Source organism: Triticum aestivum, chromosome 2B (assembly GCF_018294505.1).
Source record: "Triticum aestivum cultivar Chinese Spring chromosome 2B, IWGSC CS RefSeq v2.1, whole genome shotgun sequence".
In the NCBI taxonomy this organism is placed as follows: Eukaryota; Viridiplantae; Streptophyta; class Magnoliopsida; order Poales; family Poaceae; genus Triticum; species Triticum aestivum.
This window is the reverse complement of record NC_057798.1, coordinates 483413001-483485089: the sequence shown is the minus strand read 5'-3', so window position 1 is coordinate 483485089 and position 72089 is coordinate 483413001. Positions and strand designations below refer to the sequence as shown.

Sequence of the window (72089 nt, the reverse complement as noted above, 5' to 3'; positions counted from 1 at the left end):
GTCTCCGGGTCAAGGCGGAGCAACAAACTTTGGCATCTTCTCAAGAACATGTTCTGTATGCAGCAAGATATGCACAAGAAGCAATGGTAGGAGCACAAGTCTAGGAAGGATAGCATGAAGGCTCTTAAGGATGGTATGTGTGCATCTGGCATGACCCTTGCTCACGGTTCTGAGTCTAATATGATTCTGTTTGATAGATACCAGTCCAAGTTTGCTCGGTTTGATGTCGAAGCTGGAGATGAAGCCTCTTCTCACTGCCCTAATGGTCAATGTCTTCTGGAGAGTCGTCTGGCGACCCCTCTGCGTCCCTTTCCTAGGGGTTGTCTGTGGAAGCCTCCATTTTTCCTTTTTGCCATCTTTATGACAACAGGGGGAGGTGTTGTGTTGCTTAATAGGCTTATCGTTTATCGTTCTCATCTTTTTATCATTTGCCTATTTTATGTTGCTTGGTGAACCATTGAGAACCGTTGAACCTTTGCTCTTATTTGCTCCTATTTGAATCATAGCTTGTTATTCGAACCTATTATGTTCCCTTAACTACATATCTTTGTGCGAGCATTTTATGGCAATAGGTTTACATGGCATATTCTATACTCTCATATTGTGAGCGACATCTATCAGGCAATGATATATCCATATTTGTCTCGTCACTATGAAAAACAAGGTTAGTAAAACGTTCCATGTCGATATATCATTCTTGTGTGGGTATGCACAGTGTTAAGGGGAGCTCTTTCTAACCATGTCATTTAACTCAAATGCAACCCTACAATAAGGCATGGGTTGTGGGCTACCTTTCATTAAAACTGCTTTATATCATATATATACTTTATGTGTCTACTCTCTCAAGCATTGTTGTCATCTATGTCAAAAAGGGAGAGATTGAAAGTGCATTGTTGCACTAAATTGTTTTCAACATCTATGACAACTTCATTTGTGTTTCTAACCACATGCTCTTGTATAAACAACAACGATTAAATTGAAGTGAAGCATGGATGGTTATTTCCCCTCCTATCGAAGAAAGGAAAATTGGAGTGCCCAAGAAAAGTGGAGTACCATAGTGTTTTCTTATTTCTTGAGTCCTTAGGGCAGCCGCACTTTTTAAGAGGGGGTGCATCATAAAAACATCTAGGAATCAATTTCTCCTCTCACATGATCTGAAAAATCTCACAGAGAGAAGCTTTTGTTCATGCCGGAACTTCCGGGACAGCTGGAACGCATGGGGACCGGAAGGTCCGGGTGAAGGACATATGCCCTAGAGGCAATAATAAAGTTATTATTTATTTCCTTATTTCATGATAAATGTTTATTATTCATGCTAGAATTGTATTAACCGGAAACATAATACATGTGTGAATACATAGACAAACATAGTGTCACTAGTATGCCTCTACTTGACTAGCTCGTGAATCAAAGATGGTTAAGTTTCCTAGCCATCGACATGAGTTGTCATTTGATTAACGGGATCATATCATTAGGAGAATGATGTGATTGACTTGACCCATTCCGTTAGCCTAGCACTTGATCGTTTAGTATGTTGCTATTGCTTTCTTCATGACTTATACATGTTCCTGTAACTATGAGATTATGCAACTCCCATTTACCGGAGGAACACTTTGGGTGCTATCGAACGTCACAACGTAACTGGGTGATTATAAAGGAGTACCACAGGTGTCTCCAATGGTACATGTTGGGTTGGCGTATTTCGAGATTAGGTTTTGTCACTCTGATTGTCGGAGAGGTATCTCTGGGCCCTCTCGGTAATGCACATCACTATAAGCCTTGCAAGCAATGTAGCTAATGAGTTAGTTACGGAATGATGCATTACATAACGAGTAAAGAGACTTTCCAGTAACGAGATTGAACTAGGTATTGGATACGGACGATCGAATCTCGGGCAAGTAACATACCGATGACAAAGGGAACAACGTATGTTGTTATGCGGTTTGACCGATAAAGATCTTCGTAGAATATGTAGGAGCCAATATGAGCATCCAGGTTCCACTATTGTTTATTGACCGAGAATAGTTCTAGGTCATGTCTACATAGTTCTCGAACCCGTAGGGTCCGCGCGCTTAAGGTTTCGATGACAGTTTTATTATGAGTTTATGAGTTTTGATGTACCGAAGGAGTTCGGAGTCCCGGATGAGATTGGGGACATGACGAGGAGTCTCGAAATGATCGAGACGTAAAGATCGATATATTGGATGACTATATTCAGAGTTCGGAAAGGTTCCGAATGATTCGGGTATTTATCGGAGTACGGAGAGTTACGGGAATTCGCCGGGGAGAAGTATTGGGCCTTATTGGGCCATACGGGAAAGAGAGAGGGGCTGCCTAGGGCACGCCCCCCCCCCCCATGGCCTAGTACAAATTGGACTAGGGGGAGGGGCCGCACCCCCTCCTTCCTTCCTTTCTCTCTTCCCCTTCCTTGTCTCCTACTCCTACTACTTGGAAGGACTCCTAGTTGTACTAGGAAAAGAGGAATCCTACTCCCGGTGGGAGTAGGACTCCCCTAGGGCGCGCCATAGAGAGGTCCGGCCCTCCCCTCCTCCACTCCTTTATATACGGGGGCAGGGGGCACCCCATAGACACACAAGTTGATCTATGGATCGTTCCTTAGCCGTGTGCGGTGCCCCCCTCCACCATATTCCACCTCGGTCATATCGTGGCGGAGTTTAGGCGAAGCCCTGCGCCGGTAGAACATCATCATCGTCACCATGCCGTCGTGCTGACGGAACTCATCCCCGAAGCTTTGCTGGATCGGAGCCCGGGGATCGTCATCGAGCTGAACGTGTGCTGAACTCGGAGGTGCCGTACGTACGGTGCTTGGATCGGTCGGATCGTGAAGACGTACGACTACATCAACCGCGTTGTCATAACGCTTCCGCTTACGGTCTACAAGGGTACGTGGACAATGCTCTCCCCTCTTGTTGCTATGCCATCACCATGATCTTGCGTGTGCGTAGGAAATTTTTTGAAATTACTATGTTCCCCAACAGTGGCATCCGAGCCTGGTTTTATGCGTAGATGTCATATGCACGAGTAGAACACAAGTGAGTTGTGGGCGATACAAGTCATACTGCTTACCAGCATGTCATACTTTGGTTCGGCGGTATTGTGAGATGAAGCGGCCCGGACCGACATTACGCGTACGCTTACGCGAGACTGGTTTCACCGTTACGAGCACTCGTGCTTAAAGGTGGCTGGCGGGTGTCTGTCTCTCTCATTTTAGCTGAATCGAGTGTGGCTACGCCCGGTCCTTGCGAAGGTTAAAACAGCACTAACTTGACGAACTATCGTTGTGGTTTTGATGCGTAGGTAAGAACGGTTCTTGCTAAGCCCGTAGCAACCACCTAAAACTTGCAACAACAAAGTAGAGGACGTCTAACTTGTTTTTGCAGGGCATGTTGTGATGTAATATGGTCAAGACGTGATGCTATATTTTATTGTATGAGATGATCATGTTTTGTAACCGAAGTTATCGGCAACTAGCAGGAGCCATATGGTTGTCGCTTTATTGTATGAAATGCAAACGCCCAGTAATTGCTTTACTTTATCACTAAGTGGTAGCGATAGTCGTAGAAGCAATAGATGGCGTAAACGATAACGATGCTATGATGGAGATCAAGGTGTCGCGCCGGTGACGATGGTGATCACGACGGTGCTTCGGAGATGGAGATCACAAGCACAAGATGATGATGGCCATATCATATCACTTATATTGATTGCATGTGATGTTTATCCTTTATGCATCTTATCTTGCTTTGATTGACGGTAGCATTTTAAGATGATCTCTCACTAATTATCAAGAAGTGTTCTCCCTGAGTATGCACCGTTGCCAAAGTTCGTCGTGCCCAGACACCATGTGATGATCGGGTGTGATAAGCTCTACGTCCATCTACAATGGGTGCAAGCCAGTTTTGCAGACGTAGAATACTCAGGTTAAACTTGACGAGCCTGGCATATGCAGATATGGCCTCGGCACACGGAGACCGAAAGGTCGAGCGTGAATCATATAGTAGATATGATCAACATAGTGATGTTCACCATTGAAAACTACTCCATCTCACGTGATGCTTGGTTATGGTTTAGTTGATTTGGATCACGTAATCACTTAGAGGATTAGAGGGATGTATATCTAAGTGGGAGTTCTTAAGTAATATGATTAATTGAACTTTAATTTATCATGAACTTAGTCCTGGTAGTATTTTGCAAATTATGTTATAGATCAATAGCTCGCGTTATTGCTTTCATATGTTTATTTTGATATGTTCCTAGAGAAAATTGTGTTGAAAATGTTAGTAGCAATGATGCGGATTGGATCCGTGATCTGAGGTTTATCCTTATTGCTGCACAGAAGAATTATGTTCTTAATGCACCGCTAGGTGATAGACCTATTGCAGGAGCAGATGCAAACGTTAGAACGTCTAGCTAGCTCAATATGATAACTACTTGATAGTTTAGTGCACCATGCTTAAACGGCTTAGAATCGGGACTTCAAAGACATTTTGAGCGTCATGGACCATATGAGATGATCCAGGAATTGAAGTTAATATTTCAAGCAAATACCCGAGTTGAGAGATATGAAGTCTCCAACAAGTTCTATAGCTAAAAGATGGAGGAGAATCGCTCAACTAGTGAGCATGTGCTCAGATTGTCTGAGTACTTCAATCGCTTGAATCAAGTGGGAGTTAATCTTCCAGATAAGATAGTGATTGTCAGAATTCTCTAGTCACCATTACTAAGTTACTAGAACTTCGTGATGAACTATAGTATGCAAGGGATGACAAAAACGATTCCCGAGCTCTTCGTGATGTTGAAATCGACGAAGGTAGAAATCAAGAAAGAGCATCAAGTGTTGATGATTGACAAAGATCACAAGTTTCAAGAAAAGGGCAAAGGGAAAGAAAGGGAAACTTCAAGTAGAATGGCAAACAAGTTGTCACTCCCATGAAGAAGACCAAAGCTGGACCAAAGCCTGAAACTGAGTGTTTACACTGCAAAGGAAATGGTCACTGGAAGTAGAAATACCCTGAATATTTGGTGGATAAGAAGGATGGCAAAGTAAACAAGGGTATATTTGATATACAGGTTATTGATGTGTGCCTTACTAGTGTTTATAGTAGCCCCTGAGTATTTGATACTTGTTCAGTTGCTAAGATTAGTAACTCGAAACAGGAGTTACAGAATAAACAGAGACTAGTTGAAGGGGAAGTGACGATGAGTGTTGGAAGTAGTTCCAAGATTGATATGATCATCATCGCACACTCCCTATACTTTCGGGATTAGTGTTAAACCTAAATAAATGTTATTTGGCGTTTGCGTTGAGCATGAATATGATTTGATCATGTTTATTGCAATACGTTTATTCATTTAAAATCAGAGAATAATTGTTGTTCTGTTTACATGAATAAAACCTTCAAATGGTCATACACCCAATGAAAATAGTTTGTTGGATCTCGATCGTAGTGATACACATATTCATAATATTGATGCCAAAAGATACAAAGTTAATAATGATAGTGCAACTTATTTGTGACACTGCCGTTTGGGTCATATCAGTGTAAAGCGCATGAAGAAACTGCATAAATATGGATTTTCGGAATCACTTGGTTATGAATCATTTGATGCTTGCGAACCGTGCCTTTTGGGCAAGATGACTAAAACTCCGTTCTCCGGAACAATGGAACAAGCTATTGACTTATTGGAAATAATACATACCGATGTATGCGGTCCAGTGAGTGTTGATGCTTGTGGCAAGTATCGTTATTTTCTGACCTTCACAAGATTATTTGAGCAGATATGGGTATATCTACTTGATGAAACATAAGTCTGAAATAATTGAAAGGTTCAAAGAATTTCAGAGTGAAGTGGAAAAATCATCGTAACAAGAAAATAAAGTTTCTGCGATCTGATTGCGGAGACGAATATTTGAGTTACGAGTTTGGTCTTCAATTAAAACAATGTGGAATAGTTTCACAGCTCACGCCACCTGGAACACCACAACGTTATGGTATGTCCGAACGTCGTAACCGCACTTTATTGGATATGGTGCGATCTATGATGTCTCTTACTGATTTACCACTATTGTTTTGGGGTTATGCATTATAGACAGCTGCATTCACGTTAAAAGGGCACCATCTAAATCCGTTGAGACGACACCGTATGAACTATGGTTTAGCAGTAAACCTAAGCTGTCATTTCTTAAAGTTTGGAGTTACGATGCTTATATGAAAAAGTTTTTCAACCTGATAAGCTCAAACCCAAATCGGAGAAGTGCATCTTCATAGAATACCCAAAGGAAACTGTTGGGTAATCCTTCTATCACAGATCCGAAGGCAAAACATTCATTGCTAAAAATGGATCCTTTCTAGAGAAGGAGTTTCTCTTGAAAGAAGTGAGTGGGAGGAAAGTAGAGCTTGATAAGGTAATTTGTACCTTCTCCCGAATTGGAAAGTAGTTCATCATAGAAATCAGTTCCAGTGATTCCTACACCAATTAGTGAGGAAGCTAATGATGATGATCATGAAACTTCAGATCAAGTTACTACAAAACCTCGTAGGTCTTCCAGAGTATGATCCGCACCAAAATGGTACGGTAATCCTGTTCTGGAAGTCATGTTACTATACCATGATGAACCTACGAATTATGAGGAAGCGATGATGAGCTTAGATTCCACGAAATGGCTTGAGGCCATGAAATCTGAGATGGGATCCATGTATGAGAACAAAGTGTGGACTTTGGTGGACTTGCGCGATGATCAGCAAGCCATAGAAAATAAATGGATCTTCAAGAGGAAGACGGACGCTGATAGTAGTGTTACTATCTACAAAGCTAGACTTGTCGAAAAAGGTTTTTGACAAAGTTCAAGGTGTTGAATACAATGAGACTTTCTCACTCGTATCACTGCTTAAAAGTCTGTCCGAATCATGTTAGCAATTGCCATATTTTATGAAATTTGGCAAATGGATGTCAAAACTACATACCTTAATGGATTTATTAAAGAAGAGTTGTATATGATACAACCAGAAGGTTTTGTCAATCCTAAAGGTACTAACAAAATATGCAAGCTCCAGCTATCCATCTATGGACTGGTGCAAGCATCTCGGAGCAGGAATATACGCTTTGATAAGTTGATCAAAGCATATAGTTTTATACAGACTTGCGGTGAAGCCTGTATTTACAAGAAAGTGAGTGGGAGCACTACAACATTTATGATAAGTATATGTGAATGACATATTGTTGATCGGAAATAATGTAGAATTATTCTGCAAAGCATAAAGGAGTGTTTGAAAGGAGTTTTTTTTTCAAAGAAAGACCTCAACAAAGCTACTTACATATTGAGCATCAAGATCTATTGAGATAGATCAAGACACTTGATAAGATTTTCAATAAGTACATACCTTGATAAATTTTTGAAATGGTTCAAAATGGAACAGTCAAAGAAGGAGTTCTTGCCTGTGTTGCCAGGTGTGAAGTTGAGTAAGACTCAAGACCCGACCATGGCAGAAAATAGAAAGAGAATGAAAAGTCATTCCCTATGCCTCGGTCATAGGTTCTATAAAGTATGCTATGTTGTGAACCAGACATATTGTATACCTTGCTCTGAGTTTGGCAAAGGAATACAATTTTGATCTAGGAGTAGATCACTGGACATTGGTCAAGAATATCCCTAGTAAGGACTAAGGAAATATTTATCGATTATGGAGGTGATAAAAGAGCCCGTCGTAAAGAGTTACATCGGTGCAAGCTTTCACACCGATCCAGATGACTCTAAGTCTCAATCTGGATACATACTGAAAGTGGGAGCAATTAGCTAGAGTAGCTCCGTGTAGAGCATTGTAGACATAGAATATTTGCAAAATACATACGGCTCTGAATATGACAGACCCGTTGACTAAGCTTCTCTCATGAGCAAAACATGATCACACCTTACACTCTTTGGGTGTTAATCACATAGCGATGTGAACTAGATTATTGACTCTAGTAAACCCTTTGGGTGTTGGTCACATGACGATGTGAACTATGGGTGTTAATCATATACAGATATGAATATTGGTGTTAAATCACATGGCAATGTGAACTAGATTATTGACTCTAGTGCAAGTGGGAGACTGAAGGAAATATGCCCTAGAGGCAATAATAAAGTTATTATTTATTTCCTTATTTCATGATAAATGTTTATTATTCATGCTAGAATTGTATTAACCGGAAACATAATACATGTGTGAATACATAGACAAACATAGTGTCACTAGTATGCCTCTACTTGACTAGCTCGTGAATCAAAGATGGTTAAGTTTCCTAGCCATCGACATGAGTTGTCATTTGATTAACGGGATCATATCATTAGGAGAATGATGTGATTGACTTGACCCATTCCGTTAGCCTAACACTTGATCGTTTAGTATGTTGCTATTGCTTTCTTCATGACTTATACATGTTCCTGTAACTATGAGATTATGCAACTCCCGTTTACCGGAGGAACAATTTGGGTGCTATCAAACGTCACAACGTAACTGGGTGATTATAAAGGAGAACTACAGGTGTCTCCAATGGTACATGTTGGGTTGGTGTATTTCGAGATTAGGTTTTGTCACTCCGATTGTCGGAGAGGTATCTCTGGGCCCTCTCGGTAATGCACATCACTATAAGCCTTGCAAGCAATGTAGCTAATGAGTTAGTTACGGAATGATGCATTACATAACGAGTAAAGAGACTTGCCAGTAACGAGATTGAACTAGGTATTAGATACCGACGATCGAATCTCGGGCAAGTAACATACCGATGACAAAGGGAACAACGTCTGTTGTTATGCGGTTTGACCGATAAAGATCTTCGTAGAATATGTAGGAGCCAATATGAGCATCCAGGTTCCGCTATTGGTTATTGACCGAGAATAGTTCTAGGTCATGTCTACATAGTTCTCGAACCCGTAGGGTCCGCACGCTTAAGGTTTCGATGACAATTTTATTATGAGTTTATGAGTTTTGATGTACCGAAGGAGTTCGGAGTCCCGGATGACATCGGGGAAATGACGAGGAGTCTCGAAATGGTCGAGACGTAAAGATCGATATATTGGACGACTATATTCGGAGTTCGGAAAGGTTCCGAATGATTCGGGTATTTATCGGAGTACCGGAGAGTTACGGGAATTCGCCGGGGAGAAGTATTGGGCCTTATTGGGCCATACGGGAAAGAGAGAGGGGCTGCCTAGGGCAGGCCGCGCCCCCCCCCCCCCATGGCCTAGTCCGAATTGGACTAGGGGGAGAGGCCGCACCCCCTCCTTCCTTCCCTTCTCTCTTCCCCTTCCTTGTCTCCTACTCCTACTACTTGGAAGGACTCCTAGTTGGACTAGGAAAAGGGGAATCCTACTCCCGGTGGGAGTAGGACTCCCCTACGGCGCGCCATAGAGAGGGCCGGCCCTCCCCTCCTCCACTCCTTTATATACGGGGGTTGGGGGCACCCCATAGACACACAAGTTGATCTACGGATCATTCCTTAGCCGTGTGCAGTGCCCCCCTCCACCATATTCCACCTCGATCATATCGTCGCGGAGTTTAGGCGAAGCCCTGCGCCGGTAGAACATCATCATCGTCACCACACCGTCGTGCTGACGGAACTCATCCCCGAAGCTTTGCTGGATCGGAGCCCGGGGATCGTCATCGAGCTGAACGTGTGCTGAACTCGGAGGTGCCGTACGTTGGTGCTTGGATCGGTCGGATCGTGAAGACATACGACTACATCAACCGCGTTGTCATAACGCTTCCGCTTATGGTCTACAAGGGTACGTGGACAATGCTCTCCCCTCTGGTTGCTATGCCATCACCATGATCTTGCATATGCGTAGGAATTTTTTTGAAATTACTACGTTCCCCAACACCGGGAGGGGTCCGGGAAGCTTCTGGGCCACCCAGAGAAACTGCTCTTTTGTGCAAACTCTTTGTGTATTCTGGAACCTTACCGAACCCTGGCCGGAACTTCCAGGACGGCCGGAACTTCCGGGCGCTGGAACTTCCGTCCCCTATTCTAATAGCTTCCGGGGTACTACAGAGTGGATGCAAACTCTCTGTGTAGCTCGGAACCTGGCCGGAACTTGGCCGGAACTTTCGTGCGTGGCCGGAACTTCCTAGATACGCAGAAACCTGCCTCCAACGGCCAGATTACGTCCCCACCTATAAATAGTCTTCTTCTTCCTCACGAAGAAGGTGACGACTCCATTTCTCTCACCTCCATTTTCAGACCTTGATTTCTTGAAGATCTCCCTCTTTAGCCACCCAAATCTCTTGATCTTTTGAGGAGCAAAGGAGAAGTGCCCGATCTACACATTCACCAAAGTGAAAGTTGATTTCCCCTTGTTTTTGTGGTGCATCTTGTTACTCTTGGAGGTTGGAGACTCCTAGGTAGTAGGAGTGCTCCGGCGAGGAATCGTTCATTGTGATTACCCCCGGAAAGTTTGTGATGGTTTGGAGACCAGCCCAAGGTCAACCACTAGTGGTTGAGAATCGCCTTCATGGTGATATCTCAAAGAGAGAATAGGGTGAGCCTTCGTGGCGTTGGTGTGCCTTCGTGGTAACATGCACCTCTCTAAACGGTGACGTAGCTACCCTCCAAGGAAGTGAACATCGGCATACATCCTCGTCTCTCGCAGTTGCGGTTATTCCAAATCCTAGCTCTCTACTTATGGTTACTTGTCTCTTAGTCTTTACTTATCTTGTATTGTGCTTGCTTTCTCATATACTTGTGGTATCGGTTACCTTGCTTAGCTCTTAGTATCATATTTGCAATTGTTAGGCTCACCGTCATATTCCGCATTATTGCCTAAAATTGCTAAGTAAGAATTAAAATTTGTAATTGTACCTATTCACCCCCCCCCCTCTAGGTCCATCTTGATCCTTTCAATATCGCTCCATGATTGGATCCTTGCTTTACCTTTGTGCATCTAAACCGGATATTATGTTGAGTGTGGGAATGTTTGCAAGGTTCCAAGCCACACCTAAGTAAAGCCACTATGTGGCGGTCAAGCAAATCTTTTGATATCCAGCTCATACCCCAAACTTTAGCCTATGGTACCCCAAAGGAGCAAACTTTGATCTCATGGGTTATTTGGACTCGGATTGGGCACGAGATGTTGTGGGTAGGAAGTCAACTTCTGGAGGGTGCCAATTCCATGGTCACTCTTTGGTGAGTTGGTCTTCAAAGAAGCAAAATTGTGTGTCCCTCTCATCCACTAAGGCTGAGTATGTAGCCATCGCAAGTTGTTGTGCACAATTGCTATGGATGAGGCAAACTTTAAAGGATTATGGTGTAACTTGTAACAAAGTGCCTCTTCTATGTGACAATGAGAGTGCAATCAAGATCTCCCGCAACCCAGTGCTGCATACCAAGATAAAGCACATGGAGATCCGTCATCATTTCATCCGGAATCATATCAAGCACGAGGAGATTGAGAATATCTACTCAACACTCAAGAGAAACTAGCAGATATCTTCACGAAGCCTTTGGATGAAGCAAGATTTTGTGAGTCATGAGCTAAATATCATTGATTCGAGCAATGTGACTTGAATCTAGGCACACCCCGCCATATTCATCATATTATCTTGTTCTAGATGTAGGCATGGACATAGGGGAGTGGTGTTCTCTCAATGAACTCTCTCTCCCCCCATTATGCATAAATCGATCAAGTTTTTCACATTAGCCATTTTTATGGTACTTGTGCTTCAAAGATGAGTTTTGGTCATGGGCTCAAGGTTAATATCTTTGTGGTGCCATACCAATTGACTCAAACATAGGTGGCTTCGGCCACCACCCTCTCATTGAGAGGTAGCTACTCGAGTTGGTCCTATTTGGATTAGTCCTTGTTTGTGTTTTGAGTCACTCCAAGTTTGATCTTTTCTAGTTTGTGTTTTTGAACTCGAAGTGCCTCTTCCCTTTTGCTGGAGTTTTTGAGTCTCCATCCCAAACTATCTCATCCACAACCTCTCTATAGTTTGCATAAGCCACCTCTTTTACCTTGATCTTGCTTGCTCCCGCCTGCGTGGTACTACCGCCGGGGTCTGGGCGGTACTACCGCTTGTAAGCGGCACTGCCACCAAGCCTCATGGTAGTACCGCTGGGGTCTGGGTGGTACTACCGCTTGTAAGCGGTACTGCAATAGAGCCTCACGGTACTACCACTCAAGCGGTACTACCACGGTCTCCTGCCGTGCAGTAGTACCAGGGCGGTACTACCCCCCCCCCCCCCCGAGCGATACTACCTCTCTTGAGTGGGTGCGGGGGTTATGAGTCAGGCAGGAGGAGTTCCAACTCCCCCATACCCATTCGTCTCTCTCCCCCTGATCCTCTCTTCTCACAGGCGATGAACAAGCTCTGGGGGGCCGCCACCGGGCCGCCGATTATGGGCTGTCTTCCATGATTTCGTCCCGTGGGATTGATTCCCACCTTCTCCTCTTGCCATGGATGCTGGTATTGCCCTCTTTTTCCTCTCCTATGGTTCTATTTATTGAATCTAAGTTTAGGGAAATATGGATTGCATTCATCATTTTTTGGCCATAGGACGTGGGAGACTGCTAGATTAGGTGGATTGAAGATTGACCCACGAAGAATTTGAATTTGACATCTCCGGTAGTACCAGAACTCATCGCGGCAGTGGCCAGCCCGCTGACATCCGCCTCGAGTGGTACTACTGCTCCCTTGGAGCGGTACTATTGTTTGTAGGCAGTACTTTCGTTGTGAGGCATGGTACTATCGCCCAGAGCTGTCTACTTTGATTTTTCTTCGCTCAACCTTCAATCTCGTTTATCTCTTTTTCTTTGGATTATGCAATACGTTTTCACCTGCTTTTCCCTCTTGTTGTCTTGTGGTTTTTAGGTGGTGGTACCTCCGGGCATCAAGCTCGAGACAAGAACCCGACTCATACTAGTGGCTCCAAGCGCTAACGTTCATCTGATATGCCAGAAAGTGAACCAAGTGAGCAGCCTAGGCAGAGGGTTAAGGTGATGGCGTCGAGGAACAAGGGAACCAAGACAACAAATGAAGCGTCAGCACGGGAGTTCCATCTCTCTCGTAAGAGCAATCCTTACCGCTTGCCTCCAGAACCATCTCTTTCCAATTGTCGGTTTTGGAACAAGATGCAAGAGTCGATTTATCATGATGTTCTGAAAGGCAAGAAGAACTTGTTTGTGAAAGTCAAGTCCATTGATCTCACCCACATGGAGAGCACTTAGACTATTTTGGAGAGGCTTTGCAGAGGTGTGAAGAGCTGGATTTCAAGCGGATTATCACCTTCAACAAGGACTTTGGTCCAGAGCTTGTGGCTCAGTTTTATGCCACGGTGCATTTTGGGCATGATGAAACAAGGACACTCACTTGGATGACCAATGGTAGGCGTCTATCGGCTCAATGGAAGGACTTCATGGATAGTTTATCTTATAATGATCAGGGGGACCAAACCCAATTGGGTTTCGTCCTCACAAGGAGAGTGCTGCTTCTCACAAATCAGTTCTTTGGCCTTACTCCACTCGGGAAGTTTTAGACACTGGGAAGGTATCCTATGAGCTATGCCCCTTTCTTGATATCATGCATCAGATCTCCCGACACTCTCTATCTCCTCGCATTGGAAGCTTGGATATGGTGCACTCTTATCTTGTGGACTTGCTTCTCTTCTGCTAGAAGGAGAAGGGATCTCCAATGGTGTTGGACATTTCCAACGTTATGTGGTCAGAGCTTCACTCTATTATGATGGAGCGTAAGTGCCCCATCTATTGCCCTTAATTGATGTAGCTCATTGAGGACAGATGGAATGTTGCCTTCCCTACCGAGGCACTTCTCACTGGGTATTTGGTCTCCCATGATGTTGTTCAGCTAAGGCAGAAGGAAAAATGGGGTTTTACTATGCCGGTTCCTCCAGAGACTGAGACCATTGGGTCTGAGGATGATGATGATGGGCCAAACTTTGAGCCATCGACCGAGGAGCCATCTTCGGCTAAAAAGCTCAGTCATAAGATGAAGTTGTTCCGCTTTAAGGCTAAGGGTCAGTACAGGGCACATGTGGATGCTAAGAAGGCCCGCGATCGAGACAAGGCCATTATGAGGCAGGTTGCCTTGAAATCACTAGTGGATCCAAGGACAAGATCATAGATGAGGAGGCTTGGATCTCTCAGAACTACAAGTGGTCTGATTCAGATAAGGAAGATGAAGGTCCGTCACATGCTGCAGAGGATTCTGAGGAGGAGAAGCACAATTGGTGATGTCGTTGAGTGTTGCTACCACCTTTGTCTTAGTGGTGCCCTTTTCCCTTTTGGTGTCTCGATGCCAAAGGGGGAGAGAGTTTAGGTATTTGCTGAGTCACGATTGTGTCTTATTTGCTTGCTTTTCTCTCTCATCAACTCTTTTATCGTATTGCTTTGGCTTGTGTTTGTGAGACTTGGAGACCGAGACTTATGCTACCCTTTTTATCCTTTATGTCCAGTACCTTGTTTTCTTGTGAGATATTATGCTTATCATGTGCCCCATCTTCATGCTCACATGCTATTCCTTGCATCATTGTTTATCTCTCTTATATTAGTTGATGCTAGTGTAGCCTATCTATAAAATATAGGGGGAGTGTTGATCCTAATGTCGGCGCTTTACATTCCAAAAGCATACTTAATTAGCGCACACATCTAGGGGGAGCCCGTCTATTTACATATTTTACTGTGACTACTCTTGTGCAAATACCGCATTGTCATCAATCCACCAGAAACGTGGAGATTGTTAGGGCATATTTCTCCCTTAGTGGTTTTGGTGATTGGTGACAATGCTTTTGCGGACTAATCGTGTGCATCGAGCATTTTAGATATTTGATCATATGGCACAAGACGATTCGAACCCCTCGGAGTTTTAGAGTGAAGACGGTTTTCTTTCATGCGTTCTTTTGTGGTGGACTTGAGTCGTAGGAAAACCATACTATCAAGAGAGTGTCCACCGCGGAAAGGTTTGGGGAAATCATCATGTACACATTCTACTTTGCACCCCGTTGTCTTTCACTTTGATGGAGTTCTCCCTCCGTTTTGCAGAAGGGCGGTTGGAGAGCTGCCAGCGGTAGTACCGCTCCTTGTACCGCGCGTCTATTGCCATCTACTTGGGTCTCGATTCTTCGTGTTGGGTTGCATGGTAGTCCAGCAGTAGTCTCTCTGGCTCACTTCTGTGGAACCCCTTTTGACCCAGTAGAGCAAGCAGAAGTAGGAGCAGTATTACCACTTACAAGCAGTAGTACCGCGCCTACTGCCGCTGCCACTACCGCTACCGCTCGCGGCTCTGCTCTTCAGTGTTCCCCTGTTTTCCTCAGCGGTAGTAGGGAGCGGCAGTACCGGCTGTAAGCGGTAGTATCATCCATTCTTGGCAGTAGTACCGTTGCTACCATACTACCACAACCCATTCTAGCACAGTACAGTTGTGCAACCCCAGAGGTAGTACCGCTGGGCGAGCGGTAGTACCGCTCCGGTGGCAGTACTTGCCCGTGACCTTTGTGTCATTGCACTTACTTTCCTATCACTACCGCTTGGGCAGTAGTACCGCTTATGTGCGGGGTGAGGGCTGCATAACGGTTGGATTTGTCCCCCACTATATAAAGGGGGTCTTCTTCCCCATGAAAACTTACCTCTTCCTCCCCAAACTCCATTGTTGCTCCAAAGCTCATTTTTGCCCCATCTATCTCCCTAGCCAATCAAACTTCTCGATTTTCTAGGGATTGGTTGAGAAGGCCCCTATCTACACTTCCACTAAGAGAAATTTGATTTCCCCACTAATCCCTAATACGTCTCCATCGTATCTACTTTTCCTAACGCTTTTCCTCTTGTTTTGGACTCTAACTTTCATGATTTGAATGAAACTAACCCGGACTGACGCTGTTTTCAGTAGAACTACCATGGGTGTTGTTTTTGTGCAGAAATAAAAGTTCTCGGAATGGAACGAAACTTTGCAAGGATTTTTATATCAATAAAGATAATTTCTGGAGCCAAGAGGCACCTGAGGGGGGCACCTGGGTGGGCACAACCCACCAGGGCGCGCCTGCCCCCCAAGGCGCGCCCAGGTGGGTTGTCCCCACCTAGTGGCCCAATGACCCTGAAACCGACGCTATAAAATCACATTATTCCAGAAAAAAAATCAAGGAGAAAGAATTATCACATTGCACGAGACGGAGCCGCCACCGTCTCCTGTTCTTCATAGGGAGGCCAGATCTATAGTCCGTTTGGGGCTCCGGAGAGGGGGATCTTCGATCTTCATCATCACCAACACATCTCTATCGCCAATTCCATGATGCTCCCCACCGGGAGTGAGTAATTCCTTCGTAGGCTCGCTGGTCGGTGAGGAGTTGGATGAGATTCATCATGTAATCTAGGTAGTTTTGTTAAGGCCTGATCCCTAGTATCCACTATGTTCTAAGATTGATGTTGCTATGACTTTGCTATGCTTAATGCTTGTCACTTTGGGCACGGGTGCCATGATTTCAGATCTGAACCGTTTATGTTATCACCATTATATCCATGTTCTAAATCTGATCTTGCAAGTTATAGTCACCTACTACGTGTTATAATCTGGCAACCCCAGAGTGACAATAGTCGGGACCACTCCTGGTGATGACCGTAGTTTGAGGAGTTCATGTATTCACCATATGTTAATGCTTTGTTCCGGTTCTCTATTAAAAGGAGGCCTTAATATCCCTTAGTTTCCAATAGGACCCCGTTGCCACGGGAGGGTAGGACAAAAGGTATCATCCAAGTTCTTTCCATAAGCACGTATGACTATTTACGGAATACATGCCTACATTATATTTATGAACTGGAGGTAGCGCCATATCGACCTAGGTTATAACTATCTCATGATGAATATCTAAGTCACCTATCCAATGCCTATGAATTTACCTTATATTGTTCGTGCTAAGTTACTACTGTTGCTACTGCTACCGTTACTGCTACAAAATCACTACTATCATTGTTACCGTTACTGCTGTTGATGCTACCATTATCAAAACTATCATACTACTTTGCTACTGATCACTTTGATGCAGATAATTAATCTCCAGGTGTGGTTGAATTGACAACTCAGCTGCTAATACTTGCAAATATTCTTTGGCTTCCCTTGTGTCGAATCTATAAATTTGGGTTGAATACTCTACCCTCGAAAACTGTTGCGATCCCCTATCCTTGTGGGTTATCAATCCCTTGTGGATCTTGTTACTCTTGGGTGTTTGAGAACCCTAGATGGTTGAGGTCACCTCGGAGTCATATTCCATTATGGTGAAGCTTCTGGTGTTGTTGGGAGCCTCCAATTCAGTTGTGGAGATTGCCCCAACCTTGTTTGTAAAGGTTCACTCACCGCCTTCAAGGGCACCACTAGTGGAATCACGACATCTCGCATTGTGTGAGGGCGTGATGAGAATACGGTGGACCTAGTGGCTTCTTGGGGAGCATTGTGCCTCCACACCACTCCAACGGAGACATACTTCCCCTCAAAGGGAAGGAATTTCAGTAACACATCCTCCTCTCCACCGGCTCCACTTGTGGTTGTCTCTTACCTTTACTTTGTGCAAGCTTTACTTGTGTTCTACTTCTTGCTTGCTTGTGTTGTTGCCATTGTTGGCATCATATAGGTTGTTCACCTAGTTGCATATCTAGACAACCTATTTGTTGCTTACCTAATTTGCTAAGAAAAGATAAAAATGGTAGTTACCTATTCACCCCCCTCTAGTCAACCATATCGATCCTTTCAGTTGCACTTGACATTGTCTATGCAAAAGAATCATGGTGGAATTCTTCGTAACCTGCTAGGAGGAAGCACAAAATTTACTCTCCATATTGTAGGGGTTCGCCCTATAAAGGAAATATAGGAGGTGAATGGTTGGCAATTTCCTTGAGGATGATCATTCAAGTTTTACAAATTAGATGAGTCAATGCATTTTATATATTTGGAAAGTTAACCTTTCTTTGTAATATAATTTAGGGCCTCTTTGAATTAACCATTGGAAAATTTGAAATATGTAATTTTTGGTTTATAAGAGTGTAATTTATAGAAATCCTTAGTAACAAAAAATAGTTGAAGGACTATAAGACCCCAAGAAAGATTTCTCTAACGTTATTGACCTATAAGTGTTGCCCATTCAGTGTTCACAATGCGCTAGAACTTCTAAACATAGCTCAAAGTCAAAGGTATTATGATAGAGCTAGCGCCAAAGTTACAACCGAATCAGATATTTTAGACACACACATCACCAGATGAAGATCATGAGACATGCAGCAGAAGTAGTCCAGTGATTGCAACATCACTAGATGTCTACAACAATAGGTCTTCAGTTCCAAAAGAAAACCATCAAGATGTTTGAAAAATTCCATATTTATCCATCCTTGAGTGCTATTAAAAGCTTCACTTGCTAATTGCTCAAACATTTTTACTCCCAACTTTATGCCTTGCAGCTTCCCTGTTTGTCTTCAAGACCGACCAATTTTTTAGCCAGCATGCCAGAAAGTAAACACAAACAAAGGGATCAATGACCCTTTTGTTGTAAAAGAATGCCTCATTTCTCAAATTGCAAAATGGTCTAAAAAGTGTAGAAGTGTCGACAGTAATAAACAAATTCTTACTCTGCTTGTTAAATCATGACAGCTGGTTTCGAAACTGCTCTTGTATGCTCTAGGAACAATATTAACACCAAAGGCACACTCTAAAATATTCCAAATCAACTTGGCAACATAACATTGTAAGAAAATATGATATATTGATTCATCTTTCCCACAACATCGACATGCCCGAACCCTATACCAATCTCTTCTAATCAAGCTATCCTTAGTTAATATAATGTTACATAGGATCTACTTGATAAAGACCTTGCATTTCAAACTGAGTATAAACATTCATAAAAAAATCAAGAGAGCGACATTCATTAGTAACCTCATGTAATAACAACCTAGCAGTAAACACACAACTCATAGTCCGTGCCCACCTAACAGTATCAGGATAACCAGTCAACACAACTGCAGAACATGTTTCAATAATGTTGTGTCATGAATGCAAAGTCACCCCGAGGGTCCTCTGAAATTCAATATTACCCGATCCACTGCTTATCACCCCAGCCACATAAATGTTATGATTGAAGTAAATATCATACAATTTGGGGCATGTTTGGTTGAAAGGCTCACCATCAATCCACCGGTCCTCCAAGATACAGTATTCTCCAATAATCCTTTTGCAACAAAGAGTATTTTTTTCTTCACATCCACAAATCCAGGCCAAAATTGGGATCATCAATCTTATGTCTGATTCCACTAATATATTTATTTATAATATATTTATTCTTTAGGATAGTCTTTGTGTGGTTTCATATTTTTCACAACCATCGTGCCAATGGTTGTGTGCATCTTGCGCTGCAAAGGCCCGAGTACTCCCCTTTTCAAAAGAAACTGCCATTGTGCCATAAGAACTTGGCTCATTAAATCCAGATTGAGTATGCCAAGCCCACTTGGTCTTTAGGCTAACAAACATCTCTCCACTTTACCAAATGATACTTTCTTTTGTTATAATCCTCATGCCAAAGGAATCCAGATCAGAAAGAAATCACGTATTTCTAAATCCATTAAGAATTATGTAAAAAAAGATCATATATGGAGGCATATTAGATAAACAAGATGGGATTAAAGTCAAATCCCTCTCAGTGTCAACATTTTGCCTTGCCAACATTCACATATATGCTCATTTTTTTCAATCGTTCCTCTAGGTCTTATATCTAATTATTTTCTCATCAACAGGGATGCTTAAATATATCATTGGTTGACCTCCTATCTAACATGAAAAAAATCCTATTATATTCCACATAAGAAAAACACACTTTTATTATGAAAGTTTTTTAACCCAATGTTTGCCCACATGCACAAATGATCACCTTTACATTGTGTGCAATAGTTAAATCACCCGACCTCAAAAAATAATAATTAAATCACCCAGTACAAGAAAAGTTAGTGGCATCTGCATACCTCATTCAACTATATTTTCCAAAACCCCTTTCACCATATTAGTTTGTGTAAAATTTTCTAAAAACATAACTAGGGCATCAACTCTTAGATCGAAAACAAAGGGATATGGAATCTCCATGCCTCATCCCTTTAAGTGCAGGGAAATAAGGCTCAACTTTGCCATTGACCTTAACACTTACATGCCCCCCTCTCAGGAGCTTGGCATTATGTTTCTCATGATGTATGGTATCAAGTGCCATTTGTGCCTCATGCAAAATTTTAATCCCAGCCTTTATATCTCATTTTCACAAACTACATGGGATCTTACATTAGCAGCCACTGAATATAATCTATTCGTCAAAACTTCAGTGAAAACTTTGAAACTAGCATTACACAAGCATATCCTTTTGAATCTTTCTAGCTTTTTGGGGTCAAATTGTTATCTCATAATTGAGCCTAGAAATGTCTAGGACACCATTATGGAAATCATCCACTAAACCTTTGATATCCCACTTAATTATCTCCCGGAAATTATGATAGAATTCTAGATAAACCCATCGGGATTGGGAGATCTATTTTGCCAGTTTAACTAGATGTAAGTTGCCTGACTTTTGAATTTGGGCCAGTCAATTCCATTTGGGAAGGAAGGAGGCGGCGGACCACGGAGGCCCGGGGACGCCGACAAGGCCTCGTCTAGGAACGAGTCGTGGCCATTGGCAAGACGACGAAGGCGGGTTCGAAGGTTAACAGTTCAAGATGCGCTGGGGGGGAGGGGGGTTGTCCTCGGGAAATTCTAGTGGATCGTCGGTTTAGAGGATGGCTGGGGGTGGCGCGCCATGGCCAGCGGTGAGGGAAGGGCGGAGTGGCAATGCTGGGAGCCCCGCGGGCGGCGGAGGCTAGCGGGTCAGCCGATAGACGTGGGCAGGAGGTTGAGGAAGGTCATGTGACAGTTCATTTTGCATCGGACAGTTCAGGACAAATGAATTGACTCAATTTTTACAATTTTTTCAGTCAACTGTTCCGTAGCTAAGCCCTTATTTTGCTTCATTTGAAATACAACATGTTTCTCTTCCAAAAGCATTTACAGTGCATAAATACGCAGTAGTAATTATTGACACCAGATTTTTGCACGATCAATAACTTATTTAAGATGACCTCAAATAGAGAAGTGATCTTCATGAAAGAGTTCCGTATTGTAGATATGAACATCTTTGAAGTTTGGGTCATCGCATTCCGATTTCATCTCGAAGACCGAAACTATGCTCAAAGTACTAAGATCTTATATTCAGAGTACAGTTTGGCTGATTAAGCCCCCAAAACGACCTCAAATGGAAATATTATCTACATGGATTGTCTTCGTCTCGTCGAAACGATCGATTTTGATATAAAAATTGTTCCAATCCGAGTTCGTATGCAAAAGTTAGAGCCATCAGAATACAGCCCTGTCAGGAGGCAAAAACTGGCGCGCCCCACCAGACACCCTGTCTGATGGGTAGCGCGAGGGATAGCCTGTTTCGTGCGACCGATTTGACCCTCAAGATGACCTCTGATCAAAAAACGTTCAACATAAAAGTTGTTCGTCTCGTCGAAACGGTCAAGATTGCTTTTGGGCTCGTTTCCATCCGAGATCGTTTACCACCACAAAAAAGACCCGCAAGGTGCAGCCAGTTTAAACCGAACAGTTTTGGAAAGTTCGGACAAAACCAATCCGAATTTGACTAGGGTTTTGGACGTGAATCCAAGCTTTTTCCTTGCACAGGAAGTCCAGCCGCCTCTTATATACCTAAGGGGTGACGGCCGATTGAACAACACACAATCGATCGATCAATCTACCATTTTTTATCTTTTATCTTTTCTCCTTAACCCTAGTTCTTCTTCTACCTCGTTCTTCGTCTGTTCTTCTTATTGCAGGGCGGTGAACCTCGAGGCCCTAGGGGCGATCAGGTCGACCTAGGGCAGCCCATAGCCGCCGCACGTCCAGACAGGGTCCCTCCCGGGCGTGTGGGGTTTCGGGTCCTCAAAAGTACCCGCCGGATTGCCTACGTACCGCGCTTCCGGTCGGGTGTCCTTCGAAGTGAGCTGCGGTGCATCACCCCCGGCGTCGAGGGTACACGGTGACGTGTTCGTGTGCGAACACATTTTTTGGCGACTCCGCAGGGGACGAAGCTTTGAACTGTCTCCGGCCTGTTCTTGCTACGAAGAGATCGTCATCTAGGGTTTGCAATCTACAAAGGTAATATGAATACTCGATTCACTTATGTAGACGCAAATAATGCATATGTTGTTGCTAGATCGTCTAATGAACATAATGTATTGGCTAGCCCTAGTTTTATTAATCATGTATCTAATTATGTGCAACAGCCGATTCAGAATAATCTTCATGCTTCAACTTTATATAATTTTAGCAACATGCAACATATGTATCCCAACTCCCATGCATCGGCAACCCCACAAATCTATATGCCGATGAACAACATGATGAGTTCGGTTAATCAAGTTGAAACACCCAATGTAGGAACTTCCAATGGCATGCAACATAGTGTTTCATCTTTTTATTCATCGGCAACTAATTTGCAACATGTTAATCCAAACATGCCGGTGGATAGGGGAATTGGCCATGCTACTACTAGTTATTCGGCCAATTACCCTCAAACATCGTATGCTACACCTCATGCTACTAGTTTTTTGGCACCATACGCGACTGTTGATGTCCATAATTCGGCTCCACATCTTAATGGTCATGGCCGAATAAGTGAAACTTCTACAGGAGCACAAATGCCTTCACCTACTACCATGGCATATCATGTTCCCCATACACAATTACAGAATTTCGGCAACATCTCATTGCCGAAAGAGTCTAAGAGCATTGGGGGGCAACCATATCCAGACTGGGTAGTTGAGAACAACCTTACATTCTCTTGGGATTTGTGCAACTCCATTCGAAAGGAACTAATAGAAGGCGGGAAGCCTCATGATTTTGCTGCAGTAAAAGCTAGAGTTGTGCAAATGATGCAGTTGCCCAGTCTTGCACCATCCAGTGCACCCCGTAAACAATTGCAAAGTTTTGGCACCTCATTGCCGGGAAAGTCTGAAAGTATTGGGGGGCAATCTCACGAGGAGTGGATGGAAATTGAGATGAAAAAGTTTAAAGCTCGCCAAGCTGAGATGTGGGCTAAAATTAGACGAGAGCGAGAAGCCTTGCAAATTCAAAAAGATAAAGTTATTGATTCAGGTAACAAAGAAAATTCGGTTATTAGAAAAGCTAAATCAAGTAGTATATATTCCGAGTCAATCAAATTCAAAGAGGCAAGCATTATTGAGAAAGGGCATGGAAAGCATAGCAAAACAGCCATATTTGATTTTTCTGAAGTCAATGGAACCTACTTCCTGCCCTATGAGTTCCGTGCCGTAGAAATTGACAAGCTTCAAGGACAAGAACAAGTAGGCAAACAAAGTTCGGCCGACAAAAATCTTCAAAGCAGTGATGCACGGATTCAAGAAAAAGATGATGACAAGGTGTTGGGGAGCCATCCAAAGACGGAGCAAGATGTTCTTCAAATGGCACCACCATCATGCTATCCCAACATATTTGAAGAGGTATGCATAGCGAGTAATTTACCTATTTTCAGATTTGGTCGCAACTTCATTATTGATGCATCTATAAGAAATATTCTCATAAGTAATTTTGAAAGACCAATTAAGAAGGGTAATTTACTTGTTAGCAATAAAATTGTTATGGAACATATTGGTCAAACCATTGCGCCATTTATAAAGACCGATAATGACTTATTGTTACAGCCAAAGCTTTCCCCGTTGCTTTATCTAAAGTTCATATCTAGTTGGATAGCTTTGCTTATTTCGTACTTGGCTTGCACTTGGTCTCAACTGAGACATGTATATTCTAAATATCTTCGTTTCAGAAATTTAAAGCCAAGGTTAAATTCTATTGAGAAAACCGATGCTAATACAATATCTTATCCAAAGACATCGGAGATAGAGTGAAAAACACAATGCATAGCCGAATGGGGAGATTCCAAATCTGAACCATTCGTTTGCTTATTTCCAAAGCCGTTCAAACAGCAAGATCGGCTAGAAAACAAGAAGTATACCTTCAATTCAAGCATGTGTGATCAAATATTTGATTTATTGCTGAAAAATAATTACATTACAATTCTCGATCACCATGTTAAGCCATCAATCCAAGGACGAATGTATTGTAAGTTGCATGATTCGTTCAAACATAATTTTGAGGATTGCAACATGTTTCGGCAAATAGTTAAATCGGCCATTGAAAAAGGACGATTGAAGTTTGTTGAACCACCAAGAGATGACCAATCTATTCCGATTGGTCCCGATGGCAAAAGGTTTTTGCATTGGCTGCTTCAAGCCGATCCATTTAAAGAGAATGTAAAAACTGCAGGTGATGGGATCAAGGTTTCAAGTAAAGAAGTTGTTGAAGAGAATAATGAACATAATCTTGAGGGCGAGAATTCCATCGAAGCTACAATGGAGACGCCAAGGACTGGGGGGCAGCAAGCAAATCTAATGATCGATGAAAGCAAACCAAAAGAAAACAAAGGCCGAAATAAGCGCAAGTGTAAGAGATCAAAAATCACCTTTGCTGAACTATTGGATAAATATCAAAAGATGAGTGAAGAGAAGAATGCTTATCAGCCAAATCATGCAAAGAAACCAAGATCACCCCCAAGGCGCAAATATGAGGATTGGTATTGGCCAAGTGATAATTTTAATGCAACATATTCATATCCTTATTTTGGGCCGCCAATGCCAATGCCGTGGATGCCTCCCTATGCTCATATAGATACATATTCATCATGGGACAGGTATGGTACAAGGGCACATTCTCCATCTTATTCTAGACCATCTCACCAATACTATGCAGCTCCAAGAAGATCAACATTTGAACAATCACGCATCAAAGACCGTTTCAATCATAAGGAATCGGTCCAGAGCTCAAGGAAGAAAAAAGAGGTGGTAAAGCAAGTTTACCGCGTGAAAAGAGATGGTCGTAAGTGTGCTACTTCAGATTTGATCTCAAATAACAAAGAGCCAATTAAAGTGTTGACATTGGCTACAAAAGGCAAAGAAGTGAAACAATCAATTGATAAAAATCAGAGTTCCAAATCTGAGGAAAAGAAGTTGAGGGTGCACAAGGCCCAAAAAGAGTTGTCATTGCTTCAAACAAAATCACAGCCGGGGTGCCCACTCGGCTTATTGTATTGGCGAAAAAAGGAATTACAAAAACTTAGTGCACAAGAGCTGAAAAACAAGATCATGGCATGGATTCCAAAGAGGAGCAGTCAAAATGAAAGTGATGTGCAACCTTCTATTGCAACAAGTGTTACAAAAGTGAAGAAAGAGAAGGATGGAAGCCAAAAACAGTTAAGCCGAAGGTTTCCATCACCCCATCAAAATCTTCGGTTAGCACATCATCCATATTCTTCAACATACCATTGATGCCTTTGCCATGGAATTCATCATCAGGTATGATAAATTACCCTCCCTGGATTTATTTTAATCCATGGAAGCGACATAATTTTCTGCATCATGAGAGGGTATTACCAAATCTCTATACATTTTATTAGCTACATTTTTTCTTGCTAATCCAAAGGGCCGAAATATTTGATTGCTATTTCATTTGTTTATTTCGGCTATACATGATTTGGTGAATGAATTCTACATGGGCATTATGTTGATGGCCGGTATTTATCTATCGCCCTAAGAATATGTCAAAGCATGGCTGATGTAGTATCCTAACATCGTCCTTAGTTCAATTAGAGGCCAAAACGAGGTACATGTTCATTGATATTGCCCTTGTCTTTCTAGTACTATGGAGATTATTTTCGACGGTAAATTTGTGGCAATGGCCAAGGTGTTGGTGTTGCTTATTTATCTCCATATGGAGCTATTTTGTGAAGCCTCAGGCCGCTTATATATTTTTGCACAATCAGCAAAGCCGAATATGCATTGTCATTCGGATTGGAGCTTTGCCTTGATATAGGTGCTATACATATTGAGGCTTCCGGTGATTCGTTATTAGTAGTGCAACAAATATCCAAGGGTTATCAATGTTTTGACGGATCACTTATAGTTTATCTTTTGGTATGTCTAGATGCAAGATTTACCTTGGGTTGCTTTGAAATTGTTCATATATCTAGGCATGACAATTCGAAAGAGTTGGCACAGCAAGCGTCCGGCTACTATGTTACCATGGTGTATTGCATTTCTATCAATAGCCGATGCTAGGTCTTGTCAACATAGGTAAGGCTGAATCGAAGCCCACCGCTTCGGCCACTAATGAAACTTTTATGCAGGCAAAGTAAGGACTGGAGAAAGTTCATTCTTGATTATCTGCAAAATCCTAGCGAAAGGGTGAACAATATGGTTCGGAGGATGGTTTTGATCTATGGAACCTTATCACCGGATTGTTTTAGAAGCTGAGAAGTTTTCACCCAAGTTTGCATCAAGAGGTTCAAAAAAGCAATGGACGATATATACTTGTCATTCTAAGAACATGCAAAATGGCCGATGGAGTGTTGACATCGTCCTTAGAACAAGCTATGCGGAAGTTATTTTTCAGCACACAAACTTTGCCGAAAAACAGGGGGGCATGTGTTGACACCAGATTTTGGCACGATCAATAACTTATTTAAGATGACCTTAAATAGAGAAGTGATCTTCATGAAAGAGTTCCGTATTGTCGATATGAACATCTTTGAAGTTTGGGTCATCGCATTCCGATTTCATCTCGAAGACCGAAACTATGCTCAAAGTACTAAGATCTTATATTCAGAATATAGTTTGGCTGATTAAGCCCCCAAGACGACCTCAAATGGAAAAATTATCTACATGGATTGTCTTCGTCTCGTCGAAACGATCAATTTTAATATAAAAATCATTCTAATCCAAGTTCGTATGCACAAGTTAGAGCCATCGGAATACAGCCCTGTCAGGAGGCAAAAACTGGCGCGCCCCACCAGACACCATGTCTGATGGGTAGCGCGAGGGATAGCCTGTTTCGTGCGACCGATTTGACCCTCAAGATGACCTCTGATCAAAAAACGTTCAACATAAAAGTTGTTCGTCTCGTCGAAACGGTCAAGATTGCTTTTGGGCTCGTTTCCATCTGAGATCGTTTACCACCACAAAAAAGACCCGCAAGGTGCAGCCAATTTAAACCGAACAGTTTTGGAAAGTTCGGACAAAATCAATCCGAATTTGACTAGGGTTTTGGACGTGAATCCAAGCTTTTTCCTTGCACGGGAAGTCCAGCCGCCTCTTATATACCTAAGGGGTGACGGCCGATTGAACAACACACAACCGATCAATCAATCTACCACTTTTTATCTTTTATCTTTTCTCCTTAACCCTAGTTCTTCTTCTTCCTCGTTCTTCGTCTGTTCTTCTTATTGCAGGGCGGCGAACCTCGAGGCCCTAGGGGCGATCAGGTCGACCTAGGGCAGCCCATAGCCGTCGCGCGTCCAGACGGGGTCCCTCCCGGGCGTGTGGGGTTTCGGGTCCTCAAAAGCACCCGCCGGATTGCCTGCGTACCGTGCTTTCGGTCGGGTCTCCTTCGACGTGAGCTGCGGTGCATCACCCCCGACGTCGAGGATACACGGTGACGTGTTCGTGTGCGAACAGTAATTGAAAGCGACAGTTCTGATTTCCGACCCTCCCAATCCAATCCACAATAAACCTCTCCCTCCAAAAATCCATCCATCCATCTTTCCCCTGTGTCCGGCACCGCCACCCTCGCCGCACGGCGCCTCTCCCGCCGCCTCCTCCTCCGCCGCCGCGCCTATTTAACCACCTCACTCGCTCTCCCGCCGGCCCAACTGCAAGCTCCGCCATGCACGCCCACGCCCCCCACGCCCTCGGGCTCCGCGTCCCTCCTCCCGCGTTCCCCCGCCACCGCGCTCGCCCGCGCCGGCGCCCCGCCGCGGCCGTCCGCGCCACCTCGGCGGCGCCGCAGAGAGAGACGGACCCCAGGAAGCGGGTGGTGATCACGGGGATGGGGCTGGCGTCGGTGTTCGGGAACGACGTGGACACATTCTACGACCGGCTCCTGGCCGGGGAGAGCGGCGTCGGGCCCATCGACCGGTTCGACGCCAGCAGTTTCCCCACGAGGTTCGCCGGGCAGATACGGGGGTTCTCGTCGGAGGGGTACATCGACGGCAAGAACGACCGGAGGCTTGACGACTGCATCCGATACTGCATCCTCAGCGGCAAGAAGGCGCTCGAGAGCGCCGGGATCGGCGCAGGCTCCGACGCGCACGGCAAGGTGAGTGAGACGGAGAGCGGGGCGCACCCTTGCCTCCGACTGAACTGAGCTCTCTGTTTTATGTGGACATTGCAGAAATAGTAGACTCTTGAGTTGAAATCATTTCCAGTTGTTTTCCTTTGGCTTAGTGGAAACTTTTGTAGAAAATGTTTGACTTGGTTATGTTATGTTTGGCATCAATTTTTATCTCCCTGAAAGCCCTTCTTCGTGCAACATACGAGTGTAGATTTCACTTCAAGACAAGCTTTGATTCATTTTCAATGTAGGTTGTGATTGTGTTACATGTGTGTGACTGGCTGATGACTGTAAATCAGTATGAACAGTTTATTTCTGTATGATTTATCTTCTATCTGAATCAGTTAGAACGATGAATGGACTGAAAATTCAGTGATCACTATTCAAAATACTTGGGTATTAAACTTGAGTGCTCAAATCAAAATGCCCTAACAGTGGCAACGTCATTGGTTGTCAATAGGAAAAAAGGTCTAATTGGATTTAGTTTTGAGAAAAAAGTATGGCTTCTTTTTGGGCAGTTTTACACTCTATAGGTTTGTTAGAAATGGCTATACATATTTGTAGCTTGATATTTGTTGAAGAAAATACAGGTTTATCTTGTTGTTTGTGAGATGATCTCATAGTTTCTTTCAAAAGGAAATTTTGATGGCTTGGGAATGAAAGAAAACCGAGATAGATAAATTTGTGTTTCTTGGTGTAAACTATTGGTCACAGATTTTATATGATCCGAACCTGCTCTGCGTATAAGCTCCTGAATCACTGCAGATGGTTTGCGCCCTAAAATCCCTGTGAACTTGTGTGAGTTCAACTTCAATAAACTCCGTCTGACGCATGTTTGTAGATAGCATAGCACTTGTCTGAAATCATAATCATCTGTTGGTTGCAACAACAGATCATGCAAAAAAGTTAGAGGTGAATCCCTGAATTTATTTGATGGTCCCTTATGCAGTTGGTTAAGTTGGTTGCTTCTTCTGCCCGATAGGCTGTCAATAGGTGGCTAGTCTACCATCATTTCCATTCTGCCATAAATTCCACATGTTCTCTAGGTTTCTGTTGGTTCATTTTTTATCTCGTCTTTTGGAATGTCTCTTTCGCTAATGACTTCATTGTTAACAGCTTGATGTGGGGCGGGCTGGTATTCTTGTGGGTTCTGGCATGGGTGGCCTTTCAGTATTCTCCGATGGTGTTCAGAATCTTATCGAGAAGGGATACAGAAAAATTTCACCTTTCTTTATCCCGTATGCTATAACTAACATGGGTTCAGCCTTGCTTGCCATGGATGTTGGTTTCATGGGCCCCAACTACTCAATTTCAACTGCGTGTGCAACCTCCAACTACTGCTTTTATGCTGCCGCAAACCATATTCGTCGTGGTGAGGCTGATATCATCGTCGCTGGTGGAACTGAAGCTGCCATCATTCCAATCGGCCTTGGAGGTTTTGTAGCATGTAGAGCACTATCACAAAGGAACGATGACCCAATAACTGCATCTAGGCCATGGGATAAAGAGCGAGATGGCTTTGTTATGGGTGAAGGTGCCGGTGTACTGGTATGGTCGATTAACAAAAAGAATATCATGTTTTTAAATATTTTTATGTACTTTAGAATTATTTTAGCTGTCTGCGTTCCTTTTTTTGTGTTTGTTGTTTGCTTCAGGTTGTTACATTTATTCTCAGTTCGCCACCATGAACTTCAGTCATCAATTAGATCCTATTGCTATTAGCGACATGTAACACTTAAACGGTGAAACTCTTGTTCGACAATAGGTTATGGAGAGCCTGGAGCACGCAATGAAGCGTGATGCACCAATAATTGCTGAATACTTGGGAGGTGCAGTCAACTGTGATGCTTACCATATGACTGATCCTCGATCAGATGGACTGGGTGTATCATCCTGTATTACAATGAGCCTCAGAGATGCAGGTGTTGCACCAGAGGAGGTATATCTTGAATCAACGTCCCAGCCATTTTTTGTACAGATGCAGTTTTTTTTACTTCCTAGCACGTGTCTAATATCAGAAGTCAAAATATTGGTGTGACAGTTACGTACGCTGAAAATTCATTTGTTTATAAGCTTAGTGTTCCCCTGCTTAGCTGCAGTTTTAGGTTCATACTCTTTTCTCTAATGCAGCCAGTCAGCAGATTTTGATTCCATTTGATGTATTTTTAGGTGAACTACATCAATGCACACGCAACTTCGACACTTGCTGGTGACTTGGCTGAAGTAAGAGCCATTAAGCAAGTCTTCAAGAATCCATCTGAGATCAAGATCAATTCTACAAAGGTTCGCTCGCTCGCTTCCATGTCATTTCGTAATTGTTCTCTTATCTGATGTCACTTCCTTGCCTGCCAGTCCATGATAGGCCATTGCCTGGGTGCAGCAGGTGGGTTAGAAGCTATCGCCACTATCAAGTCCATAACTACTGGATGGGTGCATCCTACCGTTAACCAATTTGTAAGTTAGTCATTATCCTGTCCAAATCTCCTGCTGGTTCATCTGATGGTTCATATATATATGCTGGCGAGTGTTTAACCTTCTATTTACCTGCTTTGAGTTACCTTGTAAAGGCTGGCTTGTTGTAAGTGTATATCTGTTAAATTCCAGTATCTATCAGAGTAGCATTCCGTGCTAAGAGTAAGATGGAAGACAAGCTGAGCTCATTTTGCAAAATTCCTGGTTTTCTCGTTGTCACACACCGTCAGAGTTTCTCATGTTTGAGTCATTTCTCTTTTGTAGAACCCAGAGCCTGAAGTTGATTTTGATACAGTAGCTAACGAAAAGAAGCAGCATGAAGTGAATGTTGGTGAGTTCCTCCCCCAGTCCCACCCCCCTTCTCTTGAAAGATGCTCATCATGAATGATAGCCAAATGCTCAGCAGAATAGCTCACATAGAATCTACCATCCCTTCGCGAGTGCTTACAATTATCGTCGCCAGCATCTCTATCTTTACGCGTGTTTGGTCTCTTGTAAATGCAGCTATTTCTAACTCATTTGGATTTGGAGGGCACAATTCGGTGGTGGTATTCGCGCCATTCAAGCCGTGATTCGCCATCACTTCAGAGATATAGAATCCGCGGCATCCTCTTGATTAGATGTTAGCCTGCTTGAATTTACCGGCTTTGTGTAGCAAGTTTTGATGATTGGTAGAGTGGTGCTGCCTTGACCCTGACACTGTTGTTTATATGATCATTCTTTCGGGCGCTCCTCGTGTGTACCATGTTGTGGAAAACCTGGAATAGTGTAAAGGATCATTCATCAGTATTATAATTTGATACGTAGCTCATTTGGATGTTCTTCCTCCTCCCTTTCCTGTACAAGTGCTGTTGTAGACAGTTTTTCGATTAATGGTCTACTAGCAGTCTGCCGGCTGATCTTTTTAAAAGATCGGCCGGCTCACGAGCCGTCAGAGTGGCGCATCGAGCGGCTGAGCGGTACCCTCCATCATTGCAACACAGGTCTTGTTGCAGATTTAGTTTTTTTTACAATTAAGGTCTTGTTGTTTAAATTTTTTCGCAACAGAAGTTTGTTACAATTATTTTTTGTCTTCATCTTTTTGCAACATATGATGTTGCAGAAAAAATTAAGGGGAACGGTAAGATGCCAGAGACGCACGACACACGAAACACACATCACATGAGACACGTGTCATACACGATGGGTCGGCGGACGGGGGCCGAGAAATCAGTCGGTTGAGGGGAATCGTTTTCCTTACTGCTACATGTCACTGAAGCGGTTTTTTGTTGTTGACGTCGCCAGTCACTAAAACAGTTTTGTTTTTACTAGTTAAAAAAATGATAATGATCAGATTAACCCGCCCTTGATGAGCTTGCCATTACGTGCACACCTCGACCACAGCGACGCAGCACCACTCTCAATACCTGCTACACCAAGTCAAGGATGAATGAATGAATAAACCAACGTGTCAACATCCTGAGCGGAGCAAACGAGGCCACTGCAATCTGAGAGGATTTTAGGCACATGAAACAGATCAAGGGCACCTTTTGTGATATGATCTGCAGAGCAGCAGAAGAAACGTGACGCTAACGCCGAGACTCGGCCTTCCTTCCTTCTAATTCCACCATTCCACGCAGCGACGTACCAAACGAAAGCCCACTCGCTCGCTCCCATCCCCCTCGTGCTCTCGACACGACACGATGGCCGCGGCCGCGCCCTCGCCCTCCCGCAACCGTCCCGAGGGACCTCCCTCGGAGGAGGAGGCGGCGAGGGACTGGGCGGGGCTGCCGTGGGACGCGCTGCTGGCCGTGCTCCACAGGCTGGACCACGTCGACGTCCTCATGGGCGCCGGCCTGGTGTGCAGCCCCTGGCGCTGCGCGGCGCGGAACGAGCCGGAGCTGTGGCGCCGCGTCGAGGTGCGCTCCCACGCCGACCGCCCCACTCACGTCGCAGCGCCCTCCCGCGCCAGACGCCACTCCTCCGCCGTCCTCTGTGGGCTGGCGCGCGCCGCCGTGAAGCGCGCCGCGGGGCAGTGCGAGGCCTTCTGCGGCGAGGGCGCTGTGGACGACAGCGTCCTCTCCCTCCTCGCCGACGTGTGAGTTTTCGTTTCTTCTCACCCCAATATGCTAGCTGACCAGTGTGCTTCAATTTCGTAGTACCAACCCTTCTATGATGTGTTCATTACAGGGCGCCTTCGCTGAAGAGCCTCCGGATCATCTCCGGCGACAGGATCGTCGACGAGAGGCTCAGGCTCACCATCACGAACTTCGCCCTTCTGGAGGAGCTGGAGCTCTCGCTTTGCACCGACGTCTACCCAGGGACGTGCGAGGCCGTCGGCAGCGCCTGCCCTCTCCTCAAGCGCTTCCGTCTGAGCAAGAATCAGTTCTGCAAGTGGAACACCAAGAACATCGACCAGGAGGCCATGGCCATCGCCACCATGGGCGGGCTGCGGTCGCTTCAGCTCTTCGCCAACCCTCTCAGCGACGACGGGCTGGCGGCCATCCTTGACGGATGCCCGCGCCTCGAATCTCTCGACATCCGCCACTGCTTCAACGTTGGGATGGGCGCTGCTGCGATCCGAGCACGGTGTCCTGGGATCGAGACGCTGAGGCTCCCGGGTGACTCGACGATGGATTACGATCTGAAGTTCTCTCACCCGGATATGACCCCGTGGAACACCCAGGACGAGCATCACTGTGATTGGCACGAGTTGGTCTATTTCAGTTCATGGTAGTCTGGTGTACTGGTGTGCAGCTACCCCACAAGATACCGCTGCTGTAAGTAGGAGTACAACCAATGAACCAAATGGATGGGTTAATAATGGCAATGATACTTTTTTTTGGTTCGTTGATTTTGCCGACATGCTCATACGCCATTTTCACCCCTCTCCACGATAAGGAAAAGACTGGTTTATATTCTTTAGTTAACTTTTTTTTTTTGAAAAGGAGGTTATCCCCCGCCTTTGCATCAAAACGATGCATACGGCCATATTATTGATAAGCAAAAGGTTTAACAAAGTCTTGAGGTCTCATAAGGGAAAAAATGCTCACATAGAGCAAAAACACAAAAGAACGGGATAGCCACAACCGACAGGCAAAAAGAATATTATTTAGTTTATGTACCTTGTCAATTTTTCTACTTCACTTTTTTTTAAATAAAAAGGATGACTCCCCCAATTTCATTAACAAAACTAGCGTCAACTACAACCAAAAACCCAAAACACACCACCACCAGGTCCACGCGATCACCATCATCCCCTCCAATGGGAAAATCAAAAAAGAACATGGAGAAACCTGGCTGAAACATAGCCCAGGTGGAGAAGAAAGGAAAAAAGACCAGGGGCATCTCGTATCACACCTAGGAAGAGTTTTCCAACACACACATCCAGCAATTTTTTGTCAAAATTGCGGACTCCTGAACCCCAACATCAGCTAACCCAAGCCACTCTTTTTTTCACACGACAAGACCGCGATACTTGTCGATGATCAACCTCCTTCCAGTCTTGGAGTTCACGACGCCCAGCTTCACCTCACTTGGTGGATCTCAGTAGCAACTCGCTCCAGAAGTTTTGCACACCGCTACAACCCAGTTTTGCGTCCTCCCTCCCCTGCAAGCCACTCCAATCATTAATCCAAAATGAAACTCTGAACAGAACCTCACTTGGTTCGACAGCCATTTTTTTAAATAAGCAAGGTTACGAGCTTTCCAAATGCTCCAAATAACTGCAGCAACACCAATAGAAAAAAGTTTCTTTTTCACATAACCCGGGTTTTTCGGCCACACATTGAAACAAGCATTAGTATCATAGAAATCACATTGAACCCCTAGGCTACAACTAACTATATTCCAAATGTACCTTGCCAGGGGGCACTAGAAAAAGAGAGGATCGATCGATTCATTCTTGCCACAGAAGGGACATTCAGCCTTACATCCCCCCTGCCCCCATGCTGCAGCAAGACATCTCTAGTCAAAATGCTATGTTTCAAAACAAGCCAGAGGAAATTATTAATTATAGCGAAGATTTTGGTCTTCCAAAGAAACTTGACAAAGGCTTTAGAGCCCACTTGCATTGTAGTGTAAAATGACTTACACTATACTCCCGAGAGCCAGATAGCACCCAGGTGAGTTTGTCCTCAGAATCAAAGGAAGCATGACTGCATAAATCTACAAGTTTGGCCCAATGTTCTTCTTTTCCCCCAACCAAAGCTCTTCTAAAGCTTAAAGAAGTGGGATTACAAGACAGAGCATCATGCACCATTATATGGTGGTTCTGTGAAATATTATATAGTCTCGGGAAAGTTAGAGCAAACTTTCTCCCCCTAGCCATCTATCTTCCTAGAACCTGGTTTTCTTGCCACCCCCACACATAACTTGCAGCAAGACAAGAAGAGGTCTTTAATTTTTAACAATCCTTGCCAAAAATGAGAGCCCCCCTGTTTCAACTGGATTTTCCCTAAATTTGAGCTACCTATATATTTATCCCACACCATCTTTTGCCACGACCCTTCCTCATTAAACAGTTTCCAAGGCCATTTTGCTAACAAAGCAATATTCATTAATTCCAAGTCCAAAAAACCCAAACCACCTAGCTCTTTTGGTAGGCAAACTGTATGCCAAGGCACCAGGTGATATTTATGTTTATCCTTTTCCCCACTCCACATAAAACTAGCTCTAGGCCTATCATATTTCTTTTTTATCCCATTTGGGAGACCGTAAAAGGATAACACAAATAAAGGCAAGCGAGATAGAGAGTTGATTAGAGTGGTTCTCCCAGCAATATTGAGGAGCCTACACAGCCATCCCCCATCCCTTTTTCCATCCTTCCAATGGATGGGTTCCAATCGCTATTTCTCAACCTCTTCTCATCAACAGGAATCCCTAAATATGTAATGGGAAAAGAACCTATCCCACATGTAAAAACTTCCTTAAACAACTTAATTCTATACTCCTCCATCCCCGAACAAACAACCTCACTTTTGTGAAAATTAATTTTTAAACCATACATAATTTCAAACATTACATTTTTTAGGTTCCTAGCTTGCTCTAGATCATCCTAAAAGAGTTAGATGGTATCGTCGGCAAAATGTAAAATAGCCACACCTCCTTGAGTCTGACCTTTGGCTAAACCAGACACTAAACCTTGATCCACAGGTCTTCCAACCAAGACAGCTAACACATCTACCACAAGGTCAAAAAACAAGGCGGGCAGGGGATCACCATGCCTAAGCCCGTGATGAGTTTTATAATAAGGACAAATTTCACCGTTAACTTTAACAACAACATTACCAACATAAATGATTTTCATAATCCAATCATTTCATTTATCAGAGAATTTTTTTGATCTTCAAAGTTTCAAGAAGAAAAGGCCACTTGACCTTATCAAAGGCCTTTCTAAAATTAATCTTGAAGAGAACCCCTGAAGATTTTGTTTTATGTAAAGAGCTGAGGAATTCATGAAGAACAATAACAACCTCCAATATATATCTACCTTTAAGAAAGGCAGTCTGGGAGGCTCTAACCACTCCTTTAGTAATAGTAATCAATCTATTCACCGAGATATTGGTGAAATCTTAAAGGGGACATTCAACAAACAGATGGGCCTATATTTTTGAATTCTATCATTATCACTTCCTTTTGGTAGAAGAGAAATCACACCATAATTGAGATGTTCTATATCTAGGTTATTACCATATAATTCTTTCAAAATGGCAAGTAGATCCATAATGTTCGTAGTATTCTATGTTAAAGGCATTAGGACCAGCAACCTTGTTTTCTTCCATTACAAAATAACATCTTTGAGTTTTTCAAGGGATTTTTTATGTGAAACTTGTATTTCCTCACTCAAAACATCTACCCCTCACGATCCAAGGTTAAGGATGTTATCTCGTGCTCACCAAAGAGGTTTCTATAATGCCCAGCGATGTAGCCTTTGAGATTATCTTGGCCTTCAATGACCCCCTTCATCCAACACCAATTTAATGATCCTATTTTTCATATGCCTACCATTTACTTTAGCTGAAGGAAATATGCCCTAGAGGCAATAATAAAGTTATTATTTATTTCCTTATTTCATGATAAATGTTTATTATTCATGCTAGAATTGTATTAACCGGAAATGTAATACATGTGTGAATACATAGACAAACATAGTGTCACTAGTATGCCTTTACTTGACTAGCTCGTTTATCAAAGATGGTTATGTTTCCTAGCCATGGACAAAAGAGTTTTCATTTGATTAATGGGATCACATCATTAGGAGAATAATGTGATTGACATGACCCATTCCATTAGCCTAGCACTTGATCGTTTAGTATGTTGCTATTGCTTTCTTCATGACTTATACATGTTCCTGTAACTATGAGAATTATGCAACTCCCGTTTACCGGAGGAACACTTTGGGTACTACCAAACGTCACAACGTAACTGGGTGATTATAAAGGAGTACTACAGGTGTCTCCGAAGGTACATGTTGAGTTGGCGTATTTCGAGATTAGGTTTTGTCACTCCGATTGTCGGAGAGGTATCTCTGGGCCCTCTCGGTAATGCACATCTTTATAAGCCTTGCAAGCAATGTGACCAAATGAGTTGGTTACGGAATGATGCATTACGGAACGAGTAAAGAGACTTGCCGGTAACGAGATTGAACTAGGTATTGGATACCGACGATAAAATCTCGGGCAAGTAACATACCGATGACAAAGGGAACAACGTATGTCGTTATGCGGTTTGACCGATAAAGATCTTCGTAGAATATGTAGGAACCAATATGGGCATCCAGGTTCCGCTATTGGTTATTGACCGAGAATAGTTCTAGGTCATGTCTACATAGTTCTCGAACCCGTAGGGTCCGCACGCTTAAGGTTACGATGACAGTTATATTATGAGTTTATGAGTTTTGATGTACCGAAGGAGTTCGGAGTCCCGGATGAGATCGAGGACATGACGAGGAGTCTCGAAATGGTCGAGACGTAAAGATCGATATATTGGACGACTATATTCGGAGTTCGGAAAGGTTCCGAGTGATTCAGGTATTTTTCGGAGTACCGGAGAGTTACGGGAATTCGCCGGGAGAAGTATTGGGCCTTATTGGGCCATACGGGAAAGAGAGAGGGACTTCCTAGGGCAGGCCGCGCGCCCCCCCAAGACCTAGTCCGAATTGGACTAGGGGGAGGGGCCGCACCCCCTCCTTCCTTCCCTTCTCTCTTCCCTTTCCTTCTCTCCTACTCCTACTACATGGAAGGTCTCCTAGTTGGACTAGGAAAGGAGGGAGTCCTACTCCCGGTGGGAGTAGGACTCCTCCTTGGCGCGCCCTCCCTTGGCCGGCCGCCCCCTTCCCCTTGCTCCTTTATATACGGGGCAGGGGGGCACCCCATAACACACAAGTTGATCTACGGATCGTTCCTTAGCCGTGTGCGGTGCCCCCCTCCACCATATTCCACCTCGGTCATATCGTCGCGGAGTTTAGGCGAAGCCCTGCGCCGGTAGAGCATCATCATTGTCACCACGCCGTCGTGCTGACAGAACTCATCCCCGACACTTTGCTGGATCGGAGTCCGGGGATCGTCATCGAGCTGAACATGTGCTGAACTCGGAGGTGCCGTACGTTCGGTACTTGGATCGGTCGGATCGTGAAGACGTACGACTACATCAACCGCGTTGTTATAACGCTTCCGCTTACGGTCTACGAGGGTACGTGGACAACACTCTCCCCTCTCGTTGCTATGCCATCACCATGAGCTTGCGTGTGCGTAGGAATTTTTTTGAAATTACTACGTTCCCCAACAGTGGCATCCGAGCCTAGGTTTTATGCGTTGATGTTATATGCACGAGTAGAACACAAGTGAGTTGTGGGCGATACAAGTCATACTGTTTACCAGCATGTCATACTTTGGTTCGGCGGTATTGTGAGATGAAGCGGCCCGGACCGACATTACACGTACGCTTACGCGAGACTGGTTTCACCATTACGAGCACTTGTGCTTAAAGGTGGCTGGCGGGTGTCTGTCTCTCTCACTTTAGCTTAATCGAGTGTGGCTACGCCCGGTCCTTGAGAAGGTTAAAACAGCACCAACTTGACAAACTATCGTTGTGGTTTTTGATGCGTAGGTAAGAACGGTTCTTGCTAAAGCCCGTAGCAGCCACATAAAATTTGCAACAACAAAGTAGAGGACGTCTAACTTGTTTCTGCAGGGCATGTTGTGATGTGATATGGTCAAGACGTGATGCTATATTTTATTGTATGAGATGATCATGTTTTGTAACCAAAGTTATCGGCAACTGGCAGGAGCAATATGGTTGTCGCTTTATTGTATGAAATGCAAACGCCCTGTAATTGCTTTACTTTATCACTAAGCGGTAGCGATAGTCGTAGAAGCAATAGATGGCATAACGACAACGATGCTACGATGGAGATCAACGTGTCGCATCGGTGACGATGGTGATCACGACGGTGCTTCGAAGATGGAGATCACAAGCACAAGATGATGATGGCCATATCATATCACTTATATTGATTGCATGTGATGTTTATCCTTTATGCATCTTATCTTGCTTTGATTGACGGTAGCATTTTAAGATGATCTCTCACTAAAATTATCAAGAAGTGTTCTCCTTGAGTATGCACCGTTGCCAAAGTTCGTCGTGCCCAGACACCACGTGATGATCAGGTGTGATAAGCTCTACATCCATCTACAACGGGTGCAAGCCGGTTTTGCACATGCAGAATACTCAGGTTAAACTTGACGAGCCTAGCATATGCAGATATGGCCTCGGAACACGAAGACCGAAAGGTCGAGCGTGAATCATATAGTAGATATGATCAACATAGAGATGTTCACCATTGAAAACTACTCCATCTCACATGATGATCGGTTATGGTTTAGTTGATTTGGATCACGTGATCACTTAGATGACTAGAGAGATGTCTGTCTAAGTGGGAGTTCTTAAGTAATATGATTAATTGAACTTAAATTTATCATGAACTTAGTCCAGGTAGTATTTTGCAAATTATGTTGTAGATCAATAGCTTGCGTTGTTGCTCTCATATGTTTATTTTTGATATGTTCCTAGAGAAAATTGTGTTGAAAAATGTTAGTAGCAATGATGCGGATTGGATCCGTGATCTGAGGTTTATCCTCATTGCTGCGCAGAAGAATTATCTCCTTGATGCACCGCTAGGTGACAAACCTATTGCAGGAGCAGATGCAGACGTTATGAACGTTTGGCTAGCTCAATATGATGACTACTTGATAGTTTAGTGCATCATGCTTAACGGCTTAGAATCGGGACTTCAAAGACGTTTTGAACGTCATGGACCATATGAGATGTTCCAAGAGTTGAAGTTAATATTTCAAGCAAATACCCGAGTTGAGAGATATGAAGTCTCCAACAAGTTCTATGGCTAAAAGATGGAGGAGAATCGCTCAACTAGTGAGCATGTGCTCAGATTGTCTGGGTACTACAATCGCTTGAATCAAGTGGGAGTTAATCTTCCAGATAAGATAGTGATTGACAGAATTCTGTAGTCACCATCACCAAGTTAGTAGAACTTTGTGATGAACTATAGTATGCAAGGGATGACGAAAACGATTCCCGAGCTCTTCGTGATGTTGAAATCAACGAAGGTAGAAATCAAGAAAGAGCATCAAGTGTTGATGATTGACAAGACCACTAGTTTCAAGAAAAGGGCAAAGGGAAAGAAAGGGAAACTTCAAGCAGAATGGCAAGCAAGTTGTCACTCCCGCGAAGAAGCCCAAAGCTGGACCAAAGCCTGAAACTGAGTGATTATACTGCAAAGGAAATGGTCACTAGAAGCAGAAATGCCCTGGTTATTTGGTGGATAAGAAGGATGGCAAAGTGAACAAGGGTATATTTTATATACAGGTTATTGATGTGTGCCTTACTAGTGTTTATAGTAGCCCCTGAGTATTTGATACTTGTTCGGTTGCTAAGATTAGTAACTCGAAACAGGAGTTACAGAATAAACAGAGACTAGTTGAAGGGGAAGTGACGATGAGTGTTGGAAGTAGTTCCAAGATTGATATGATCATCATCGCACACTCCCTATACTTTCGGGATTAGTGTTGAACCTAAATAAATGTTATTTGGTGTTTGCGTTGAGCATGGATATGATTTGATCATGTTTATTGCAATACGGTTATGCATTTAAAATCAGAGAATAATTGTTGTTCTGTTTAAATGAATAAAACCTTTGATGGTCATACACCCAATGAAAATAGTTTGTTGGATCTCGATCGTAGTGATACACATATTCATAATATTGATGCCAAAAGATGCAAAGTTGATAATGATAGTGCAACTTATTTGTGGCACTGCCGTTTGGGTCATATCGGTGTAAAGCGCGTGAAGAAACTCCATAAAGATGAATTTTCGGAATCACTTGATGCTTGCGAACCGTGACTTTTGGGCAAGATGACTAAAAACTCCGTTCTCCGGAACAATGGAACAAGCTACTGACTTATTGGAAATAATACATAACAATGTATGCGATCCAATGAGTGTTGATACTCGTGGCAAGTATCGTTATTTTCTGACCTTCACAAAATGATTTGAGAAGATATGGGTATATCTACTTGATGAAACATAAGTCTGAAATAATTGAAAGGTTCAAAGAATTTCAGAGTGAAGTGGAAAAATCATCATAACAAGAAAATAAAATTTCTACGATCTGATCGCGGAGACGAATATTTGAGTTACAAGTTTGGTCTTCAATTAAAAACAATGTGGAATAGTTTCACAGCTCACGCCATCTGGAACACCACAATGTAATGGTGTGTCCGAACGTCGTAATCGTATTTTACTAGATATGGTGCGATCTATGATGTCTCTTATCGGTTTACCACTATCGTTTTGGGGTTGTGCATTAGAGACAGCTGCATTCACGTTTAAAAGGGCACCATTTAAATCCGTTGAGACGACACCGTATGAACTATGGTTTAGCAGTAAACCTAAGCTGTCATTTCTTAAAGTTTGGAGTTGTGATGCTTATATGAAAAAAGTTTCAACCTGATGAGCTCAAAACCCAAATCGGAGAAGCGCGTCTTCATAAAATACCCAAAGGTAACTATTGGGTACACCTTCTATCACAGATCCGAAGGCAAGTTATTCGTTGCTAAGATGGATCCTTTCTAGAGAAGAAGTTTCTCTCGAAAGAAGTGAATGGGAGGAAAGTAGAACTTGATGAGGTATTTGTACCTTCTCCCTTATTGGAAAGTAGTTCATCACAGAAATCAGTTCCAGTGATTACTACACCAATTAGTGAGGAAGTTAATGATGATGATCATGAATCTTCAGATCAAGTTGCTGCCAAACCTTGTAGATCTTCCAGAGTAAGATCCGCACCAGAGTGGTACGGTAATCCTGTTCTGGAAGTCATGTTACTAGACCATGATGAACCTACGAACTATGAGGAAGCGATGATGAGCCCAGATTCCACGAAATGGCTTGAGGCCATAAAATCTGAGATATGATCCATGTATGAGAACAAAGTATGGACTTTGATTGACTTGCTCGATGATCAGCAAGCCATGTTAAATAAATGGATCTTCAAGAGGAAGACGGACATTGATAGTAGTGTTACTATCTACTAAGCTCGACTTGTTGCGAAATGTTTTCAACAAGTTCAAGGTGTTGAATACAATGAGATTTTCTCACTCGTAACGAAGCTTAAGTCTGTCTGAATCATGTTAGCAATTACCACATTTTATGAAATCTGGCAAATGGATGTCAAAACTGCATTCCTTAATGGATTTATTAAAGAAGAGTTGTATATGATGCAACCAGAAAGTTTTTGTCAATCCTAAAGATGCTAACAAAGTGTGCAAGCTCCAGCAATCCATCAATGGACTGGTGCAAGCATCTCGGAGTTGATATATACGCTTTGATGAGTTGATCAAAGAATATGGTTTTATACAGACTTTTGAAGAAGCCTGTATTTACAACAAAGTGAGTGGGAGCTCTGTAGCATTTCTAATATTATATGTGGATGACATATTGTTAATTGGAAATGATATGGAAATTCTGGATAGCATGAAAGGATACTTGAATAAGAGTTTTTCAAAGCAAGATCTCAGTGAAGCTGCTTACACATTGAGCATCACGATCTATATAGATGGATCAAGACGCTTGATAAGATTTTTCAATGAGTACATACCTTGATAAATTTTTGAAATAGTTCAAAATGGAACAGTCAAAGAAGGAGTTCTTGCCTGTGTTACAAGGTGTGAAGTTGAGTAAGACTCAAGACCCGACCATTGCAGAAAATAGAAAGAGAATGAAAAGTCATTCCCTATGCCTCAGTCATAGGTTATATAAAGTATGCTATGCTGTGAACCAGACCTATTGTATACCTTGCTCTGTGTTTGGCAAAGTAATACAATTTTGATCTAATAAGTAGATCACTGGACATGGGTCGAGAATATCCTTAGTGAGGACTAAGGAGACGTTTCTCGATTATGGAGGTAATAAAAGAGCCCGTCGTAAAAGTTACAACGATGCAAGCTTTTACACCAATCCAGATGAATCTAAGTCTCAATCTGGATACATATTGAAAGTGGGAGCAATTAGCTAGAGTAGCTCCGTGCAGAGCATTGTGGACATAGAATATTTGCGAAATACATACGGCTCTGAATATGACAGACCCGTTGACTAAGCTTCTCTCACGAGCAAAACATGATCATACCTTAGTACTCTTTTGGGTGTTAATCACATAGCGATGTGAACTAGATTATTGACTCTAGTAAACCCTTTGGGTGTTAATCACATAGCGATGCGAACTAGATTATTGACTTTAGTAAACCCTTTGGGTGTTGATCGCATGATGATGTGAACTATGGGTATTAATCACATGCAGATGTGAATATTGGTGTTAAATGACATAGCGATGTGAACTAGATTATTGACTCTAGTGCAAGTGGGAGACTGAAGGAAATATGCCCTAGAGGCAATAATAAAGTTATTATTTATTTCCTTATTTCATGATAAATGTTTATTATTCATGCTAGAATTGTATTAACCGGAAACATAATACATGTGTGAATACATAGACAAACATAGTGTCACTAGTATGGCTCTACTTGACTAGCTCGTTTATCAAAGATGGTTATGTTTCCTAGCCATGGACAAAAGAGTTGTCATTTGATTAATGGGATCACATCATTAGGAGAATAATGTGATTGACATGACCCATTCCGTTAGCCTAGCACTTGATCGTTTAGTATGTTGCTATTGCTTTCTTCATGACTTATACATGTTCCTGTAACTATGAGAATTATGCAACTCCCGTTTACCGGAGGAACACTTTGGGTACTACCAAACGTCACAACGTAACTGGGTGATTATAAAGGAGTACTACAGGTGTCTCCGAAGGTACATGTTGAGTTTGCGTATTTCGAGATTAGGTTTTGTCACTCCGATTGTCGGAGAGGTATCTCTGGGCCCTCTCGGTAATGCACATCTTTATAAGCCTTGCAAGCAATGTGACCAAATGAGTTGGTTACAGAATGATGCATTACAGAACGAGTAAAGAGACTTGCCGGTAACGAGATTGAACTAGGTATTGGATACCGACGATAAAATCTCGGGCAAGTAACATACCGATGACAAAGGGAACAACGTATGTTGTTATGCGGTTTGACCGATAAAGATCTTTGTAGAATATGTAGGAACCAATATGGGCATCCAGGTTCCGCTATTGGTTATTGACCGAGAATAGTTCTAGGTCATGTCTACATAGTTCTCGAACCCGTAGGGTCCGCACGCTTAACGTTATGATGACAGTTATATTATGAGTTTATGAGTTTTGATGTACCGAAGGAGTTCGGAGTCCCGGATGAGATCGGGGACATGACGAGGAGTCTCGAAATGGTCGAGACGTAAAGATCGATATATTGGACGACTATATTCGGAGTTCGGAAAGGTTCCGAGTGATTCAGGTATTTTTCGGAGTACCGGAGAGTTACGGGAATTCGCCGAGAGAAGTATTGGGCCTTATTGGGCCATACGGGAAAGAGAGAGGGACTGCCTAGGGCAGGCCGCGCGCCCCCCCCAAGACCTAGTCCGAATTGGACTAGGGGGAGGGGCCGCACCCCCTCCTTCCTTCCCTTCTCTCTTCCCTTTCCTTCTCTCCTACTCCTACTACATGGAAGGTCTCCTAGTTGGACTAGGAAAGGAGGGAGTCCTACTCCCGGTGGGAGTAGGACTCCTCCCTGGCGCGCCCTCCCTTGGCCGGCCGCCCCCTTCCCCTTGCTCCTTTATATACGGGGGCAGGGGGCACCCCATAACACACAAGTTGATCTACGGATCGTTCCTTAGCCGTGTGCGGTGCCCCCCTCCACCATATTCCACCTCGGTCATATCGTCGCGAAGTTTAGGCGAAGCCCTACGCCGGTAGAGCATCATCATCGTCACCACGCCGTCGTGCTGACGGAACTCATCCCCGACACTTTGCTGTATCGGAGTTCGGGGATCGTCATCGAGCTGAACATGTGCTGAACTCGGAGGTGCCGTACGTTCGGTACTTGGATCGGTCGGATCGTGAAGACGTACGACTACATCAACCGCGTTGTTATAACGCTTCCGCTTACGGTCTACGAGGGTACGTGGATAACACTCTCCCCTCTCGTTGCTATGCCATCACCATGATCTTGCGTGTGCGTAGGAATTTTTTTGAAATTAGTACGTTCCCCAACATTAGCATGGTAGTATTTGGAATCTGGAGTCCCCATCAAACAATTTCTTTTCATGTGATCTCTGAATCCATTTAATTTCTTCCTCTTTTAAAATAATTTTCAAATCCCCATGACAGTTCTATTTAGATAGCATGACCTCGGCATTTAAACAACTATTTTCTTCCATTTTATCTAACATGTCTATTTCTTCACTAAGGTGTTGTTTTCTGTCTTTTGTAAACTGCTTTCACATTCAAATTCCAGCCTTTAAAGGCCCTCCTAAGAGCTCTGTTTTTTGCTTGACATCTGTTCAAAAGAGATTTACTAGGGTAATGCTTACACCAAATATTCCTCACTAACTCATCTAGATTCGGCCTCTGAAACCAACAATTTTCAAATTTGAAAATATAAGGTTTTTTAGGAAGATCCCTAGAGGATATGATGAGAGATGTGTGATCAGATAATTCTCTAGAAAGAACATCCACATGAACCCAGAGAGATAATTGGATAAGAAAGAATGCTTCACTTATTATAACCCCCAAGTATGTTTTATCGCTGGCTTTCCTTGTCATATTAAAATCTCTAGCAATTAATAAAGGATTCTTGGCATTTTAAGGAGATGCATAGGCTCTACTAGGAATTTAGGTTTTCCAGCATGATGGGCATCTCCATAAACAATAACCAAACCCCTGCAAAAGCCATCAGCCACATTCATCACATTAGTTTTACAAAATACTCACAAAATTCCACCTCATCTTTAACCAAAGAGCCATTATCTTTGCCAACTAGAATTCCTCCAGATCTACCTCTTGAGGGACGAAAGGAACAATCAAAGGATTCCTGACCACTTAGATTAGAAAACTCTAATGGGGTGAAGTCCATTTTCATTGTCTCATGAATGCCCACAAAGTCTAAACTATTCTTATTAATTTGTTCTCTAATAAAACAAATCTTCTCAACAATTGCCAAAATAGAGAAAAAGTAGCTTCACTAGGTTTTCTTTTCTCCCTTTCCTTCTCAACAAAGTCTTTACTGGTGTTTTAACAGCAAAAACCTCAAAGTGAGTCATGTTTGCTCTTAATCCACCTTTAATGAACTCAGCCATGTCACAAGAAGTTCTCTCGAAAGGACCATAATCATCATCTATTTCCCTACTCATTTGCAGAAGTTCCAAAAGGATTGAGTCAACATCCTCAGGATGTAAGATCTCACCTTCTACATGAGTACTGGAAATCTCTGTTTTACTAGCCACAAAAATTTACATCCTAGTTGTTTCATGTGAATTAATAAGATCTAAATTGCGGCTCCATGATGCCAAGAGAAACCCCCCAAATCTACTCCTATTAAACTTGCTACATCAACCAGTTTAACATTTTCAGAATAAAGATCGGGAACATTAGAGGGCATACCTTCCGAACCTCCCAAGTTCTTGGCCCTAGCCAAAGACATGGCTTTGTCCAGTATAGGAATATCATCAACATTTTTATAAGCAACCCTCCCACTATACCTCTGATTACCTAGGTATCCACCCCATACTAGTCATGGAATTTTGATCATCATTCAGTTTAATCCCCAGTTTAGCCCCAAAGCTAAGAGATTGAGAACCTTCAACTCCACCCTCAGGATTCACATTAGAAGTATGTTCCTTTTCTGAAGTCGTTGATGATCAACTCAATGACACTACTCTCAACATGCTTCACCCCACTGTTGCCGAAGAGTATAGCTTCTCCATTGCTCTTTTCAATACCTCCAAGGAAATGTGGGATTGCCTTGATGACATGTTACAAGGTGATATCCGCATTCACAGATCAAGGTTGGATTTGCTCAAGCAAGATATCAACTTGCTTTTGAAGGATGATGGAGAAACTATGAGGAGGTGTTCTGAAGGTTGAAGTATCTTGTGTTGGACTTGGGAACTTTGGTTGCACATGGCCTGATGAAATTTCACCAAGTATAGGTTTATTTGAGTCATGGTCTTGACGGATCAAGCTATGGTTATGATAACATGAGTCCCAATGAAATTGTGTCTACCTTTACCACCCATGATATTTTGTAGGACAAGGCAAAGAAAACCCTTGAAATTGTTTGAGGAACCAAGATCCCCAACCTTGCTTTGAAGGCTAGGAAGATGGTTATGTGTGCTTCAAGAGAAGAACAACAAGAAGAGAGTGTTAAAGAAGAAAAGGAGGATACCACATACCCGACAATTTATTTCGAAGAAGACTGGACCCTCTTGGTTAAAAAATATTTTGTCACCATGGCTAACAAAGGGAAGAATCTCACGGGAAAAATCCTTTGTGAGGAAAAATGTTGGAAGTATGCCATGGAGGCAATAATATTGTATTATTTATATTTCCATGTTCATAATTAAGAGTTTATATTCTATGATATAACTGCTATGATCCTGGAATATGCGATTCAGTGGAAAACTCATATGCACATGTAGAACGATAAACGGTAAAATAAGATTCCTAGACACGCCTCTAAGACTGGCTCATGTGTTGTTAGTGATCATGTTTTTTGGATCTTAGCATATCTTCAAGTGTAAATGATATTCATAAAACAACATTGAGAGTATGACGTTAGAAGAATGCTCATATTGAATCGACCCAAACTTGTTTGTTATACGTTGAGATGATATCGTCACAAGTCAATTTTTATAACACAGAGTGTTAATGTGTGTTTTAGTTCCTTAGACCATGAGAGTATCTTAGTCACTTATTACCATAAAATGAGCTTTGGGGTTTCTCAAACATCATCTGTAACACGGTGACCATAACAACAACTTATAGGTTCCTCGGAAACTTTGACAAGGGACTCGATAGCTCGAGAGTGGAATTTGCTCCTCTGGTGATGGATAGATATTCTTAGGTCCCTCTCGGTGTGACGCATCCATTATCGTCTATCTATACACAGGTGACTATGTCACGGGGATGCCGGAACATGTTGACGAGAAAGAAGAACAAACAGGCAACGAGGAGACCAGTATAGTGAGTGTGTGTATGACTCAAGAGGGTACCGACATATCTCACCTCGGGTTTTGTAAAGTATCGTGAAGCAAAGGGAACATCACATGATAACCAAATGTTAACTCGAATGTCATTCGTGTAATCATACGGATCGATATGGACGTCCACAGTTCCGCTCTCGGTCATTAAACGAAGGGGTTTCGTTCATGTCTTTGTTTTATCGAACCTATAGGGTCACAAGCTTAAGGTAATCATGATCTGCTAAGGGTTAGTAGGATGAGAGTATCGAGGATTTATTTTTGAATGTTTTTTCATTAATATTTGAAATTGTTTCGAGAGGAACTGGAAGCATTTTGGGGTCTCTAGAAGGGTTTCAGAGTTTATCGGGCAATACCGGGTATTATTGATAAATAATATATAGGTGGAAAATGTTTCTGGTGATGTTAAATTAATAATAAAAGGCTCTAATAATTGTTAGGAGACTTCTATATTTAATTAAATATCAACGGGCCTTAAAAGGCCATGTGGTGGAAGGCGAATTGGGCCACAATACCCCAATATGGGGTGGCACCCCCTTCCTCCTAGGGAGGCTGAATTGGAGTGGGGGCGGACTCCTCCTCCCCTCCTAGGCCGACACAACTCCTCCTCTAACCTATATATTAGAGGCTTTTGGCACTTTTGTACACACAAGTTTTAGAGCCTCCTCAAGTTCTCTATTTCTAGTTCTAGGTCTAGTTGATCCTAGTTGATCAATCATAGCTTGCCTAGATCCTATAATCCACATAATTAGAAGCCAAGTGTGGTTATTATAGGGTTGATAGTAGGTCTAGAGGGGGTGATTAGACTACTTGACCAAATAAAAATCTAACCTTTTCCCAATTTTAAGTGTTGGCCGATTTTAGCAACTTAGCACAAGTCAAGCAATCAACCTACACATGCAATTCTAAGAGTATAGCAGCAGAATGTAAAACATTGCATATGAAGGTAAAGGGAAGGGTTTGGAGAAGGCAAACGCAATTGAAGACACAGAGATTTTTGGCATGGTTCCGATAGGTGGTGCTATCGTACATCAACGTTGATGGAGACTTCAACCCACGAAGGGTAACGGTCGCGCGAGTCCAAGGAGGGCTCCACCCATGAAGGGTCCACGAAGAAGCAACCTTGTCTATCCCACCATGGCCGTCGCCCATGAAGTACTTGCCTCACTCGGGTAGATCTTCACGAAGTAGGCGATCTCCTTGCCCTTACAATCTCCTTGGTTCAACTCCACAATCTTGTTGGAGGCTCCCAAGTGACACCTAACAAATCTAGGAGACTGATATGTTTCCAACGTATCTATAATTTTTGATTGCTCCATGCTACTTTATCTACTGTTTTGGACTATATTGGGCTTTATTTTCCACTTTTATATTATTTTTGGGACTAACCTATTATCTAGTGCTTCACTTATATTATTTTGAGAGTCTTAAATAGCATGGTAATTTTCTTAAAATCCTAATATGCTAAGCATAAAAGATTTGTAAGAATTCTTATGAGTGTGTTGAATACTAAGATAAGTTTGATGCTTGATAATTGTTTTGAGATATGGAGGTGATAATATCAAAGACGTGCTAGTTGAGTAATTGTGAATTTGAGAAATGCTTGTGTTAAAGTTTGCAAGCCCCGTAGCATGCACGTATGGTTAAAGTTGTGTAACAAATTTGAAACATGAAGTGTACCTGGCTTGTGCATCCTTATGAGTGGCGGTCGGGGACGAGCGATGGTCTTTTCCTACCAATCTATCCCCCTAGGAGCATGCGCGTAGTACTTGATTTTTGATGACTTCTAAATTTTTGCAATAAGTATATGAGTTCTTTTGACTAATGTTGAGTCCATGGATTATACACACTTTTACCTTTCCGCCATTTCTAGCCTCTTCGGTACCGTGCATTGCCCTTTCTCACCTTGAGAGTTGGTGCAAACTTCGCCGGTGCATCCAAACCCCGTGATACGATACGCTCTATCACACATAAACCTCCTTATATCTTCCTCAAAACAGCCACCATACCTACCTATCATGGCATTTCCATAGCCATTCCGAGATATATTGCCATGCAACTTCCATCATCATCATCATGACATATATTACTTTTGTCATATTGCCATTGCATGATCATGTAGTTGACATCGTATTTGTGGCAAAGCCACCATGCATTATTTTTCATACGTGTCACTCTTGATTCATTGCACCATCCCGGTACATCGCCGGAGGCATTCATATAGAGTCATATATTGTTCTAGGTTTCGAGTTGTAATCAATAGAAGTGTGATGATCATCATTTTTAGAGCATTGCCCAAATAAAAAAAGAGAAAGGCCAAAAGAAAAAAAAGGCCCAAAAAATAAAAAAAAATAAAAAGGGCAATGCTACTATCTCTTTTTCCACACTTGTGCTTCAAAGTAGCACCTTGTTCCTCATGTAGTGAGTCTCACATATTGTGCTTCAAAGTAGCACCTTGTTCTTCATGTAGTGAGTCTCATTAAGTTGTCTTTTTTATACTAGTGGGAATCTTTCATTATAGAACTTGGCTTGTATATTCCTACGATAGGCTTCCTCAAATGCCCTAGGTCTTTGTGAGCAAGCAAGTTGGATGCACACCCACTAGTTTTCTTTTGTTGAGCATTCATAGCTCTAGTGCATCCGTTGCATGGCAATCCCTACTCCTCATGTTGACATCAATTAATGGGCATCTCCATAGCCCGTTGATTATCCTCGTCAATGTGAGACTTTCTCCTTTTTTGTCTTCTCCACACAATCCCCATCATCATATTCTATTCCACCCATAGTGCTATATCCATGGCTCACGCTCATGTATTGCATGAAGGTTGAAAAAGTTTGAGATTATTTAAGTATGAAACAATTGGTTGGCTTGTCATCGGGGGTATAGAAGTTGGGAACATCTTTGTGTGACGAAAATGAAACATAGCCTAACTATATGATTTTGTAGGGATGAACTTTCTTTTGCCATGCTATTTTGAGAAGACATGATTGCTTTGATTAGTATGCTTGAAGTATTATTATTTTTGTGTCAATAAGAACTTTTGTCTTGAATCTTTCGGATCTGAGTATTCATATCACAATTAAGAAGATTTACATTGAAATTATGCCAAAGTATCACTCCGCATCAAAAATTCTTTTTTATCATTTACCTACTCGAGGACGAGCAGGAATTAAGCTTGGGGATGCCTGATACGTCTCCAACGTATCTATAATTTTTGATTGCTCCATGCTACTTTATCTACTGTTTTGGACTATATTGGGCTTTATTTTCCACTTTTATATTATTTTTGGGACTAACCTATTAACCGGAGGCCCAGCCCAGAATTACTGTTTTTTTTGCCTATTTCAGTGTTTCGAAGAAACGGAATATCAAACGGAGTCCAAACGGAATGAAACCTTCGGGAATGTGATTTTCTCACCGAACGTGATCCAGGAGACTTGGACCCTACTCCAAGAAGTGCCAGAGGCGGTCACGAGGGTGGAGGGCGCGCCCCCTGGGCGCGCTCCCTACCTCATGGGCCCCCTGTTGCTCCTCCGACGTACCCCCTGCACCCATATATACTCTTGTACCCTAAAACTTCCAGAACAGAAGATAGATCGGGAGTTCCGCCGCTGCAAGCCTCTGTAGCCACCAAAAACCTCTCGGGAGCCCTTCCCGGCACCCTGCCGGAGGGGGATCCCATCACCGGTGGCCATCTTCGTCATCCCGGTGCTATCCATGACGAGGAGGGAGTAGTTCACCCTCCGGGCTGAGGGTATGTACCAGTAGCTATGTGTTTGATCTATCTCTCTCGTGTTCTCTCTCGTGTTCCTCTATGGCACAATCTTGATGTATCCCAAGCTTTGCTATTGTAGTTGGATCTTATGATGTTTCTCCCCCTCTACTCTCTTGTGATGAATTGAGTTTCCCCTTTGAAGTTATCTTATCGGATTGAGTCTTTTATGAGAACACTTGATGTATGTCTTGGTGATCAACTTGCGGGTTTCGTGACATTGGGAACCTATGCATAGGGGTTGGCACACGTTCTTGACTCTCCGATAGAAATTTTGGGGCACTCTTTGAAGTACTTTTATCTTGGTTGGATGAATCTGAGATTGTGTGATGCATATCGTATAATCATGCCCACGGATACTTGAGGTGACAATGGAGTATCTAGGTGACATTAGGGTTTTGGTTGATTTGTGTCTTAAGGTGTTATTCTAGTATGAACTCTATGATGGATCGAGCGGAAAGAATAGCTTTATGTTATTTTACTATGAACTCTTGAATAGATAGAACAAAAAGGATAACTTTGAGGTGGTTTCGTACCCTACCATAATCTCTATGTTTGTTCTCCGCTATTAGTGGCTTCGGAGTGAATCTTTGTTGCATGTTGAGGGCTTGTTATATGATCTATCTATGTTATTATTGTTGAGAGAACTTGCACTAGTGAAAGTATGAACCCTAGGCCTTGTTTCCTATCATTGCAATACCGTTTACGCTCACTTTTACCACTTGTTACCTTGCTGTTTTTATATTTTCAGATTACAAAAACCTTTATCTACTATCTATTTTGCACTTGTATCACCATCTCTTCGCCGAACTAGTGCACCGATACAATTTACCATTGTATTGGGTGTGTTGGGGACACAAGAGACTCCTTGTTATTTGGTTGCAGGGTTGCTTGAGAGAGACCATCTTCATCCTACGCCTCCCACGGATTGATAAACCTTAGGTCATCCACTTGAGGGAAATTTTCTACTGTCCTACAAACATGTGCACTTGCAGGCCCAACAACGTCTACAAGAAGAAGGTTGTGTAGTAGACATCAGAGACATCACCCTCCAAAAGGTAATAGATGGTGTGATGATGATGAACTCCTTGCTCTTGTGCTTCAAATGATAGTCTCCCCAACACTCAACACTCTATCATAGATTTAGCTATGGTGGAAAGATGATTTGTGTGGAAAGCAACTTGGGGAAGGCTAGAGATCGAGATTCTTGTGGTTGGATTGGAATGTCTTGGTCTCAACACATGAGTAGGTGGTTCTCTATCCTAAAATGAGTAGTGGAAGTGTAGGCACGTTTTGATGGCTCTCTTACAAATGGAGAAGGGGGTGGAGGGGTATATATAGCCTCCACACAAAATCCAATGGTTACACACATTTGACCCAACTCGGTCAGACCGAATAAGAGAACTTGGTGAGACCGATTTAGTTCAAAATGTGAACGTTAGGAATCTCGATGGGACCGATGTGCTAAGGCTAGGGCAAAACCTCATCCCGATGAGACCGATTGCTTGAACTCGGTGAGACCGATTTCAGAAACGAGCAAACAGAGAGTTGGTCAAGCAAACTCGGGGGGACCGATTGCTCATTTCGGTGAGACCAAAATGTTACAAAGGGAAATAGAGAGTTTGCAAGGCCATCTCGGTGAGACCGAGATCCGTATCGGTGTGACCGAATTGTCTAGGGTTTCTGGCAGTTGCTATGTCAACTGAACTCGGTGGCGCTAGATAGATCAAATCGGTGGGGCCGAGTTTGACTTGGATTTTGGACATATGTGGAAATGAGAAAGTGGCTGGGGGTTTTGGAGCAATATCACTAAGCACTTTTGAGCAAGTAGACCATTAAGCAACACCTCATCCCCTTTTCATAGAATTGGCTTTCCTATAGACTCAATGTGATCTTGGATCACTAAAACGAAAATGGAGAGTCTTGAGCTTTTGCCAATCTTTGTCCTTAGCATTTGAAGAGTCCACATCTCTAGTCCATTCCATGCCAGTCATTGAACTTTCTAAACTATTTAACTTGAATGGGTATTAGTTCAATGAGCTATATGTTGTTATGAATTACCAAAACCACCCGGGGATTAGTTGCACTTTCAATCCCCCTTTTTTGGTAATTGATGACAACATATAGATCAAAGCTTCGACAAATGATAATATGAATGAAATACATCGTCGCTTTGAGAAGTATGTGATAAGAAAGAGCTCCTCCTAAATTTGTGCATTATTTAAAATTTGCTTTTGAATGCAAATGCACAATCGATTAGGATCATGGGTCACTCTTCCATGTCATATACATCTTGGTGGAGCACTTAAAATGATAAGAGTTAAACAACATGCACTCATCACCAAGGGTAAACATGATTGATCATACACAAATATCATAGATATCATCATGCAAGCACACATTAAGGCATAGTATGGTCAAACACATGATCACAATAGTATCTCACGAGCATAACACAAGTAGTAGCATAAGAACCAAACAAGCAAAGTAGCAAGAGAGGCAAATAAAACAAACAAAAGGCAAAACACACACACACACACACACACACACACTCTCTCTCTCTCTCAGCCTAATTATCTATACACATTCCCCCCTTTGGCAACAAGTTACCAAAAAGCTTGAAAATGCATAGTGTTATACGACACTCTACGCACGATCTTTAGGAGCTCCTGAAGGGGTCTTCTGGCTGGTTGCTCCGGTGTGCGTAGATGGCGTGGAGAGGAGTCCATCTGCAAAAGCTTCGGCAGAGGTCTGTGGAGCTAGAGAAGTTGAAACTAGAGGTGCAATCGTGGCAGTTGTTGTAGATGCTGAAATAGAAGTCCTGGTGTCACTGACATCTGGCACTGCTGAAGACCTTTGTGCCCTTGGCACTCTGTGGAAAGTATCTGTGGTAGGTCCGTCATTCCTGACCTCAACTTCTTCCTGGAGATTCTCCATTGTGGGCTGGATCTCTGTGACCTTCACATCTAGATCATGAAATTTTGTCTCAATGACCCTCTCAAGGCTCTCTTGATTTTGAGTCAGGGTGGCCAAGCCCTTCTCAATTCTCACTGTAGCCTCAAGCAGATAACTGAGTTATTCTTGCTTGGTCTTGAGCATCACTTTAGAAGCATATGTTGCACTGGTTGCCTTTGCTGCTTTTGCAGCCTTTGCTCTCTATCTTCTCCTTGGCTTCAACTGAAGTAGGATGTGATGCATCCATGACAAGCTCATTGTCCTCAAAATCTGGCCTCAGGGGAAGATGCTCTTTATCAAGAAGATATGTCATGGTTCCCATCTTGGAATTGATCAACATCTGTATGTGAGGGGCATATCCACATGATCTCTTCTGATCAGCTGCAGTTCTCTTCACAGTTTCAACAATCAAACTCATCAGCTTGAAGTTCCGAGGTACATCAAACATGTGGAGCAAGTTGATTGAGTGACCACGGATCATCCTATGATCTCCTGACTTGGGCAAAAGGGTGTGCCTCAAGATGGTGTTGATGGTGGTCAGACCAGACAGCAGATAGTATATTGATCCAAACTTATGAGTCTCCAAGGCCTCATTAGGAATAGTCTTGTACATGTTGGCCATGGAGTTGTGATCCTTCCTAGGCTTGGCATATACTCCCTCCGTCCGAAAATACTTGTCATCAAAATGGATAAAAAGATATGTATCTAGAACTAAAATATGTCTAGATGCATCCCCTTTTATCCATTTTGATGACAAGTATTTCTGGACGGAGGGAGTACATCAATGTCATTTTCCTCTTCCTTTGGGTCATTGATCAACTTGGCCCATTCAGATATTGTAGATTGATACCTTGTACCTTCAGTCATCCAGATAATCTTTCCATCTGGGTAGAAGTGAGCAGTGGAATAGAGTTGCATGATCATCTCATTGTTCCACTTAGTCAACTTCTGACCAACAAACTTGTCCACATCATTCATCCTGAAGCTCTCATTTACACCTAGGAAACAGTCCTTATTGTCATCAATGTACTCCCAGTCAACCCACTTCATATCACAGACAATGGGCTTCTTGTGTAACAAGATTGTCTCATAGAAATCCTGTTGTTCCTTGGTGTGAAAACGATAGTCTACAGCAGTTCTCCTCCTGGTGGCATAGGGATCAGCCTGTCTCCAGAGTCTCAGACCCGCATCCTTCCTTATCTTCATATCTTCTGCCACAGGATGATCATCACTATGATCTGGAATCTTGGGCTTCAGTTTTCCGAGCACTTGTTGCTCTTCTTCTTCTTGAACTTCAAGCACTGGGGCCTTATTCTTCTCAGCAGCAGGGATGTTCCTGGTAGATCTCTTTGGAGAAGATGGTTTTGGAGCTTGAGCTTGAGCTGAAGGCTTGGGGGCACACTTGGGCTTAGATGGATCAGCCCCAGTCCTTATGGCACCCCCCATAAGCTTTTGTGTCTTTGGTGGAGGTGCAACTGGATCTTCCTCCTCCTCTTCTTCATCTGAGGTGTGCTTTTCAAATTCAGCCATTGGACCAACTAGCTTGCACCATCTTCCTCTTTTTCTTTCCCTCTTCTTCTCACCAGGACCACTTGGTGTAGCAGCATTAGCTTGAGTTGAGGCTCTAGATTTTGACATAGGCTTCCTCTTAGTAGGACCTTTCACCTTCATTCCAGGCTTGGTGGCAGCAGCATACTCCTTCTGGAGTACATTCTTCTTGGAGGTCACCTCCTCCTCAACAACAAAGTCCTCATCATCATATTCTGAAGTTATCTTCTTCCTTGTCCTGGTTGCTGCCTTGGGCAAGTTACTGGGAGTGCTTCTGCTCCCCTCATCATAACTGCTGTTGGAGGGACTAGTACCCTCACTGAGGTTTACTTGCTCTTCAGACCTGTTCTGACTGTCACTGCCCTCTGACATAGTTGAATCTGACCGTGTGAATAGTTGGGTATAGATAGAGTGGTTGAGCATCACAAAGTACAACTATTTTGCAAAAATATTGATACAAAAACTTAACTTTAGTCCTCTGCAGAAAGCATTTTGGAGCTACCGATTTGACAAACTCGGTGACACCGAAACACAAACAGAGTTTAAACACACCATTTCGGTTAAAACGAAATGCAGCTCGGTGACTCCGAGATGCTAGGGTTTCACAGAGAAAGTGATTTCGGTTGCACCGATTAGTACACTTCGGTCAGACCGAGTTGTACTTGTGCAATGGCCAGGGCCAAACCGGTGTGACCGAGATCCTCAGATCGGTCGGTCCAAGATGAGTTCGGCGGAAACCTAACCCTAAGTTTTTGCATAAAATCTATTCTAATGGATTCTTTTGGTGGATAGATTGATCTCATATGTGGGAAGAACAATGGCAATGATCTTTGTGCAAGAATCAGAATAATAGAATGCACAAAGAGGTCAAGTCCGTACCCTAACTTGGTGACGACCTTGCTAGGCAACGGCAGTGAGAATCCCGTTGACGGTGGCGGAGATCAGCGACAGGAGGCACTGGCGACAATGGCAATGATTCGGAGACCAAGGGGGCGGCAGAGCTGGGAGGCGCGGTCGAGTGTTTGGAGGAATTTCCAAATTTTCAACCCGCGGTATATATAGCTAGTAATTGTCGGTGTGACCGAGTGGAATGACTCGGTGGCACCGAGATGTAAAACTGCTAGCAGTTGCTGGAACTTGGTGTGACCGAATTGTTCAAATCGGTTGCACCGAGATGAAAACCTAGATCAACTTAATGAATTCAGTGAAACTGAGTAGGAGTGAGTTGGTCTGACCGAGATGCACTAAGAGGTTTTGGAAGTTAAGCCCTTGACGAATCGGTTGCTCCTAGTGCTCCTCACCCGGAGGGTCTGAATTCGACTTGTTCAAACTTTGTGATGTAGTATGAATAGAGTTTGAGACGAGAAAATCATAGATAGCTAGAGGTAGTACTTAGTCATTCTCGTCCATCCATTTGGCAAAAAGAAGAACCAAACAATCAAAGCAACAAATGGATGTCCTTGAATGGAGAAAATGAAGGAAATATGCCCTAGAGGCTATAATAAAGTTATTATTTTATATTTCCTTATTCATGATAAAGGTTTATTATTCATGCTAGAATAGTATTGATCGTAAACCTTAATACATGTGTGAATACATAAGCAAACAACATGTCCCTAGTGATCCTCTACTAGACTAGCTCATTGATCAAAGATGATTAAGGTTTCCTAACCATGGACGTGAGTTGTCATTTGATAAAGGGATCACATCATTAGGAGAATGATGTGATAGACAAGACCCATCTGTTAGCTTAGCATAATGATCGTTTAGTTTTATTACTATTGCTTTCTTCTTGTCAAATACATATTCCTTCGACTATGAGATTATGCAATTCCCGGATACCGGAGGAATGCCTTGTGTGCTATCAAAGGTCACAACATAACTGGGTGATTATAAAGATGCTCTACAGGTATCTCCGAAGGTGTTTGTTGAGTTGGCATAGATCGAGAGCAGGATTTGTCACTCCGAGTATCGGAGAGGTATCTTTGGGGCCCTCTCGGTAATACACATCATAAGCTTGCAAGCAAACGGTTGAGAAGTTAGTCACGAGGTGATGTATTACGGAACGAGTAAAGAGACTTGCCGGTAATGAGATTGAACTAGGTATGAAGATACCGACGGTCGAATCTCGGGCAAGTAACATACCGGTGGACAAAGAGAATTACGTATGTTGTCATACCAGTTTGACCGATAAAGATCTTCGTAGAATATGTAGGAGCCAATATGAGCATCCAGGTTCCGCTATTGGTTATTGACCGGAGAGATGTCTTGGTCATGTCTACGTAGTTCTCAAACCCATAGGGTCCGCACGCTTAACGTTCAATGACAATATAGTATTATACGAGTTATGTGATTTGGTGACCGAATGTTGTTCGGAGTTTCGGATGAGATCATGGACATGACCTAGGAGGAGAAGGAAGAGGGGAAGGGAAAGGAAATAGTGGAATAGGATTTGCCCTTCCTTCCCTCCCCCCTCTTTCCTTCCCCCTCAAAAAACATGGCAAGGGGCGGCCAAGGGCAGGAGCCCAAGTAGGATTTGGACCTACTTGGGGCGCCCCTTGGCCTCTCCCCTCTCCCTCCCACCTATATATATGAGGAGGGGACGCCTAGCACACCCAAGACAATTGCCTAGTCGTGTGCGGCGCCCCCTCCACCGTTTACACCCTCGGTCATATTTTCATAGTGCTTAACACCATCACCATCACCACATCGTCGTGCTGACTGGAACTCATCTACTACCTCGATGTCTTGCTGGATCAAGAAGGCGAGGGACGTCAACGTGTGCAGAAAGTGGAGGTGCCGTGCGTTCGGTACTTGATCGGTTGAAGCGCGAAGAAGTTCGACTACATCAACCACGTTGTGAAATGCTTCCACTTACGATCTACGAGGGTACGTAGATACACTCTCCCCCTCGTTGTTATGCATCTCCATGGATAGATCATTACGTGTGCATAGAATTTTTTTTTTGTTTTCCATGCAACATTCCCAACAGAGAATTATGCACCCAACATGCTCACACAATAAGATGGCAAATAAAACATGTGGCAAAGCATGCACAAACACTCTAGCATCTATCAAGCAATTGACAATGACTAGGTCATCAATATATGAGTATATTGACATAGGATTCAAATGAGAACATTTGATCATAGGTCATACTCATCGTTTAAGCACAAGTGGGGTTACCACTTTTACATAAAGCATTGTTGTGTTCACACCTTTAGAGTTGCTTTAGCTCAATTCTTAGAGCAAAGCTCCCCCCTAGATGTGATATCCCCACTTAGAGGGATGAACTAACCTTGGGTTTTGTCGATGATGACTTCATGTAGGTGTTGACGATGTGTATGCACAATGTTGATGTAGATCATTTGGAGCAATCCATTGGAGTGAGTTGCACTTTCAATACCTACATGGGTTAGTCCCACAAGGAACACACAAGAATATCCATAGACATAGAGTGAAGTATACATATAATGATGTCCATAAAAGCATTAGGTTACCTTGTCCCTTGTCTTACCAACAAGAGGGTTTGTGACTCCTTGAACTAGTGCAAGATATGGAAGTTGATTGAACTTGTCCTTGCCAAAATGAATATGAGTGAAATATGTTGGCGGAGTCACCATCAGGAACTCTCTAGTTCTTCTTCTTTGGGATCCACATCAGCTTGCTGGGAATCCTTGGAGTTGTAGTTGTACTTGATGAAGTAGAACTTGATGTAGTCTTGGGAACCCACTTGACCAAGGCCTTAGGAGCTTCTTCAAATGAGTCAGTCTCTTCTTGAAGCTTGTCCTTGCCTTTTAGCTTGTGGTCTTGTGGTAGAAGATCATATTGAGATTGTGTTCCCTTGAAAGAAGTGGGGTCATACCTCGCTTGTTGAGGAACAAACTTCATCTTGCGGTATTGGTCTTCTTCACACTCAACTCCATTGGCAGTGAACTTTCGTTCAAAACCAACACCTTGATTCTTCCGGTGCCTTCCTTGCTTGCGTACAATTTCCTCAAATTGCTTACTTCCGGCAAGGCTCTTGTAAACACCTTTCTCTATAATTGCCTTCAATAATCTATTTTCTTGCTCAAGTGTAACTTGGCTAAGAGAATCATTAGTGGAATCAAGAGAACTACTAGAAGCAACAATATTGGATTTAACATGATTATTGTTACTAATAGAAGAAGAATATTTCTTGCTCTTGTTGCTAGATTTTACTTGTGGCATATAAGTAGACAATAGTAAACACTTCGCAATGTAGGAAGAACTTTTCTTTTGAAGATCATCATTGATTGCTTTTAAGAACCCACGCTCTTGCTCTAAATTGAACTTCTCAAAGCGCAGCTTTTCATGAGTCTTTAAAAGCTCTCGATGATCCTCTAGAGTAGTTTCATGAGCTAACTTAAGAGTGCTTAGTTCTTTAGTTAGACACTCAATTTCCTTATTATCATTGTCATTCGTTTCATCTTAATTAGCATGATTAATAGCAATTTCATCATAGTTTTCATCACTAGTGTTGTGAACAAGTAAATCATGATCACCTAGCAAATCATCTTCATAACTATTGAAATCAACATACTTGGAGTGTGATACCTTAGGACTTTTAGCCATGAAGCATCCTCCAATTCCCTCATTTGGTGAGTCAAATATGTCATAGGAGTTGGATGACACAAATGCAAGACCGGCAACCCTTTCATCTTGAGTATATTCGGAGTCAGAGTGATAACTTCTCTCGGAGTTGTTGTCGGAGTTGGAACCGGATACCCATTCACCAACATGAGCTTCATGTCTTTGTCTTGTGTAGCTCTTTGATGACTTGTCCTTCCTTTCTGAATCCTTGCTTCTACGAGAGGGTCTTCGTTCATAACATCATCTCTACTCCTCTCTCTTGGTGGTGATTCGTCTCTTTTACTTCTCCTTTTAGGTGAATCTTCTGTTCTCTTGTAGGGAGCCGTACACTCGTTGGAGTAGTGTCTGGGTCTTCCACAATCATAGCAATTGCGATCACGACTAGAAGATCTATTGTCATTGTAAGACATTGACTTGGAACTTCTCTCTTTGCTTCTACTCTTGTAGAATTTGTTGAAGTTCTTCACCATTAAGCTCAATTCTTCCTTGAAGACTTGTTTATCACTTGATCTTGTACGAGCATCACATGAAGCTTTGTAAGCACCACTAGACTTGTTATGGATTTCTTCCTAATCCTTGAGTGATATCTCATGAGCAACAATTCTACCAGTGACTTCTGTTGGCTTGAGATCTTTGTAATTGGGCATCATTTGGATCAAGGTGCACACGGTATCATATTTTCCATCCAAGGCTCTTAGGATCTTCCCAATGATGAATCTGTTGGTCATCTCTTCGCTTCCTAAGCCGACAATCTCATTTGTGATGAGAGCAAGCCTAGAGTACATCTCAGCGACTCCTTCACCATCCTTCATTTTGAACTTGTCAAGTTGACTTTGAAGCACATCCAATTTGGATTCCTTGACGGACTAGGTACCTTCGTGCATATCAACCAAAGTATCCCAAATTTCCTTTGCATTCTCAAGGCGGCTGATTTTGTTGAATTCTTCGGGGCACAATCCGTTGAAGAGAATATCGCAAGCTTGAGCATTGTATTGCAACATCTCTCTTCCGTGGATGATTCATGATCCGGTTCTCTTACATCCTCGAATTATTCACCTTGCAAGCCAATACGCACAATAGCCCAAACGGCCGGATTATGACCAAGAATATGCATTTTCGTCTTATGCTTCCAACTAGCAAAATTTGTACCATCAAAGTAAGGACCTCTACGGTGGTAATTTCCCTCGCTAGACGCCATACTCTCCTAGGTTGTGAAACCAAGGCTATGATCACCAAAGCTATGGAAATCAAGGCAAATGGAGACCAAAGCTCTAATACCACTTGTATGATCGAAAGTAGGTCTATAGGGGGGTGATTAGACTACTTGACCAAATAAAAATCTAACCTTTTCCAATTTTAAGTGTTGGCAGATTTTAGCAACTTAGCACAAGTCAAGCAATCAACCTACACATACAATTCTAAGAGTATAGCAGCAGAATGTAAAACATTGCATATGAAGGTAAAGGGAAGGGTTTGGAGAAGACAAACACAATTGAAGACACGAAGATTTTCGGCGTGGTTTCGATAGGTGTTGCTATCATACATCCACGTTGATGGAGACTTCAACCAACGAAGCATAACGGTTGTGGCAGTCCACAGAGGGCTCCACCCATGGAGGGTCCATGAAGAAGCAACCTTGTCCATCCCACCATGGCCATCGCCCACGAAGGACTTGCCTCACTTGGGTAGATCTTCACGAAGTAGGCGATCTCCTTGCCCTTACAAACTCCTTGGTTCAACTCCACAATCTTGTCCTAGGCTCCCAAGTGATGCCTAACCAATCTAGGAGACACCACTCTCCAAAAGGTAATAGATGGTGTGATGATGATTGATAACCCACAAGTATATTGGATCGCAACAGTTTTTGAGGGTAGAGTATTCAGCCCAAATTTATAGATTCGACACAAGGGGAGCCAAAGAATACTTGCAAGTATTAGCAGCTAAGTTGTCAATTCAACCACACCTGGAGATTAATTATCTGCAGCAAAGTGATCAGTAGCACAGTAATATGATAGCTTTGATAGTAGTAGCGACAACAATAGTAATGGTAACAATGATAGCAATAGTTTGTTAGCAGTAACGATAGCAGTAGCAGCAGTAGTAACTTAGCAAGAACAATATAAGGTAAATTCGTAGGCATTGGATCAGTGATTCATTGGATGATATTCATCATGAGACAGTCATAACCTAGGGTGATATGGCACTAGCTCCAGTTCATAAATATAATGTAGGCATGTATTCCGTAAATAGTCATACGTGCTTATGGAAAGATCTTGCATGACATCTTTTGTCCTACCCTCCCGTGGCAGCGGGTCCTATTGGAAACTAAGGGATATTAAGGCCTCCTTTTAGTAGAGAACCAGAACAAAGCATTAACACACGGTGAATACATGAACTCCTCAAACTACGGTCATCACCGGAAGTGGTCCCGACTATTGTCACTCCGGGGTTGCCGGATCATAACACGTAGTAGGTGACCATAACTTGCAAGATCGGATCTAGAACATGAATATAATGGTGATATTATAAACAGTTCAGATCTAAAATCATGGCACCCAGGCCCAAAGTGACAAGCATTAAGCATGGCAAAGTCATAGCAACATCAATCTCAGAACATAGTGGATACCAGGGATCACGCCCTAACAAAACTAACTTGATTACGTGATGAATCTTATCCAACTCCTCACCGACCAGCAAGCCTATGAAGGAATTTTCACTCCCGGTGGGGAGCATCATGGAATTGGCGATGGAGAAGGGTTGGTGATGACAAAGATCGAAGATCCCCCTCTCCGGAGCCCCAAACAGACTCCAGATCTGGCCTCCCGATGAAGAACAGGAGATGACAACGGCTCCATCTCGTGAAACGCGATAATTCTTTCTTCCATGATTTTCTTCTGGAAATATGTGATTTTATAGCATCTATTTCAGGGTCTACGGGGCCACCAGGTGGGGACAACCCACCTGGGCGCGCCTGGAGGGGGTGGCGCACCCTAGTGGGTTGTGCCCACCCAGGTGCCCCCCTCCGGTGGTTCTTGGCTCCAGATATTTTCTTTTATTGTATAAAAAATCCTCGCAAAGTTTTGTTCCATTCCGAGAACTTCTATTTCTGCACAAAAACAACACCATGGTAGTTCTGCTGAAAAAAGCGTCAGTCCGGATTAGTTTCATTCAAATCATGCAAATTAGAGTACAAAACAAGAGGAAAGCATTAGGAAAAGTAGATACGATGGAGACGTGACAACTCCCCCAAGCTTAAACCTTTGCTTGTCCTCAAGCAATTCAGTTGATAAACTGAAAGTGAAAAAGAAAAACTTTTACAAACTCTTTTGCGCCTGTTTCATAAATAAGCTTAAACAACACCTGGGTTTTCAGCAAAGATTATAACTAACCATGTCGACAATAATTCTTAAAAATTATATTAACTCATATCAATGACATAATCAACTAGAGAGCAATAATAAGATATCTCAAACAACGAACGTTGTCAAAACAACCATGATACAATATGACAATAGTGGTATCTCGCTAGCCCTTTTTGAGACTGCAAAACATAAATGCAGAGCACCCCCAAAGTTCAAGCAGCGACTAAACATTGGAATTCATGGTAGAAAAGATCTAGTCATGATGCACCCAACATTAGCTATACACAATGCATCAGCATGACATCAGTGCTATCAGGTTCTGGCGCTTATTTGAGAAGGTGATGACACAACATAAAAGTAAATAGATAGTCCCTTTACAGAGGGAAGCAGTGATTTGTAGAGGTGCCAGAGCTCAAGTTTTTTAAAACAGGTGTAAATGAAATTTTGAGACATGCACCCTTTGAAGGAAATATGCCCTAGAGGCAATAATAAAGTTATAATTTATTTCCTTATTCCATGATAAATGTTTATTATTCATGCTAGAATTGTATTAACCGGAAACATAATACATGTGTGAATACATAAACAAACACAGTGTCACTAGTATGCCTCTACTTGACTAGCTCGTGAATCAAAGATGGTTAAGTTTCCTAGCCATGGACAAAAGAGTTGTCATTTGATTAACGGGATCACATCATTAGGAGAATGATGTGATTGACATGACCCATTCCGTTAGCCTAGCACTTGATCGTTTAGTATGTTGCTATTGCTTTCTTCATGACTTATACATGTTCCTGTAACTATGAGATTATGCAACTCCCGTTTACCGGAGGAACACTTTGGGTGCTACCAAACGTCACAACGTAACTGCGTGATTATAAAGGAGTACTACGGGTGTCTCCGAAGGTACATGTTGGGTTGGCGTATTTCGAGATTAGGTTTTGTCACTCCGATTGTCGGAGAGGTATCTCTGGGCCCTCTTGATAATGCACATCACTATAAGCCTTGCAAGCAATGTAGCTAATGAGTTAGTTACGGAATGATGCATTACGTAACGAGTAAAGAGACTTGCCGATAACGAGATTGAACTAGGTATTGGATACCGACGATCGAATCTCGGGCAAGTAACATACCGATGACAAAGGGAACAAAGTATGTTGTTATGCGGTTTGACTGATAAAGATCTTCGTAGAATATGTAGGAGCCAATATGGGCATCCAGGTTCTGCTATTGGTTATTGACCAAGAATAGTTCTAGGTCATGTCTACATAGTTCTCGAACCCGTAGGGTCCGCACGCTTAAGGTTTCGATGACAGTTATATTATGAGTTTATGAGTTTTGATGTACCGAAGGAGTTCGGAGTCCCGGATGAGATCGGGGACATGACGAGGAGTCTCGAAATGGTCGAGACGTAAAGATCGATATATTGGATGACTATATTCAGAGTTCGGAAAGGTTCCGAGTGATTCGGGTATTTTTCGGAGTACCGGAGAGTTACGGGAATTCGCCGGGGAGTATATGGGCCTTATTGGGCCATACGGGAATAGTGGAGAGAGGCCAAAAGGAAGGAGGCCTGCGCCCCCCCTCTGGTCCGAATTGGACAAGGGGTGCAGCCCCCCTTTCCTTCTTCCTCTCCCCCTCTTTCCCCCTCTCCTACTCCAACAAGGGAGGTGGAATCCTACTAGGACTAGGGAGTCCTAGTAGGACTCCACACTTGGCGCGCCCCCTCCTAGGGCCGGCCACCTCCCCCCTTGCTCCTTTATATACGGGGGCAGGGGGGCACCCCATGACACATAAGTTGATCTGCGGATCGTTCCTTAGCCGTGTGCAGTGACCCTCTCCACCATATTCCACCTCGGTCATATCGTCGCGGAGTTTAGGCGAAGCCCTGCGCCGGTAGAGCATCATCATCGTCACCACGCCGTCGTGCTGACGGAACTCATCCCCGAAGCTTTGCTGGATCGGAGCCCGGGGATCGTCATCGAGCTGAACGTGTGCTGAACTCGGAGGTGCCGTACGTTCGGTGCTTGGATCGGTCGGATCGTGAAGACGTACGACTACATCAACCGCGTTGTCATAACGCTTCCGCTTACGGTCTACGAGGGTACGTGGACAACACTCTCCCCTCTCATTGCTATGCCATCACCATAATCTTGCGTGTACGTAGGAATTTTTTTGAAATTACTACGTTCCCCAGCAGTGGCATCCGAGCCTAGGTTTTATGCGTTGATGTTATATGCACGAGTAGAACACAAGTGAGTTGTGGGCGATACAAGTCATACTGCTTACCAGCATGTCATACTTTGGTTCGGCAGTATTGTGAGATGAAGCGGCCCGGACCGACATTACGCGTACGCTTACGCGAGACTGGTTTCACCGTTACGAGCACTTGTGCTTAAAGGTGGCTGGTGGGTGTCTGTCTCTCTCACTTTAGCTGAATCGAGTGTGGCTACGCCCGGTCCTTGCGAAGGTTAAAACAACACTAACTTGACGAACTATCGTTGTGGTTTTGATGCGTAGGTAAGAACGGTTCTTGCTAAAGCCCGTAGCAACCACGTAAAATTTGCAACAACAAAGTAGAGGACGTCTAACTTGTTTTTGCAGGGCATGTTGTGATATGATATGGTCAAGACGTGATGCTATATTTTATTGTATGAGATGATCATGTTTTGTAACCGAAGTTATCGGCAACTGGCAGGAGCCATATGGTTGTCGCTTTATTGTATGAAATGCAAACGCCCTGTAATTGCTTTACTTTATCACTAAGCGGTAGCGATAGTCGTAGAAGCAATAGATGGCGTAACGACAACGATGCTACGATGGAGATCAAGGTGTCGCGCCGGTGACGATGGTGATCACGACGGTGCTTCGAAGATGGAGATCACAAGCACAAGATGATGATGGCCATATCATATCACTTATATTGATTGCATGTGATGTTTATCCTTTATGCATCTTATCTTGCTTTGATTGACGGTAGCATTTTAAGATGATCTCTCACTAATTATCAAGAAGTGTTCTCCCTGAGTATGCACCGTTGCGAAAGTTCTTCGTGCTGAGACACCACGTGATGATCGGGTGTGATAGGCTCTACGTTCAAATACAACGGGTGCAAAACAGTTGCACACGCGGAATACTCAGGTTAAACTTGACGAGCCTAGCATATACAGATATGGCCTCGGAACACGGAGACCGAAAGGTCGAGCGTGAATCATATAGTAGATATGATCAACATAATGATGTTCACCATTGAAACTACTCCATCTCACGTGATGATCGGACATGGTTTAGTTGATTTGGATCACGTGATCACTTAGATGACTAGAGAGATGTCTGTCTAAGTGGGAGTTCTTAAGTAATATGATTAATTGAACTTAAATTTATCATGAACTTAGTCCTGGTAGTATTTTGCAAATTATGTTGTAGATCAATAGCTTGCGTTGTTGCTTTCATATGTTTATTTTGATATGTTCCTAGAGAAAATTGTGTTGAAAGATGTTAGTAGCAATGATGCGGATTGGATCCGTGATCTGAGGTTTATCCTCATTGCTGCACAGAAGAATTATGTCCTTAATGCACCGCTAGGTGACAGACCTATTGCAGGAGCAGACGCAGACGTTATGAACGTTTGGCTAGCTCAATATGATGACTACTTGATAGTTTAGTGCACCATGCTTAACGGCTTAGAATCGGGACTTCAAAGATGTTTTGAACGTCATGGACCATATGAGATGTTCCAGGAATTGAAGTTAATATTTCAAGCAAATACCCGAGTTGAGAGATATGAAGTCTCCAACAAGTTCTATAGCTAAAAGATGGAGGAGAATCGCTCAACTAGTGAGCATGTGCTCAGATTGTCTGGGTACTTCAATCACTTGAATCAAGTGGGAGTTAATCTTCCAGATAAGATAGTGATTGACAGAATTCTCTAGTCACCATCACCAAGTTACTAGAACTTCGTGATGAACTATAGTATGCAAGGGATGACGAAAACAATTCCCGAGCTCTTCGTGATGTTGAAATCGACGAAGGTAGAAATCAAGAAAGAGCATCAAGTGTTGATGATTGACAAGACCACTAGTTTCAAGAAAAGGGCAAAGGGAAAGAAAGGGAACTTCAAGTAGAATGACAAGCAAGTTGTCACTCCCATGAAGAAGCCCAAAGCTGAACCAAAGCCTGAAACTGAGTGCTTACACTGCAAAGGAAATGGTCACTGGAAGCGGAAATGCCCTGAATATTTGGTGGATAAGAAGGATGGCAAAGTGAACAAGGGTATATTTGATATACAGGTTATTGATGTGTGCCTTACTAGTGTTTATAGTAGCTCCTGAGTATTTGATACTTGTTCGGTTGCTAAGATTAGTAACTCGAAACAGGAGTTACAGAATAAACAGAGACTAGTTGAAGGGGAAGTGACGATGAGTGTTGGAAGTAGTTCCAAGATTGATATGATCATCATCGCACACTCCCTATACTTTCGGGATTAGTGTTAAACCTAAATAAATGTTATTTGGCATTTGCGTTGAGCATGAACATGATTTGATCGTGTTTATTGCGATACGGTTATTCATTTAAAGTTAGAGAATAATTGTTATTCTGTTTACATGAATAAGACCTTCGATGGTTATACACCCAATGAAAATAGTTTGTTGGATCTCGATCATAGTGATACACATATTCATAATATTGATGCCAAAAGATGCAAAGTTAATAATGATAGTGCAACTTATTTGTGGCACTGCCGTTTGGGTCATATCGGTGTAAAGCGCATGAAGAAACTCCATAAAGATGGATTTTTGGAATCACTTGGTTATGAATCATTTGATGCTTGCGAACCGTGCCTTTTGGGCAAGATGACTAAAACTCCGTTCTCCGGAACAATGGAACAAGCTACTGACTTATTGGAAATAATACATACCGATGTATGCGATCCAATGAGTGTTGATGCTCGTGGCAAGTATCGTTATTTTCTGACCTTCACAAAATGATTTGAGCAGATATGGGTATATCTACTTGATGAAACATAAGTCTGAAATAATTGAAAAGGTTCAAAGAATTTCAGAGTGAAGTGGAAAAATCATCGTAACAAGAAAATAAAGTTTCTACGATCTGATCGCGGAGACGAATATTTGAGTTACGAGTTTGGTCTTCAATTAAAACAATGTGGAATAGTTTCACAGCTCACGCCACCTGGAACACCACAACGTTATGGTGTGTCCGAACGTCGTAACCGCACTTTATTGGATATGGTGCGATCTATGATGTCTCTTATCGGTTTTACCACTATCGTTTTGGGGTTGTGCATTAGAGACAGCTGCATTCACGTTTAAAAGGGCACCATCTAAATCCGTTGAGACGACACCGTATGAACTATGGTTTAGCAGTAAACCTAAGCTGTCGTTTCTTAAAGTTTGGAGTTGCGATGCTTATATGAAAAAGGTTTTCAACCTGATAAGCTCGAACCCAAATCGGAGAAGTGCGTCTTCATAGAATACCCAAAGGAAACTGTTGGGTACACCTTCTATCACAGATCCGAAGGCAAAACATTCGTTGCTAAGAATGGATCCTTTCTAGAGAAGGAGTTTCTCTCGAAAGAAGTGAGTGGGAGGAAAGTAGAACTTGATGAGGTAACTGTACCTGCTCCCTCATTTGAAAGTAGTTCATCACAGAAATCTGTTCCTGTGACTACTACACCAATTAGTGAGGAAGTTAATGATGATGATCATGAAACTTCAGATTAAGTTACTACAGAATCTCGTAGGTCTTACAGAGTAAGATCCGCACCAGAGTGGTACGGTAATCCTGTTCTGGAAGTTATGTTACTAGACCATGACGAACCTACGAACTATGAAGAAGCGATGGTGAGCCCAGATTCCGCAAAATGGCTTGAGGCCATGAGATCTGAGATAAGATCCATGTATGAAAACAAAGTATGGACTTTGATTGACTTGCCCAATGATCGGCGAGACATTGAGATTAAATGGATCTTCAAGAGGAAGACGGACGCTGATAGTGTTACTATCTACAAAGCTAGAATTGTCGCAAAAGGTTTTCGACAAGTTCAAGGTGTTGACTACGATGAGAGTTTTTCACTCGTATCTATGCTTAAGTCTGTCTGAATCATGTTAGCAATTGCCGCATTTTATGAAATCTGGCAAATGGATAAACAAAACTGCATTCCTTAATGGTTTTCTTAAAGAAGAGTTGTATATGATGCAACCAGAAGGTTTTGTCAATCCTAAAGGTGCTAACAAATTGTGCAAGCTCCAGCGATCCATCTATGGACTGGTGCAAGCATCTCGGAGTTGGAATATATGCTTTGATGAGTTGATCAAAGCATATGGTTTTATACAGACTTTTGAAGAAGCCTGTATTTACAAGAAAGTGAGTGGGAGCTCTGTAGCATTTCTAATATTATATGTGGATGACATATTGTTAATTGGAAATGATATGGAAATTCTGGATAGCATGAAAGGATACTTGAATAAGAGTTTTTCAAAGCAAGACCTCGGTGAAGCTGCTTACACATTGAGCATCAAGATCTATATAGATAGATCAAGACGCTTGATAAGATTTTTCAATGAGTACATACCTTGATAAATTTTTGAAATAGTTCAAAATGGAACAGTCAAAGAAGGAGTTCTTGCCTGTGTTACAAGGTGTGAAGTTGAGTAAGACTCAAGACCCGACCATTGCAGAAAATAGAAAGAGAATGAAAAGTCATTCCCTATGCCTCAGTCATAGGTTCTATAAAGTATGCTATGCTGTGAACCAGACCTATTGTATACCTTGCTCTGTGTTTGGCAAAGGAATACAATTTTGATCTAATAAGTAGATCACTGGACATGGGTCAAGAATATCCTTAGTGAGGACTAAGGAGATGTTTCTCGATTATGGAGGTGATAAAAGAGCCCGTCGTAAAAGTTACAACGATGCAAGCTTTTACACCAATCCAGATGACTCTAAGTCTCAATCTGGATACATATTGAAAGTGGGAGCAATTAGCTAGAGTAGCTCCGTGCAGAGCATTGTGGACATAGAATATTTGCGAAATACATACGGCTCTGAATATGACAGACCCGTTGACTAAGCTTCTCTCACGAGCAAAACATGATCATACCTTAGTACTCTTTTGGGTGTTAATCACATAGCGATGTGAACTAGATTATTGACTCTAGTAAACCCTTTGGGTGTTGATCACATGATGATGTGAACTATGGGTATTAATCACATGCAGATGTGAATATTGGTGTTAAATCACATAGCGATGTGAACTAGATTATTGACTCTAGTGCAAGTGGGAGACTGAAGGAAATATGCCCTAGAGGCAATAATAAAGTTATTATTTATTTCCTTATTCATGATAAATGTTTATTATTCATGCTAGA

General features: G+C 42.8%; 2 protein-coding genes across 2 annotated transcripts; both read left to right on the top strand.

Moving 5' to 3' along the window:
• Nucleotides 1-27686: 27686 nt before the first annotated feature.
• LOC123045580 (3-oxoacyl-[acyl-carrier-protein] synthase I, chloroplastic) lies at nt 27687-31584 on the top strand. The gene is made up of 7 exons (XM_044468689.1): nt 27687-28286; nt 29418-29849; nt 30067-30240; nt 30471-30584; nt 30654-30755; nt 31038-31104; nt 31278-31584. Exons 1-7 carry the CDS (start codon nt 27855-27857, stop codon nt 31343-31345), a joined length of 1389 nt encoding a protein of 462 aa, XP_044324624.1. The 5' UTR covers nt 27687-27854; the 3' UTR covers nt 31346-31584.
• A 731-nt stretch (nt 31585-32315) lies between these two features.
• LOC123041448 (putative F-box/LRR-repeat protein 23) lies at nt 32316-33600 on the top strand. Its single transcript, XM_044464053.1, has 2 exons — nt 32316-32850; nt 32943-33600. The coding sequence occupies exons 1-2, from the start codon at nt 32456-32458 to the stop codon at nt 33487-33489; spliced, it is 942 nt and encodes a 313-aa protein (XP_044319988.1). The 5' UTR covers nt 32316-32455; the 3' UTR covers nt 33490-33600.
• Nucleotides 33601-72089: the final 38489 nt, after the last annotated feature.

What these genes read in the sequence shown, in the direction of transcription:
- LOC123045580 (XM_044468689.1), top strand. Translation starts at nt 27,855, where the DNA reads ATGCACGCCCACGCCCCCCACGCCCTCGGGCTCCGCGTCCCTCCTCCC. An exon ending in GCTCCGACGCGCACGGCAAG is followed by an intron (nt 28,287 to 29,417) that starts GTGAGTGAGACG and finishes CATTGTTAACAG; the next exon opens with CTTGATGTGGGGCGGGCTGG. An exon ending in GTGAAGGTGCCGGTGTACTG is followed by an intron (nt 29,850 to 30,066) that starts GTATGGTCGATT and finishes GTTCGACAATAG; the next exon opens with GTTATGGAGAGCCTGGAGCA.
- LOC123041448 (XM_044464053.1), top strand. Translation starts at nt 32,456, where the DNA reads ATGGCCGCGGCCGCGCCCTCGCCCTCCCGCAACCGTCCCGAGGGACCT. An exon ending in CTCTCCCTCCTCGCCGACGT is followed by an intron (nt 32,851 to 32,942) that starts GTGAGTTTTCGT and finishes TGTTCATTACAG; the next exon opens with GGCGCCTTCGCTGAAGAGCC.